Source organism: Podarcis raffonei, chromosome 12, assembly GCF_027172205.1.
Source record: "Podarcis raffonei isolate rPodRaf1 chromosome 12, rPodRaf1.pri, whole genome shotgun sequence".
NCBI lineage: Eukaryota > Metazoa > Chordata > Lepidosauria > Squamata > Lacertidae > Podarcis > Podarcis raffonei.
The window spans coordinates 45,216,538-45,288,282 of NC_070613.1; the positions used below are offsets into that span (position 1 = coordinate 45,216,538).

The 71,745-nt window shown below is 44.8% G+C and overlaps 2 protein-coding genes across 8 annotated transcripts in view; one reads left to right on the forward strand and one right to left on the reverse strand.

Annotated features, from left to right (window-relative positions):
- The first annotated feature begins 348 nt into the window (after positions 1–348).
- POMGNT2 (protein O-linked mannose N-acetylglucosaminyltransferase 2 (beta 1,4-)) lies at positions 349–38,569 on the forward strand. Of its 5 annotated transcripts, none has more exons than XM_053409889.1 (3): positions 349–369; positions 31,303–31,424; positions 36,272–38,569. In XM_053409889.1, the coding sequence occupies exon 3, from the start codon at positions 36,362–36,364 to the stop codon at positions 38,096–38,098; it is 1,737 nt and encodes a 578-aa protein (XP_053265864.1). In that variant the 5' UTR covers positions 349–369; positions 31,303–31,424; positions 36,272–36,361; the 3' UTR covers positions 38,099–38,569. The 5 variants fall into 5 exon arrangements, with proteins under 5 accessions (XP_053265864.1, XP_053265861.1, XP_053265862.1 ...); XM_053409886.1 differs by lacking the exon at positions 349–369 and adding an exon at positions 23,837–24,102; XM_053409887.1 differs by lacking the exon at positions 349–369 and adding an exon at positions 24,172–24,508.
- An 11,381-nt stretch (positions 38,570–49,950) lies between these two features.
- The window catches only part of GASK1A (golgi associated kinase 1A), a 25,378-nt gene continuing 3,583 nt past the window's right edge, over positions 49,951–71,745 (reverse strand). Inside the window, exons 2-6 of one of the 3 annotated variants that reach the window (XM_053359161.1) lie at positions 63,836–63,953; positions 60,330–61,736; positions 53,387–53,509; positions 51,318–51,421; positions 49,951–50,328 (exon numbers count right to left, since the gene is read on the reverse strand). In XM_053359161.1, coding sequence (XP_053215136.1) covers positions 50,118–50,328; positions 51,318–51,421; positions 53,387–53,509; positions 60,330–61,715 — 1,824 coding nt within the window. In that variant the 5' untranslated portion in view covers positions 61,716–61,736; positions 63,836–63,953 and the 3' untranslated portion in view covers positions 49,951–50,117. The remainder of the gene's footprint in view (positions 50,329–51,317; positions 51,422–53,386; positions 53,510–60,329; positions 61,737–63,835; positions 63,954–71,745) is intronic. The other 2 variants (XM_053359160.1, XM_053359162.1) reach the window with 2 other exon arrangements.

The following is a 71,745-nucleotide window of genomic DNA, read 5'->3' on the forward strand; positions in this document are numbered from 1 at the left end:
CTCCCTGCCGGCCAGGGAGGAGGGAGGCTCCAACTGTGTTGCTTGGCTGTGTTGCTCACCCAATAAGAAGTCTAAGAATGACTGGGGGTGGAGCTTGCATGCCTTGTGTGTGGCTAGTTAATGCAAGCTGAGGGGGTTTTTGAATGCTGGATGCCATTTTGTTGCATGTGCTGCTGCAAACTTTGCAGTGCAAAGCCAGGCCGGGGAGCCATCTTAAGTTGAGGCTACATAGGCCTTGTGGTGCATGTGATTCGGATTCTATTCAGTTGAACCTCTGGTTACAAGGTTGGTTGGACAGTGTTCTTGAAGCAACCAGCATGAGTTTGACCAGACTGCAGGAGGACAGGAAGACTGGAGTGCCTGGAACAGGTGAGGCTGCAGGTCCCTTATTTTGGCTGCTGGTCCCTTATTTTCAAGGCTGCTGGTCCCTTATTTTCAAATCTGTAAGTTGACAGCTATCCACTGTACTTAGAATTAAAAAATGCTTCATGGACCCAAAAGGAGGCCTAGCTGGGCTCGATGTTTTCACCTGTAGTGCTGTTCTGGTCGAGGCAGCAAGACGATAAAGCCATGCCTTGCAGTAACTCTGGAATAAATCTTCCTAACCTGACAGCTCATAATACTAATAAATACAGGGAGAGTTTATTTCTCCCTCTGTCCAGGGAGAAAATGACTGCATGGGAGTCCGCTCAGGCTACTCGAGCACTTTATAGATGATTACCAAGTCAATCCCTTCGGCGTCGTGTGCCAAGTGCACCATCTTAATAATTAGAAAAAGGCCCACATAGTCATTAAAAAAATAAAAATCATTGGTAATAACCATTATTCCACCCCTCTTGCTGTTTATGTAGACTGCCTGCCTTCCTTTCTCGCTGTTTCTTTAATTTACATCCCCTCCAACATGCCTCTGATGAAAATAGGGACATCAGATTCCACACCCTCCAACATTTCTCTGATGAAAACAGAGACTCCCCCTCCAACATTTCTCTGGTGGAAATACAGTCGTACCTAGGTTTTTGAACAGCTTAGTTCTCAAACGTTTTGGCTCCCGAACGCCGCAAATCTGAAAGTGACTGTTCCGATTTGCGAACTATTTTTGCAAGCCGAACGTCCAACACGGTTTCCGCGGCTTCCGATTGGCTGCAGGAACTTTACCTGCTGTAGATGGAAAGAAGCAATAATAATAATAATAATTTATTATTTGTACCCCGCCCATCTGGCTGGGTTTCCCCAGCCACTCTGGGCGGCTTCCACAGAGACCAAAAATACACATTAAAAACTTCCCTGAACAGGGCTGCCTTAAGATGTCTTCTGAATATCAGGTAGTTGTTTATCTCTTTGACATCTGATGGGAGGGCGTTCCACAGGGCGGGCGCCACTACCGAGAAGGCCCTCTGCCTGGTTCCCTGTAGCTTTGCTTCTCGCAATGAGGGAACCGCCAGAAGGCCCTCGGCGCTGGACCTCAGCCTCCGGGCAGAACGATGGGGGTGGAGACACTCCTTCGGGTATTCTGGGCTGAGGCCGTTTAGGGCTTTAAAGGTCAACACCAACACTCGGTGCTCGGAAACATACTGGGAGCCAATGTAGGTCTTTCAAGACTGGTGTTATGTGGTCTCAGCGGCTGCCCCCAGTCACCAGTCTAGCTGCCGCATTCTGGATTAGTTGTAGTTTCCGGGTCACCTTCAAAGGTAGCCCCACATAGAGCACATTGCAGTAGTCCAAGCGGGAGATAACTAGAGCATGCACCACTCTGGGGAGACAATCCGCGGGCAGGGAGGGTCTCAGCCTGCGTACCAGTTGGAGTTGGTAGACAGCTGCCCTGGATACAGAATTGACCTGTGCCTCCATGGACAGCTGTGAGTCCAAAATGACTCCCAGGCTGCGCACCTGGTCCTTCAAATAACTCCGGGTGGGTTGTTACAACAATTCAGCTCTCTTCTCCCCAGCCCAGTATGTTTCGCAATGCCTGCAGTCGCAACATCCTCCCCGCTTTTTGAATCGTAGCATATGACCAAATCGCTTGGGTCTTTTCCTGTGTCTTTAGCTATGACTTAAAGTGAGTGGAATCTGGTCTGTTAAGACAGTGGCTGATGCCAAACTTATTGGTAGATTGGATCATGCTGGCCTCTGATAACCAGATAGGTCATCTTGGAGGAATACTTTTTTTAAAAAAGGAGGAACAAAACACTCTGAGTCTTGGTTATTGCGTCTACTGAATATTTAACCTATGAACAACTTCTCCGAATGTGATGCTTCACGCTGAACAAACTCGTTGTTTTGTCCTGCTTTTATTTGCACTGTGACACAACATCTCTGCTATTTGTCTTCGCCAAGCACTCGTAAGAGCAGGTTATTAAAATGAGTCAACCTGGAATGTGACAGCTCTCACACTGGAATTCACTAGGTCAGGAAAGGACAGAGGAGGACGCTAGCAACAGGGGATTAAAATATTTGCTAACTTTAAAGAGATTCCTTTTATGCAATGCACACAATTTATCAGAGAACACCACCCATGACAGGCCCAGAGGTCAGATAACATAAACAAAGGGTTTTATTGGTGTTAGTTTTTTGGCGAACCTTTGCAATGGCTCACCCTGAATGGTTAACCAACTGGTTGGCCAAGGTGGGGGGCTGAACAGTACAAACTCCAGCAAGAATTGGAGATGGAGATGTAATGTTTGAAGAGCAACAGGACTGGCAAAAAGAGCTGTGGTTCCATTCCATATATTTTACTGTCCCAACGTGAACTTGCAAGAAACAGTTCTACAAAAAATTCCAGCTAGAATCAGAGCAAAGATGGCTGTGGAGAACATCAATAGGCTGGTGCCCATGATGTATCGCCAATACACCTTTCCTCATCCACTTTTTATTGCTAATCGATTTTATAAAATAATTCAAGAAATGTGTGTGTGTGTGTGTGTGTGTGTGTGTGAGAGAGAGAGAGAGAGAGAGAGAGAGGGAGTGTTTGATACTGACAATAGCTGAGGCAGTGTTCAACTTTCAGGGATCACACCACTAGTTCAACCCATGAAGTTGAACTGAAAGTGCTTCTCTTTATCTTCTCTTCATTTCTTGACAAATGTGACTCAGGGTACTTCCAGACTGCCCCTATTTTCTTTCATTCATATATACCGTATATTCTGTTTTACAATTTCAAATACTCATTTTACATCCTTCAGATATCAATGACTTCCCTTCTTCTCTTTCCATGGTTCATTTTATATATCATAAATCCCTGCATATTTTACAAAAGCTAAACCATTCAGTTTTCCATTATTGCATCCATCAAAACTTATTTACACTGCTGAATTTATCTGAATGCCGCCAGCGTTTTCAGCCATGTATTTCCTGTATATTCAATAAACGTTTTCCAGTCTTCTCTAAACGTATGTTCTTCTTTGATCTCTTATTCTATATGTTAAGTCTGTGAGTTGTGCATATTTTGTTAACTTAAGTTGCCATTCTTCTTTGGTTGGGACGAGCGAGGTCCCAACGACAGACCACCCCTATCTTTGATCTGTTCAATATTATTATTGTTATTATTATTATTATTAAATCTTGGTCAAGACAAAGGGGTGTGATTAACTTGACCGGGAGAACAGGAACATGTACACACTCACCTTTTGTTTTACTTAATGGGTAGGAGGGGGAGGTCTAGGGAGGGATGGGGGCAAACCTGATTGCTCAGGTTTCTGCCAGGAGACCCCTCCCAGATTACGACACAGCTGTGATGTATATATGATGTATGTGTGATGCTTCACTAAGGGTGTTGTGGGTAAAAAGGGAAACTTATAAAAAAGGGAGCTGAAATATACTCGGAGTCGAGAGTGGATTTCATGCTCTTTATTCAGCTCATAGTGGTGAGGAGGAATGGAAGTTCCCCCAGAATGTCGGCTTTATATACATTATTTACACAATGGGCCCCATGTGATTGACTATTTCTGGGATTCACCCGTAGGCCAATCAGGTTGTGGATTCACTTCCACCTGGAGCTGGATTGGGTGGCTCCTGTGGACCAATCAGACTGCTGCATTCTGAACCCTATTGTTCTAGGACCAAACAGACTGCTGCATTCTGAATCCTATTGTTCTAGGACCAATCAGACTGCTGCATTCTGAATCCTATTGTTCTAGGACCAATCAGACTGCTGCCTTTTGGATCCTATTCAACTCAGTACATAACAGGAGCCATCCTATGTTCTGGGCTTCTTCCTGCTTCTTCCATGTGATGGTTGGAAGCCTTGTTGCAACAATAAAGGCCTACAGGCTGCTGTTTTGCTCCTATATTCTTGGCTGGTGTCTTTGTTTGGCAATCCAAGTGAGCCTGGAAGATTTTCCTATAACAGCTGCAAGGAGTGAAATGATCATGGTGTGTGGATCTCAGCATACTATGAAAACTCCAAACCAATCTGAATACTGGTTTGTGAAATATCCACAAAACACAATTCTCTGAGATCTCTGAGGTGGCTATTTCCTTGCAGTAGGAAGAGAAACCAGACAGCAGTGATGTGAAATATCTGACTCTCCAAATATGGTTGGATTCCAGCTAGCATTACACTGACCATTGGACGTGCTGCCACGTGGTCCTGATGCAAGTTGTAGTCCAACAATATATGGGGGACTTCAGTTTCCCTGTCTTGCTGGATAGGAACCTTCGTCCAGGTTTCTTAAAAACCTGTTGCTCTGAAGGACGTACTTTGTACGGTAAAGGGCTCTTCCAACGTATTTTGAATGCATGATAGGAAAAACATAATCAATGCCTGTCAGAGATGCCAGCTTCATGTCAGTGATCAATCTGAGAGTACTATTTGCTGTGATGCTGTCAGATTTCTCTCAATCTGCCTGAAGTTTTGCTCTCTCTCCCCCCATACATTAAGATGCTTAAAGGGGCACAGCCGTGTCAGGATTTGTAGGAATATTTTCAGAATTCTTCCGTCCAGTTAACCTGCGAGAGGAAGAGCAAATTGTTCTTATCAATGACTAGCTGAGCAAACGTTTACCGTTAACACCTCCCCCAAAAAAATTCAAAAGCAATTGCTCTCTTTTACATGCTATTTTAGGGATGCGGGTGGCGCTGTGGGTTAAACCACAAAACCTAGGACTTGCTGATCAGAAAGTCGGCGGTTCGAATCCCCACGATGGGGTGAGCTCCCATTGCTCAGTCCCAGCTCCTGCCAACCTAGCAGTTCGAAAGCACGTCAAAGTGCAAGTAGATAAATAGGTACCACTCTGGCGGGAAGGTAAACGGCGTTTCCGTGCGCTGCTCTGGTTGGCCAGAAGCAGCTTAGTCATGCTGGCCACATGACCTGGAAGCTGTATGCCAGCTCCCTCGGCCCATAAAGTGAGATGAGCGCTACAACCCCAGAGTCGGTCACGACTGGACCTAATGGTCAGGGGTCCCTTTACCTTTTACATGCTATTATACTGTCTGCTACTACGTAGTCCATTCAAGCAGACTAGAGAACAAATTGAGATGTTGCAATAAGGACAAATGCAAACGTTTATAGATTTCTTTTTCATTCAAGGAATATTCAAGGTGGTCTCCAATCCTTAAAAAACAGCAAATTAAAAAGTGTCTTCCCATGCATGCCTTCCCAGTGGTAAGCCTCATTACGTTCAGTGGGACTTGCTTTCAGGTAAGCAGGTATAGGATTGTAGTCTCAAACACCGACCACATAACAGAACATAAGAAAAGCCTGCCGGACCAAGCCATTAACCCATCATGTCCAGAATTCAGAGTTGGATAACAGCTCGGATTGCAATGGAACCAGATGAAGCTGCGCTAGGAAAAAGACACTTGGAAAAGTATATATACACAAACAAAGCTGTATTCGACGGACGAAAGGATATACGATTTCTGACATGATTGAGAATCGCAGAGCCAGAGACAAAGAAGTTCAGAGCGTTAAAATCGAGTTGTGGAAATATGGAAACAACGACGAGAGGCAGGATTGAGATTTGGAGATATGCTTCAAGGTCCAGTGTTATGTACTGAGTTGAATAGTATCCAAACTGCAGCAGTCTGATTGGTCCTAGAACAATAGGATCCAAAATGCAGCAGTCTGATTGGTCCTAGAACAATAGGATTCAGAATGCAGCAGTCTGATTGGTCCTAGAACAATGCAGCAGTATGATTGGTCGGCAGGAGCCACCCAATCCAGCTCCAGATAGAAGTGAATCCACAACCTGATTGGCCTACAGGAGAATTCCGGAATTAGCCAATCACGTGCAGCCCATTCTGTAAATAATGTATATAAAGCAGATACTTTGAGGGGACTTTCATTCCTCCTCACCACTATGAGCTGAATAAAGAGCATGAAATCCACTCTCGACTCTGAGTATATTTCATCCAGACTATGGGAAGTCCCAAAAATTAATAATTATAATTCAGAAGATAATTTGATCTTTTTTATTTTATTTTTTTATTTTTATTGGATTCTGATTTGATATGATAATTGGATGTTTTTTATTGGAAAATTAATAAAAACGATTTAACAAAAAAAAACACCCCACATCATGTCCAAAATTCTGTTCTCCTGGCTAGTAGCCATTGAAAGCGCTCTTCTTCGTGAATTTGTCTCATCCTCTTTTACAGCCATCCAAGTTGTTGACCATCGTGGCCTCCTGGGGGAGTGAGTTCCATAGTTTAACTGCGTGAAGAAGCACCCATTGAACTCAATGGAATTCACTTTTGGATAGTCATGCACAGAATTGCACCACTGAGCAGGTAAAAGTCAAGCGGCAAAGCTCTCAAGAGTGAAAAGCTTTGGATTAAAACCGAAGCCGTTCAGAAAACGGGGTGAAATTATCTACCTAAGAACTTGGCAGAATAGTCTTTTTTTAAAATAACTTTTATTCAAAATTGAAACAAAACATATTATCCAGAAACATATCATCCTTATCCCCCCCATTTTTCCTCCCTCCCCCTCCCTTCCCCACAGAACCCCACCCCACCCCCCGACTTCCCTCAGTTCCAGTCTTTGGTTTCTCTAAAAATACTGTTTTCTGCATGTTACACAGTTGTATAGATCCTCAAACTATTTAGCTGATTATTATCAATAAAAAGTTTGTGAATGTTTATTCAAAGCCAGCCAAGGAGTCCAGTTGGCTTTGTTGCGTCTTCAAATACTTTGTAAAGGGTTCCCATTCATCTTTAAAGTCACAGTTATCCTTGTCCCGTAGCTTGTATGTCAGTTTTGCCGGTTCTGCATAGTCCATCAATTTTTCTGGCCATGATTCTTTAGTTGGGGTTTCTTTAGTCTTCCATCCTTGTGCTATTAAAACTCTCGCGGCCGTTGTCGCAGACATGAAGATGTTTTTCAGCTTTTTTGGCAGATCTTTCCCTACAATCCCTAATAAATATGCTTCAGGTTTTTTAACAAATGTTAAATGGAACAATTTCTTCAATTCATTGTATATCATTTCCCAAATTTTTTAAATTACCTTACAATCCCACCACATATGATAAAATGTCCCCTCCTTTTCCTTACCCTTCCACCATATATTTGAACTAGTTTTGTACATTTTCCCTAACTGCACTGGTGTTGTGTACCATCTGTACATCATCTTCATGTAATTCTGGCAGAATAGTCTAGTCTTTATTAAGGGACTAAGCTGATGGTCCTATATGCACTGACTTGGAAGTAGAGTCCCTACTGAAAACAATGAGATGAAGGCCAAATGGCAAGTTTTCGGATCAGAGTGGGCTCCCTCGTGCTTTGGGGCCTGAGTGAAAAAGAAGAGGAGATATTTTGCTTATCACCACGCACACGGCCCCTTTCACCGTTCCGTCACTTTTCCTGGCGAGGCTGAATCCTATCGGGATTTTCAGTACGATGGGAAATCAGAGAGAGGTTCCTTTCCTAGGAAGTGCGACTGTCCGTCATATGCACATCGATTTTCCCATTGACTTTTACTGGAGCTTAGATATTGAACAGCCATCTGTTGTGTGTGTGTGTGTGTGTGTGTGTGTGTGTGTATGTGTTTAAAAAATATCCACTCCGACCGCTGAAATATAGGAAGACATCATGCAAACATGATCAATGATGACAAATCGGATGCAGTTTGGGCCCATGCTAATGGTCTAGCTTGATGCTTAATGAGAGATTGAGATTCCTCTTAGCATCCCTTGCCACTTTCCTTACACACACAGTGTTTCCACGCCACCCCCACCCGAAGCTTTTATTCCTGGCTTTGTCCCTTCAGATCTTTATGGTGCATCAATTTTTCCATTGCTCTGATTATGTAATGTTGGATCAAGTAATCTCCGGAGGCCATCAGTTATGTTTCCGAAATGGCCAGGGGGCATATCACTTTCCGGATGATGCAAAGAGCTCTCTGCCCCTCCTCTCACCCCACCCCAAGCAGCGACCTCATCCCCACTCGGTGACATCTCACAGCTGGGGAATAAAGGATTTGGTTCTAACGTCAATTTCAGACTGCAGATCAACAGCTGACCAAACAAGATCGGTATAAAAACAACAGCTTTTAAGCATTCTTAGCTATTTATTCCCCAGGCTGGGATGGGCAGTGCAGCTCACCCAAGAACAGGTCATTTAACCCTTGTTTGGTGTGAAAACATTGCGTTATGTTTTCCAGTGCAGATCTACTCTTAGGAGAGCCTGACCAAGAGTGGACCTACCTTCCTTCCTTCCTTCCTTCCTTCCCTCCCTCCCTCCCTTCTTCCCTTCCTTTGATTAAATTCAGGGATGGGGAACTTCCTTCCTTCTTTCCTTCATTTAAATTCAGGGGTGGGGAACTTCCTTCCTTCCTTCCTTCCTTCCTTTAAATTCAGGGATGCGGAACTTCCTTCCTTCCTTCCTTCCTTTAAATTCAGGGATGGGGAACTTTGGGTGCATAGCGCAGAGGAGGACTTGGAATAGCAACTGTGGACCATTTCTTGGACTAACAGGAAGGACAAAATCGCCCTGGCAAATGTTCCCACCACCACGTCAGACCAGGGCCCAGCTCCTGTTTATGCTTCCTCAGTGTAAGCCTGCCTAGCAGAATGGAGGCTTTGGTTTTATTCCATGCACTTTTAAGGCCAGACCTCATTGACTAAATTGTAACCGGGTCAAGCTCTTTAGAGGTTGCCATTTAATAGAAATGAATTTTTTACAGCTGAGTAATGGGTTCTTTGTACAAGCAAAGCTTTCCTCAAAATTACCTCCTGATTCTTTTTTGCGTGTGTGGTTATTTTTTTATTTATTAAAAAATGAACAAATAGGAAAGGCAGCTCTCTGTTCCTTTGAATACCTAAGACATTTTGGCAGTGGTGGATAACGATTTAATTAATGACTCACATTCATAAGGGCTGATCCTGATTAACAACTTTGCTTCAGTTACTCTCGCTCTCTCGCTCTGTTCCTAAATAGCACTATTAAGCTAAAGAGCTCGGGAATATTTTTGTGTGTGTGGTGAAAATAAACTAAATACTGCCCTCTGTCAGAATCTGAGTGGAACTGTTCAGGTGACTATTTCCAAATTTATAATGAGGCCTTCAAAGCCGTTTGATGAGTACCGTTTTTTTGCTCTATAAGACTCACTTTTCCCCTCCTAAACAGTAAGGGGGAATGTGTGTGCGTCTTATGGAGCGAATGCAGGCTGCGCAGCTATCCCAGAAGCCAGAACAGCAAGAGGGATTGCTGCTTTCACTGCGTAGCGATCCCTCTTGCTGTCCTGGCTTCTGAGATTCAGAATATTTTTTTTCTTGTTTTCCTCCTCCAAAAACTAGGTGCGTCTTGTGGTCTGGTGCATCTTATAGAGCGAAAAATACGGTAATGTTTTTTTCACTCTTTCATCCACAAGGATTTTAATAGACATTGATCTGATCTCAGCCCAGAAAGCAAACCATTCTAAGGCAACAATATTTGATTATCGTTCTCAAACGCAAAAGGAAATGTTTTTGCACAAATTTAAGTTGCTTAAACTTCAGACAAATGCTGTTACCCATTCTTTTGGGTCAAGCGCATGTTCAGTTGATATAGCTGCCAAGTCAACCAGTCTCTTTTGCAACATTATGGAGCGCAGTGTCGTTTTTCTAGGAAAAAAGAGGTGCTGGAACTTACCATGAACGTCTCCCTTGTTTAATAATAATAATAATAATAATAATAATAATAATAATAATAATAATTTATACCCTACCCATCTGGCTGGGGAAACCTGAGCGGTTCCCAACAGAATATTAAAAACATGATAAAACATCAAACTTAAAAACTTCCCTAAACATATATAACATTTATATAATGTTTATTTCGGAACAGTTCTGGCTGAAAAAAGCCCTGCCACTCCCAATGGCTTCAGGTAGATATTAAATAGCACCAGAGATAAGATTGACCCCTACAGCACCCCATAATGTAGAACCTCCTATTCCCTTCACTGAGCTATTCTCTGCACCCTTAACAAACTACAGTTCCCAGAATTCTTTGCAGTTTACCTCTCACACAACCAGCCCCCTAGTCCTGGTTTTCTGCCTCAGCCAGTTAGACAGACTCAAGGCCAAGCTACACATTACACTAAACACAGAAAATGGTTTCACTATGCAGGGTGGCCTGGGCTCCTGGACTGGATTATGGCCCTGTCGGGATCAGGCCCTATCCCAGTTTCTGGCCAGATAGCGCCCTCTTCTCCCTCCCACCTTCACTTCTGTGTCCAGGGCAGCTGTCTACCAGCTCCATCTGGTACGCTGGCTGAGACCCTACCTGCCTGCGGACTGTCTCGCCAGAGTGGTGCATGCCCTGGTTGTCTCCCACTTGGACTACTGCAATGCGCTCTACATGGGGCTACCTTTGAAGGTGACCCAGAAACTGCAACTAATCCAGAATGCGACAGCTAGACTGGTGACTGGGAGTGGCTGCCAAGACCACATAACACTGGTCCTGAAAGACCTACATTGGCTCCCAGTATGTTTCCGAGCACAATTCAAAGTGTTGGTGCTGACCTTTAAAGCCCTAAACGGCGCAGTATACCTGAAGGAGTGTCTCTACCCCCATCATTCAGCCCAGACACTGAGGTCCAGCTCTGAGGGCCTTCTGGTGGTGCGAGAAGTGAGGTTGCAGGGAACCAGGCAGAGGGCCTTCTTGGTGGTGGCGCCTACCCTGTGAAACGCCCTCCCATCAGATATCAAGGAAATAAACAACTATCTGACTTTCAGAAGACATCTGAAGGCAGCCCTGTTTAGGGAAGTTTTTAATGTTTTATCATGTTTTTGGTATTCTCTTGGGAGCTGCCCAGATAGGCAGAGTATAGATATTATTATTATTATTATTATTATTATTATTATTATTATTATTATTATTACTCTGGTTGCAGTTTAGAGCATCTTCAGAGGGCAAACAGGAGTGATGTGGACATTCAGGAGAATAGCATCCCAGCGATGAAGACAAATCCAGTTTGCAGCTCCCTTTAGCTGCTTTTCCTTCAAAATAAACGCAGCCAACTTAAGCATGCTTAAAAAAACAAAAACAAACCATAGTTAACTCAATGTTTGACCCTGAGCTTTCATGAGTCAAGGATACTCTCTTGATTTCACTTCTAGCATCAATACTGTCAGCTAGAGATGGATGAATCTGCCACTTTTGGTTTCTCTCCGTTGCTCACTCTTCCAGTTGCAAGTTTGGTTCTCCACATTTCTGCATCAGGGCAATTCATCAGCATTCCAGTGGAAATTTACTTGCAAATATATTTTTATACCACTAGATCAGAAGATAGATAAATAATATGCTGCTTACAGCAATGAAAGCATAAAACCATACATTAAAACCAGTTTAAAAAATGATCCAGAAGTGTTTTCAGCTGTACACAATTATTTCCCATATATTCAATAAACGTTTTCTAATCTTCTCTAAACGTATGTTCTTCTTGTTCTCTTATTCTATATGTTAAGTCTGCTGGCTGCATATATTCCATCAGTTTAAGTTACCACTCTTCTTTGGTTGGGACCTCGCTTGTTTTCCAATTTTGGGGCTAACAAAACATGGGCTGCAGTAGTGGCATACATACCGTATTTTTTGCTCTATAAGACTCAGTTTTTCCCTCCTAAAAAGTAAGGGGAAATGTGTGTGCGTCTTATGGAGCGAATGCCGGCTGCCCAGCTATCCCAGAAGCCGGAACAGCAAGAGGGATTGCTGCTTTCACTGCGCATCGATCCCTCTTGCTGTTCTGGCTTCTGAGATTCAGAATATTTTTTTCCTGTTTTCCTCCTCCAAAAACTAGGTGCGTCTTGTGGTCTGGTGCGTCTTATAGAGCGAAAAATACGGTAAATAACCTTTTTTGACACCTGGGAATTTCAGTCTGAATTATCCCCAACAGAAAGGACTCTGGGTTTTTTTTTTTTTTTACTTCTTCCTCCCCATGCAGTCAATGCACACAGCTAATAACACCAGGAACTATCCATTTCCCTTTCATTGACTCTGTCACTACTGCAAATCACTTGTTCCTTACTCCTGGCCTCTGACTTCACATTTTGCATCACCACAAGGGTGACTCGTACTAATAGCTAATGACTTCCTCTCTCCTTGCTTACATCTCCTGGCCATTTAAAGGAAATGGGCTTATAGCTATTATCATTCGACCACCTCATCTTCTGTGTGTTTGGCTGCCAGGCAGAACAAAACTGAAGATACTCTTCTCTCTCTCTCTCTCTCTCTGTGTGTGTGTGTGTGTGTTCCACTTTTCCTTCCCTTCCCTTGAGAAATGAAACTAGTCCTAGGCAAAGAAACCACCCCGTCCCAAAACTGGAAAAATAATTCAATTTATCCTGGACCCTATTTAGAAACCAATCAACCCCTATTTGAGTCCATATTCTGTTGGATCTGCACCCCTTTTGCAAAGGCCCCATACCTTTTGGAACTGACCCTAGCCCCACTGGAATGCAGACCCCCTATGGGTGTTAGGTTCCCATCCCAAAACGTTCCCATCCCAGAGACTCTTGCTTGCAAGTCAGGAAGAGATCTTTATTGGAGGTAATAACTTCTTATTTTCTTCTTTGGAGATCACTTGTAGCCAAGTAAGATTGTCTTCCATGAACATGGTCTTAATAGTGAGTCCGTAAGTGACTGTGGAGGCCAATTCTGGTTCCACGCGTCCTTCCACAGTGGGGACGGTATTTCCCAGTTGTTGGTGTTTATACTACATTTTTTAAGATTTGCCTTGAGAGAATCTTTGAACCTCTTTTGTTGATCACTGGCATTATGCTTTCCATTTTTAAGTTCGGAATAGAATAGTTGCTTTGGAAGACGATCATCAGGCATCCGCACAACGAAGTTGATGTTGAAAAATCTTTGCTTCAACACTGGTGATCTTTGCTTCTTCCAGTACACTGGCATTAGTTCGCCTGTCTTCCCAAGTGATGTGTAAATTTTTTCGGAGACACCGTTGATGGAATCTTTCGAGGAGTTGGAGGTGGTGTTCATAAGCGGTCCACATTTCACAAGCATACAGTAAGGTTGGTATTACAAGAGCTTTGTAAACAAGCATTTTGGTTTCCCTGCAAATGTCCCGATCCTCAAATACTCTGCACTTCAATTGGGAGAAAGCTGCACTGGCAGAGCTCAGGCGATGCTGGATTTTGGCGTCAATGTAGAAAGATAAGTGCCCAGGTAGGAAAAGTGATAGACACTTTCCAACATTACACCATTGAGTTGGATTTGTGGTGCTGCAGAGGGGTTGTTTTGTGCTTGTTGGTGCAGCACTTTGGTTTTTGGGATGTTGAGCGATAGGCCAAGCTTTTCGTAAGCTTCTGCGAAGCTATTTAGGATGGCTTGGAGGTCATCCTCCGAGCTTGCACACACTACGTTGCCATCAGCATACTGAAGCTCTATGACGGAAGGTACTCGACAGGAAGCACAAAGTCCACATGTCAAGGTTCCATCCATAACTGAATGGAAGCTAGGAAGCTGTCCCAACAAGTTGACATACCCCTTCCCACCAAGCCTTTAAAGATGAGGTGGAGGAGGCTCACCCATGGGACTCTTTTGCCCCATGAGTCTGCTGTGCACTCACACACATGTTCCACTGTGATGGGTGCATCTGATCCTATCTACAAAGGCAGTACCTGGTTCGTGGTGACAAGACTGTCTTCTGCTCTTCTGACTCCAGCTCTGATGCCTCCTCTTCCTTACTGGTTAACATCTCCTCTCTCTCCCTGGTGAGGATACAAGAAGATCAAACGTATCCATTCTGAAGGAAATCAGCCCTGAGTGCTCACTGGAAGGACAGATCCTGAAGCTGAGGCTCCAATACTCATGAGAAGAGAAGACTCCCTGGAAAAGACCCTGATGTTGGGAAAGATGGAGGGCACAAGGAGAAGGGGACGACAGAGGACGAGATGGTTGGATAGTGTTCTCGAAGCTACCAGCTTGAGTTTGACCAAACTGTGGGAGGTAGTGGAAGACAGGAGTGCCTGGCGTGCTCTGGTCCATGAGGTCACAAAGAGTCGGACATGAGTAAACAGCAACAAAATTGACTTTTCACATGGATTTTGCAAAGCAGCTTTGAGGTGAAGGGAACAGGGACTGAGGCTGGTCCGTTATGTGGAGCCACTCCAGGGACACAGTCAGGGGGGAAAAAACCTTTAGCGGTTTTACTTTCTGGATATGATTGCAGAGCAAATGGTGCTGAAAGGGACACATGAATCCTCAAACGAGTTTAATTTCTGCCATTAGGAATAAACGTGGCTAAAGAAGTAACTGATTTATTTCAATGTCCAACGAGCCACTCCAATTACAGAAAAGCAAATCGCCAGAGAAAACCGGCAGCCGTAATTAAGTGAGCACAGTAATTAAAAATGTTTCCCAAGATATCCGATACGTGACACCCCCACCCAGGCGTTGTGCTGATTCCCCCCCCCCCCCATTCCTGATTCCAAGTAAATGGCATCTCCAGCGTTGCCATGGTTACAGATGCAGGGAACAAGAAAAGCTGTGATGAGTCTCATTGCACAGTGACCTTGTGGAGCTCTGAGTATAATGGCTTAGCAAAATTTGTATTGGAAAGAGCCTAAAATGTTTTGTTTACATACAAAAATATGTGTATTGGGAAAAATTGTTTTAAAGTTCTGTAGATGTTTCTTAATTTCTGAAATAACTTGTGCTAATGTCTCAAGCACAAGGCATCAGTGACCTCTGCTCTGAAAGCCTCTATCCCATGGATAGGCAAACTAAGGCCCGGGGGCCAGATCCGACCCAATTGCCTTCTAAATCTGGCCCTCAGACAGTCCGGGAATCAACATGTTTTTACATGAGTAGAATGTGTCCTTTTATTTAAAATGCAACTCTGGGTTATTTGTGGGGCATAGGAATTCGTTCATTCCCCCCCCCCCAAAAAAAATATAGTCTGGCGCCCCACAAGGTCTGAGGGACAATGAACCGGCCCCCTACTGAAAAAGTTTGCTGACCCCTGCAATCTATCCCTAATCTCAGTTGTGTAGACAGGGGCAGATGAAGGATGGGGGGAGAGGAGAAATTCACCTCACATTTAAAAGTGAAATTCCTCAATTTGCACTTTCCAAAATGCTACAGGAACCGAAACATAGACGCCCTTTGAAATTCACACTTCTCCAAATTTTGCAGTGAACGCCTGCATTTTTAAAGTGCAGGAAAAAAGGGAATATGCTGGAGTGAAATGAGCATATAAAAGGACATATACAGAAATGCATTCTATTTGGGGAAATTGCACAATAACGTGTACATGTTAGGAGAAAATTGTGCAAAAACACTTACGGATTTTCACGAGTATTTAAAAAGACTAAATCACAAACTGATGTGGAAATGTAGCAAACTGAACTTAAGAGTGGCAAAATAAATAACTGAGAAAATCTGAGGTAGACGCATTTGCCCATCTGTAACGGTGCATGTGGAAATGTACAAAGCGATGGATTAACCACACCAAGTAACCATGAAGCTTCACTGTTCAGGGAACAACGGTTTGCTAAAGGCTGGAGACAATAATGGGGGCAGAGGTCTTCATTATACTCTGCTATGAGCTTTGTGGGGGAATCTGGCTGGTCCACTGTCAATGAGCTGACCAGTAAATTGTTTCACTGTAATATCCTTTCTCCTTTTCCTTTTTAACATCGTACATCTTTTACAACTCAGTCCGAAGAACACTGGGTGCAAACCAGAGGTAAGGCAATGCAACACTGGGGTAACTCTCATTGTGGAAAGTGCCCCACCAGCTCACAATTCATATATCCAATGAGTTTGGACGCGGGTGGCGCTGTGGTCTAAACCACTGAGTCTCTTGGGCTTGCTGATCGGAAGGTCAGCAGTTCGAATCCCCGCGGCGGGGTGAGCTCCCGTTGCTCTGTCCCAGCTTCTGCCAACCTAGCAGTTAGAAAGCACGCCAGTGCAAGTAGATAAATAGGTACCATTGCGGCTGGAAGAGAAACAGCGTTTCCATGCCTTCTGGTTTCCGTCACGGTGTTCTGTTGTGCCAGAAGCGGTTTAGTCATGCTGCCCACATGACCCAGAAAGCTGTCTGAGGACAAACGCCGGCTCCCTCAGCCTGAAAGCGAGATGAGCGCCACAACCCCCATAGTCGCCTTTCACTGGACTTAACTGTCCAAGGTTCCTTTACCTTTACCTTTTATATCCACTGAGGAGACAGCCTTTTTAATTTTGGCACAAAGCTCAATGCTTCAGCCCTTGTGTCGTCAATGGGATATGATTCCACATAGGATCTCCAGCTGCAAGGAGTTTTTAATCGATCAGTTATAAGAAAGCTGGGGATGCGGGTGGCGCTGTGGGTTAAACCACAGAGCCTAGGACTTGCTGATCAGAAGGTCGGCAGTTTGAATCCCTGCAACAGGGTGAGCTCCTGTTGCTCGGTCCCTGCTCCTGCCAACCTAGCAGTTCGAAAGCACGTCAAAGTGCAAGTAGATAAATAGGTACCACTCCGGCGGGAAGGTAAACGGCGTTTCCATGCGCTGCTCTGATTCGCCAGAAGTGGCTTAGTCATGCTGGCCACATGTACGCCAGCTCCCTCGGCCAGTAAAGCGAGATGAGCGCCGCAACCCCAGAGTCGGCCACGACTGGACCTAATGGTCAGGGGTCCCTTTACCTTTACCTTTTATAAGAAAGCCAAACAAAGTAGGTGGGGATTATATATATCAGGGACGTCCAACTCCCAAGAGGCTGCGATTTACTCACAGAATAAAAAACTGGCAGTGATCTACCCAAGCTGTTGAGCTTTTTTAGGGAGCGAAGTCAAAATTGTGGAGCTTTTCTTCGAGAGGAACAGGAAATACTTATGCTGCTTTGGGGGGAGGGGCTACGACAAAAAAACGATAAACAATAAGTCATCCCACCAGCGGAAACTCCGTCTTCCATTCTTGAAATCGTGCGCGGATAAAAGAAAGAGGGGGGGAGGGGCCGAATTCTCCCCCACCCCGTGGGCAAAAATGAGCCCACAATCGACTTATAAGAACTGGGGGCCGATCTGTCAATCGCAGTCGACCTGTTGTACATCCCTGATATATATGGTAGCTCCTCTTCAGAGCTGATCTGCTTTGAATGCTCCTTTTCATACTTGCATCTGGAAGAAATTAGCAGGGAAAAGATAGATCTTCTCTTCATAGATCCATATGTCTAGGGAAGTACAGATTTTGTTGGATTCTGCTTGAGGTATGCCCTTTTAAAGTGGCTAATTTATTGCGCATGTAAAAATCAGAGAGAAATTCTTGTTTTCCTAGTGGATTTCCATATGTATGCACTAACTCCTGTCCCAATCTGCAGGTTTTCTCTTGATACAACCATTTCTTTTATTAAAAAAAGATGCACAGTGGGGTGCTATGGATATATGCAAGGAAAAATAAAAAGAGTCTCAGCTGGTACCTTAAAGACTGCATGTTTCACGCCGTCTGCCTTCCTCATTATGACAATATCATAGGTATGTCTTCCTATTTTTTTTTAAAAGAAAAACACGGTTAAGGAATAAAAAAATGCTAAGCAGTACAGCTCTTGCATGGAAACCAAGGGAGACAATACCTTTTCTTTTTAATTTGAGCACCTTTTTATGTACATTGGAAGTCGAATGGAATCCATTCCAGAAGTCTGTTCGACTTCCAAAATGTTTGGAAACCAAGGTGTGGCTTCTGATTGGCTGCAGGAAGCTCCTGCAGAAGCCGCATCGGACGTTCGGGTTCCAAAGAACGCTTGCAAACCAGAACAGTCGCTTCCGGGTTTGTGGCGTTTGGGAGCCAAAACATTCGACTCGCAAGGTGTTCGGGATCCAAGGTACTGTATTAATAAAACTCTTAATGCTTTTATTTGTAGGTTATTGGTCACTGGAATAATATTGGGCAGAAGCTGAAAGGACCTGGAAAGGAGACTCCAAACATACACACTTGTCCAAGATTCCTGGGAATTGTAGTTTTGTAAAGGTGCTGGGAATTGTAGATGTGTGCAGAGGGTAAACTACACTTCTCATGATTCTTGTTGTGGGTTTGGGCACTTTAAATGTGCTTCCAATGTAGGGTGGGCGTGTAGCCTAAGGGTGGGGTCTTGTTCTTGCCCAAAATAATACATTTATAGTGTGAGCCTATGCATGCCTGCTCAGAAGATAGTTCCACTATTTTATTTTATGTTTTTATTTTATTTTATTTTATTTTAATCCCACCCTATACCCAGAGGTCTCAGGGCGGTTCACAGAAAAGATCACAAAGATCACAGTATATATCTCCTGAGCCAGGGGTCAGCAAACTTTTCAGAAGGGGGCCAGTCCACTGTCCCTCAGACCTTGTGGGGGGCTGGACTATATTTTGGAGGGGAGGAAATGAACAAATTGCTATGCCCCACAAATAACCCAGAGATGCATTTTAAATAAAAGCACACATTCTACTCAGGAAAAAAATGCTGATTCCCGGACCGTCCGCGGCCGGATTGAAAAGGCGATTGGGCTGGATCTGGCCCCTGGGCCTCAGTTTGTCTACCCATGTCCTGAGCAGATAGAGATGTATACTGATGTAATGCCACCTTTAAAAAAGAAAGAAAAGAAAAGGATAATTCTGTAACACAAAACAATAAGGATTTTGGAAATCCCAGGCTGATCTACCCCTTGAGACATGGTTCAACAATATCTGGGACGTGGCTATTTCAGAGCAACTAATTGGGCTTTCGGGATGCAGGTGGCGCTGTGGGTTAAACCACAGAGCCTAGGACTTGCTGATCAGAAGGTCGGCGGTTCGAATCCCCGCGACGGGGTGAGCTCCCATTGCTCAATCCCTGCTCCTGCCAACCTAGCAGTTCGAAAGCACGCCAAAGTGCAAGTAGATAAATAGGTACCGCTCCGGCGGGAAGGTAAACGGCGTTTCTGTGTGCTGCTCTGATTCACCAGAAGTGGCTTAGTCATGCTGGCCACATGACCCGGAAGCTGTATGCCGGCTCCCTCAGCCAATAAAGCGAGATGAGCGCCGCGACCCCAGAGTCGGTCACGACTGGACCTAATGGTCAGGGGTCCCTTTACCTTTAACTGGGCTTTGAAGACTCGCAGAAGGTGTTATAAGGAGAGACACCTTTGATGAAACCTGTTTTTTTTTTATATGCAAGGGATGTATGTAGGTAGCAAATTTCTCCCACCAATTTTGCAAACACGTCTGCGGAGAGCCTTACATTGACCGTTCATGTCCTAAGATCATGCAAAACGATGCAATGATTTCAATGCTATGTTTATTCATTCTTTTTCTCAGGAGACTGCATTAAATTTTATTTAATCAATTGTTTTTTCGTAACAAAGGGCAAAAAAAAAGAAAAGGAAAAGGTTATTGCTAATGTCAATCATCTAGGAAGGCACTGAAGAGACTAACAGACTGCTCCTAAGATGCTCATAATCCTGCGCTAGATAGTAACAGATGAGCTAAGCAGAGTAGCTAGCTTGCTAGAGTGGCTTTTGAAACATGAGCAACTGTGCGGAATCAGGAAAGTGTGAAAATCTGGTCGCTACATAAATTATCAGCAGCACTTGTGTCAATTACAGACTGTGCTGTAAGGAGGAGATGGGGAATAATCCTGACAACGAGGCCACATTAGCATTGTGTGCATATTCAAATCCATCATCTCTGGTCTGGCTAAGGGGGAATTAATGTCAACAAGAGGAGATTATTCATTGTCATTGCTCCCAGATCTGGAAGTGCTCAAGTGATGATGGTTATGTGGCTTTGTTTGGATTTTTGTGCGACTACTGCCATCTGTCCCTTTGGCAAAATGAGCTCGAGGTAAATGCTGTACCCGAATTCCTCCAGCTTCTCCTTGGGCCTATGCCTCAGCTGCCCCTTTAGACGGCCCTGAAATTAGCCCACAATAGGGATGGCTGACTCTGCACACCATCTAAGTGTCCCATTGAATACTGGAGCTCAACGACAGCCACAAGGATGCTTCTAGCCCAGAGATGGAAGGACGACAAAGACCCTAAAGAGAAGAATGGTAGGCCAAACTGATGGAGTTTGCAGAGACGGGGAAAATGACCGGGAAAATCAGAAACCAGGGAGATCAAAGTTTTAATAAAGAATGGGGGGAAATAATAGTGTGTTTGGGAGACCACTGCAAACAGTTGAACTAATTGTTGTTGTTGTTGTTTAGTCGTTTACTCGTGTCCGACTCTTTGTGACCCCATGGACCAGAGCACGCCAGGCACTCCTGTCTTCCACTGCCTCCCGCAGTTTGGTCAAACTCTTGCTGGTAGCTTCAAGAACACTGTCCAACCATCTCGTCCTCTGTCGTCCCCTTCTCCTTGTGCCTTTCCCAACATCAGGAACACGGATATACCCCCCTCTATTTCTCTAGGGTTATGTAACAGTGAAGGACTGCTGTCAGTTTATTGCTCATGAGAAATCATTAAAAGTGATTGTCTGATGAAACCTAGAGCTGTTTGATCATTTCTTAGAAAAATTGCAGGAGGGGGAGAGAAAATGTCTTGTTGCACTTCAAAGACTAACACGGAAGACGGTGGGGTTTTGATGCAACGTGCTAACATACAGACATCGCCACCCCCCCCCCCGGGAAATGATTAGAATACAGTGGTACCTCGGGTTAAGAACTTAATTCGTTCTGGAGGTCCCTTCTTAACCTGAAACTGTTCTTAACCTGAGGTACCACATTAGCCAATGGGGCCTCCCGCTGCCACCGCACGATTTCTGTTCTCATCCTGAAGCAAAGTTCTTAGCCCGAGGCACTATTTCTGGGTTAGCGGAGTCTGTAACCTGAAGCGTCTGTAACCCGAGGTACCACTGTAACGGGCTTTGCTAATTATCAGACTTTCCCCAAAAATCCACCCAGCAATAGCTTGTCAATGCAGGAGGGCAATTTCACTTGGGGGCTTCCAGCCTTATTCTGTATTAGCAGCCTAGATCCTGACATGAATATATTCTATCAAAGCACCTGTGATGTGCAGTCGGGTGGGAGAGGAGGAATGCACAGCTATTAAAAACTTAGTTTTCCCCAGATGCGCATCAACTGATCAGGGCCAAAGACTTCAGCAGTTAAAGCCTGACATTAATTTGCTGGAAGGATGCTTAACAATCGTATCACCTTGGGACGATCTCATTATGCAGACAAACACCAGCTAATATGAGACTACGATGCAAGCCCCCTCTGGTTGTTATTCTTATACCGTTATAGGGCAGCAGGCGGAGATTTCTTTGATTTATTGATGATGTGCAAAATTCCTCCTTGCTATGAGGCTGACGTTGACCCACAAGATTCACCAGGTGAAATATGAACGTCAGGACAGAGGGATTTGGGGGTGGTCCGAATGGGGCCTGTTCCCAGCACACAGTCAGGTCAGACGCAAACCAAGGGAGAGAACCTCCCTGGCGTGACCAGGGGCAAACTTTGGTCATCTTTCTTTATATATACTGTGGTACCTTGGTTCTCAAACTTAATCCATTCCGGAAGCCTGTTCCAAAAATATTATGCCTGAGTGTATCCTTTCAACTTGACAGCTCAGGGAAGTTAAAGGTAAAGGTAAAGGTACCCCTGCCCGTACGGGCCAGTCTTGACAGACTCTAGGGTTGTGCGCCCATCTCACTCTATAGGCCGGGAGCCAGCGCTGTCTGGAGACACTTCCGGGTCACGTGGCCAGTGTGACAAGCTGCATCTGGTGAGCCAGCACAGCACACGGAACGCCGTTTACCTTCCCGCTGGTAAGCGGTCCCTATTTATCTACTTGCACCCGGGGGTGCTTTCGAACAGGGAAGTTACCTAGCTTTAAAAACAATATAAAATTAACTCCTTTGCCAGTTTCCTCCATTCCAAAGCTATTTCCCCCTTGAAAAAGGACTCCAGGAAGTTCCCAGAGGTGACAATTGCTGAGCTGATTGTTGGCCAAGGAAAGCCTAATCCCACCACCAGACTTGCCAAGGGGTCCAGACATGCAAAGGAAGTTCTATTGTACTTTGGGTGGTGGGACTTCAGAGGTGTTTGCCTATGCTAATCTTATACCTGAGTCTTGCCCTGATATGTCTGCTTATGCTAATCTTGTACCAAGGACTCGTCTGGAAATGTTTGCCAAGGTCAATCAATCAATCAATCAATCTTTATTATGGTCCAGAGACCCAACAAATTGTTACAAAGCAATACACAATTCATACAGCCTACCTCCAGGTTAAACAAGCATTTTGTTCAGAATAAAGGGCTCATTGGTTCTTGCAACCACCGATAAAAACTTTGCCACTGCTAATGTTCTAGCGTTTGTCCAGTCTTCCAATAGGAACCTGACATAGTGAGCCTCTGATTTTCCTCCGGAAAGGTACCAGCAAGGGTAGTATCACTTCAGCCCTGGCACAGTGCAACAAAATATGTTTTATGGAATCGATGTCTTGAGCACACGAGCGAAGTCTGTCCTGGTAGGGAACTCCTCTCAACCTGCCCTCCAACACTGCAGAAAGAAAGACGTTTAGTCTGGCTTTGGTGAAAAGCCTTCAATAGTTTGGTACTGTCAGGTTTTTAATGTAAGATGTTAACTTAAAGACGTGCCCATATTGTACTCCTACTGCCAGCGGACTGCAGACTGCAAGATTGCCAAGGTTAAACTAGTGTAACCCCTGTCTACCACTCCCCTTTTGTGACATGTCAGTGATGTAGCAATGATGCTGTACGAGCTGTATTCTGGGATATGGTGGGAAAGTTTTAAAAGTCTTTGTCACCCCATCCGCGGGGTTCAAAATTCCTCTCTGAACCTGTTGCGCAATAAACTTTGGTCTACAGCTGTTTGCTCCGGTTGATGGCTGGACTCCTTCCTTTATTCCGCAGGGACCCGCGGGCAGAGCCCGACCAGCTGGGTGACTGAGCAGCCTCACACCTAGATTTTCCCATAACAGTGGGGGTTTCATAAAATCCTAGAATTGTAGAGTTGGAAGGGACCCCAAGGGTCATCCAGTCCAACAGTGAAGGAATTATTATTATTATTATTTTGCCCAACTCGGAACTCGAATCCACGACCCTGAGATTAGGAACCTGCGACTGAAACCAGGCGCAATGGCTCAAGTCCGCTCGCGTCATGCATTACTCCGGGAAGAAAGAGACGTGTGGACCCCATGCAATGTTTGACCCACTCTCTGCCTTCTGCACGCGCTCGACAGGATTCCTTCTTGCAAACAGATCTCTCCCCCTCCCCCCGCACTCCCTTCCTTAGAAGAAAGCCGACTGGCTTTAATGATCCAGCCTTTTCCCAGCTTCCTCCCTCCCGTCCTGCCTGCGGCAGAAATACCTCTCTCCACCCCACCCCCGCTTCCCACCATTAAAGGGGAAAAAAGGGCAGCCCCCGACCCGCCTCCCCAGGTCACCTCCCCCGATGGTCAAGGGAGGAACGGCCTGTCCATCACCGAAAGGGGCGGGGCTAGAGGATCCTGCTCTCCTCCCTGCCTTCCGTCCCTCCGTCCCTCCCTCCCTCCTTCTTTCTCTCCCCTTCCCAAGTTCCCGCTCCTCCCTCCTTCGCGCGAACCGTCCCGTCGCTCCTGCTCGGCGCCGGGGGGCGGGGGGGCTAATTCGGTGCCAAGGCGGATTGCTCAGCCGGCATCGTGCTCCCGAATCGGGAGAGAGAGGAGGAGGAGCCGCCGCCGCCGCAAGAACTGCTGCAGTGTCCTAGGAAGGAAAAGCAGCGTCGGCAGGGGGTGAGGTTTGGCACCTGGCCGGTAGAGGGGGCTGCAGGGCATTTTTTGGGGTGGTGGGGGGGTGGCAGAGGCTGCAAATGGATGGTTTGCATGATCAGTGCCCAAAACCTGCGCGCCGGAGTTCCAGAATGGAACGCTGATCATCTCTGGACGTTCCATAGAACGCGCAGAGAAATCCTCCCCCGCTCCTTCGACCCTCCGTCGTTTCGATGGCGGTCTGACTGCAAGATCCTGATTCGAGGGCAGAATATTCCGATTTATTCATTTATTTGGCGTGCTTGTGTGTGTTCGTGTGCGTGAGATTTTGGTGCTAGAGATGCTCCGGCGCAGGCTCTTAAAGAGAACGCGGTTTTACGCACAGGAAGCGGAGATATGCCCAATTGATCAGGCCAAGTGCGGGATCGGGGTAAGTTTTAGATGGCTGGTGAATGATAAGGGCTTTCTTTCTCCGTGATAGATGGATGGATAGATAGATTGATAGACAGACAGTGCTTTTCTGGGGGGACGAAGGGGTACACATACCCCCTAATCATTTTGTGAATCTCTGTACTTTTGTCCATTTACTGTATTTAATTTTCCCAATTTGAACTATAAAATGGTAATTTTCTTGAGTGAAAATGAGGGTACCCCTAAACATTTTTAAGGTGGGAAAGCACTGGATAGATAGATAGAAAGATAAGAGTGCTTTTTCCTGGGGGCACGCAGGGGTACACATACCCCTAAACATTTTGTGAATCTAAGTTTGGCCTCATATTTCAATATGAGTAGGAAAATGAGAGTACCCCCTAAACACTTTTTAAGAAAAAAAGCACTGGGTAGGTAGGTAGATAGATTTTATTTAATCTTTAATTTTTTATAATTTGTATACAATTTTCTGTTTCACAATTTTGAAAGCTCATTTAAACATCCCTAAAATATCAATGACTTCCCTTCTTCTCTTTTCATGGTTCATTTGGCATGCCATATATCCCTGCCTATTTTACATGAACCAAACCATTCAGTATTCCGTTATTATATCCATCAAAACTTATTTACCCTGCTGAATTTATCTTAATGCTGTCAACAATAGATGGATGGTGCTTTATGACATTTAGGAAATGTCAGCAACCCAGTGCTGCTTCTGAACCGGGGAAGGAATATTAGTGTAGATCTCTTATCCCCCGCGGGGTTCCTTCCCTACGTTGGATCTGAAAATTCACTTGAGTGTAACCTTCTGTCCTTTCAGGGTTGGGGGAATAGGGTCTTAAAAACTACCTATATTGTAGTACATGAGTAGGCAAACTAAGGCCCGGGGGCTGGATCCGGCCCCATCGCCTTCTAAATCCAGCCCGCAGATGGTCCGGGAATCAGTGTGTTTTTACATGAGTAGATATACCGTCCAAAACTGATTTGAAGTCCATACCACGATGTTGGTTTCATAATTTTTGACCTGGCATTATATTGCAAATCACGATGTGTGTGCGTTACGCAAAAAAGCACAATGGGGGGAGGGGCGACTGTGAAGCCAGCCAAGGCTTCTACATAGCTCCATCCTTATTTCAGACATTGTGATATATCAGTATATTGCGGTGTTTAAGGTAAAGGTAAAGGGACCCTTGACCATTAGGTCCAGTCGTGACCGACTCTGGGGTTGTGGCGCTCATCTCTCTTTATTGGCCGAGGGAGCCGGCGTGCAGCTTCCGGGTCATGTGGCCAGCATGACGAAGCCGCTTCTGGCAAACCAGAGCAGCACACGGAAACGCCGTTTACCTTCCCGCCGGAGCGGTACCTATTTATCTACTTGCACTTTGACGTGCTTTTGAACTTCTAGGTTGGCAGGAGCAGGGACCGAGCAACGGGAGCTCACCCCGTGGCGGGGATTCGAACCGCCAACCTTCTGATCGGCAAGTCCTTGGCTCTGTGGTTTAACCCACAACGCCACCCGCGTCCCATTGCGGTGTTTAACTGGTGATATATCACAAAGTTGAAAACCAGCCCTACCCACAAGTAAAACACCAGTCTGCAAGGGCCCAGAGATTCACATTTGTTTCCAAGCGCTTGTTCAGAAGTAAGTTATGCCAGAGCTGTTGTACTCTAAAGCTGTTCTTTTAAAAGCGTCCGACACAACCTTCGACGACATTGTGAGATGTGATTAAGGGCAGGCTCCCAGGCTTGTTCTTGTGTGTCTCATGACCGGGACAGAGAGGCAGAGTGCTCACTCACATTTTCTAATTTATTGTGGGGGTATCTGGGTACAGAAAATTATCTGATGGCCTATGGATTGCTCCTCTATATTTTACAGACCTCCCTCTGTCTAGTTACCCCTCACAAGCCTTCCATCTCACTTACCTGAGAGTAAGCCCCTGAAATCCATGGCACTTATTCCTGAGTAAACATGCAAGCAGATGCACTGTAAAGTACTCAGCTGGGGTGGGGGTGGGGGGGAGAATATCAATACAAATAACTGCTTTAAAAAAAGAAGAATTAACTATCATATGCAGTAGCCTAAACAAGAGATGTTAACATTGATTTTATTGATCTCTCTTCACCATCCAAGGTCAGAACGCCATGAACAATAAAGGGAGCAAAAAGCTGGTGAGAGATAAGAAAATATTTAATAATGTTGCTGTGAAGTGTATTTATTACCCTGTATTACTTTGGGCTGCTTAGGAAGAGTTGTACCTCAACAGTACAGCACTGTGTTTCCAAACTGGAGTCTCCTGCTGTTTTTGAACTACAGTTCCCATCATCCCTGACCACTGATCCTGCTAGCTAGGGATGATGGGAATTGTAGTCCAACAATACCTGGAGACCAAAGTTTAGAAAACACTGGTATAGCACGTCCTCTGCATGCAAAAGATGGCAGATCCAGTCCAGGACATCTTCAGGTGAGGTTCAGAAAGACCCTTGTCTGAAAACCCACAGAGCAACTGCCCATCACTATAGACAACACTGAGTTAAGAAGATGGTCCGACTGATAAAAGTTGACTTCTAGTTTTCCATAGCATGTGTTTCTGAAAGCTTGTGAACAGCCGTTTTCTTTTAGGTATAAGCTTGGAAGCAAAAGCTGCCGTTTTAGAGGGATCTGTTAGAATCGGGGCTTCTGCCAGATTCTTCTATGTCAATCAGCAGTTCCCAAACTGTGTTCCATAGACCACCACTGATTCCTGTGCGCCATTTGAGTTGTGTGCCTGTGAAAAACAGTCAGTGCAATGGCTGTGAACAGCAGACAAAGCGCTTTAAATATCAGACTTGTTTCTAATTGTATTGTTTTTGTTTCCATTTTTCCATTTTATGTTATTATTTCATCTATGGAATTCAAATTGTGCTGTGAGAAAAAGCAATATAAGGAAGAAAAGAAGCAGTAGAAATTATAAGGCAGCATCGGGTACAATTGCTATAGTAGGCAGAAAAACCATGAAGTGGTCTGCCAGTGGTACATGTGGAAAAAAGTTTGGGAACCACAGATGTTGTCTGGAAACATGATTTCCATGTTGTTTGAAGCCAAAGCATAGCTTAGCGTGAACACACGAGCTCCTGGAGAGAAGATTGCAACTGCTTTGCTCTTCCTGAAATCATTCTGCTGCTGCGCTAAGCCATGGTTTGTCCTAGCAAGTCATCAAAACCTGGCTTTATGGTTTAGCTTACCATGGTGCGGCAGCAGAATGACCAAGGAGGAGCAAAGAGATCTCTTGTCTCCTGGAGCCTGCCTGCCTGCCTGCACATTCATGCTAAACCATGGTTTGACTTAGTTTGCCATGCAAACCAGGCCACCATGAGAGATGTCTGAGTGGTTCACCTGGTCAAAATGGTTGCTTGTGTGATTGGCATTTTCTTTGGCGTATTCGGGGATAGAGTGCCAGTTTCGGATACTGCTGAACGGTTTCAGTCGAGAGCTTTCCGTTATGCAGGCGGAATGAAGAAGACCAATCTTCTTGTGCCAAATTTTTGTTTTGGGTTGTGGAGTGGAAGCACAAGATTGCAGAATCTCCAAGTTCTCTTCTCTCTCCCCTTCCATCCTCTGCTGTAGGGGTGAGGAACCTCAGGCCCAGGGACCAAATCCAGACCTCTCTGTTTAGCCTTTGAGACTTTTCCCAAACCACTCTCCCGGAGTGCTCTCCTTCTCTGTTCTGTTAACGTTCACAATCTCATCATGCTTTGCAAATATTTTGACTCTCCCTTTCAAAAGATCCTTACAAGCATCTTTCCCTTTGCACTCTCTCTCACTCTCTGTGTTGCATAATATTTCACCGGGGAAGTAGATTGTTGGTGACAGCTGATCTCGTCTTAACCCGGGCAAAAATGCATAGTAGTTCTACAGCTTTGAATATTGAAGTTCACATTGCGGTCCCGAGGGCTATGTGTTATTAATAAAAATAGGGAGTTACTTTTTTGGCCGGGCACATCTATCTTTGCTTTTGAAACGGGTGTTCAAAATCTGACAGCATAGCGCTGTTTGAGTAACCCATAATCGTCACACCCTATATTCTGCTTAGAAGAACATTAGCACATCCGAGTCTTTTCTTTTTCTGTCTTCAGTGGGAGAATTGAGCAGGTGTTCGTGTTTCTCCAATTAATGTACAAGACATTGCACCCACTCCCCACGGAAGTTGCATTTATGCCATGCCCAAGCCAAGCCATGGTTTAGGAGAGAATGTGCAACCATGTGGCTCCTCCCCATTCTTTCTGCTTCTGCGTTGATCTAAACCATGGTTTGCCTCAGTGTTTCCTCTGAACTTGGACCCATGGTTTCACTCTTCCCAGACAAACTACGAACTGTGACCAAGGTCTCCCTATGGGTTATGGCTTGTGGTTTGTCTAGAAGAGAAGAAGAAGAAGAGTTTGGATTTGATATCCTGCTTTATCACTCCCCTTCAGGAGTCTCAAAGCGGCTCACATTCTCCTTTCCCTTCCTCCTCCACAACAAACACTCTGTGAGGTGAGTGGGGCTGAGAGACTTCAGAGAAGTGTGACTAGCCCAAGGTCACCCAGCAGTTGCATGTGGAGGAGCGGGGAATCGAACCCGGTTCACCAGATTACGAGTCTACCGCTCTTAACCACTACACCACACTGGCTCTCTAGGAGAGCTATGCCACGAACCTGGCTTTGGACAACACACTGAGCCAGAGCTTTGCACAACATGCTAACCAGAGACTTAACGTTGTGACTATCTGATGTGAAGAAGCAGCCCAAATGTGGATTCAACTTGGTATGTATCCACCGCGCTGCAGCTCTGCCATGAATGCAGATACTAAATGCAGTTACTTCAAAGGATGTCTTGGTACCTAATGTGGGTTTGCTTCTGTTGGCGCAAAAACAACCCAAAACACCTTACGTCTCTGGTTTGAAACACAGCACCAGTCAGTTATGAAAAATACATGGCATTCTTGGTGAGTTGTAAGGGATACGATGTAACGGATACTTGAAGTGCCTTAGGGCTTGCAATTTGCAATAGGTCTACGTCTTTTTTGGCCGAACGATTCCCACACCACATTTTGGACATCCGAGGCTGCTGGAGAAGTCCGACAAAAACAGGAGATGAAGTTGCTGGCTGTTGGTTTTGCTTAGTCATCCCGTGTCTCAAGTGGAAGTCAGTCGATGATCAAGATTGCTATGTGCTGCCGCTGTTGCTTTCAGTCCAACAAGCGACATGCAATTGATTCCGCTTCCCGACGCATCTGTATTGTGCTCTCTTTGCACTGAAGTGATTGGACTGGAGTAATGTCATGGCAACAGCGGACAGCAAGGCAATTAATATAGCTATTGGCAGAAGACTGACTGCAGCAGAACAGAAACAGTGCTGCATACTGGGTGGAATTGGAAGTGATGGCCTTCGTCCACCCCTAACGGCATCAGGCAAGACAGACAGGGGACAATTTTGCAGATTTGCCGCAGCCCGGCCAACTTTGTCCCGTGCCGTGTTCTTGATGGCTTTCAGAAAATTAAATACAGCATGTTTGCATTTTAGCTGTATTGTTTTGTTACTTTTTTGTGTTTGTCATACTGCACTCCTTTGGGGAGAAGGGTGAAAGGAATATAATAAATGGATATTTATATGGTAGCATAGGAGTTATGTAGCAACCTGGGAGCTTACCTCATTCTTGCCTTGCATCCTGATCATGCCCCCTCTTGATAAAAGGGTCCTTGAGTGAGTGAGCAATTGTGAGAGCCTTACTACCACTTGTGGGATGCAGGTGGCGCTGTGGGTTGAACCACAGAGCCTAGGGTTTGCCAATCAGAAGGTCAGCGGTTCAAATCCCCACGACAGGGTGAGCTCCCGTTGCTTGGTCCCTGCTCCTGCCAACCTAGCAGTTCGAAAGCACGTCAAAGTGCAAGTAGATAAATAGGTACCGCTCTGGTAGGAAGGTAAACGGCGTTTCCGTGTGCTGCTCTGGTTTGCCAGAAGTGGCTTCGTCATGCTGGCCACATGACCCGGAAGCTGTATGCCGCCTCCCTCGGCCAATAAAGCGAGATGAGCGCCACAACCCCAGAGTCGGCCACGACTGGACCTAATGGTCAGGGGTCCCTTTACCTTTACCTTTACTACCACTTGCAAGCAGATACAGAGGAAAAGTTTGCGCTTTGAAACGCCGCGTGTCCCAGAAATGGTGAGTCAAGCTCATTAATGGCCCATCTAATAAATAAATCATCCCTGGTGCTTTCTTACAGAGCGACTGCGTCTTTTAAAAGACGGGAGATGCTTTGCTGCACAGACTGCAAGTGCCAGCTGTTAGAAATTTATGGTCACTTACCTCCTCCCCAGGTTTAGAAACAGACAAAATTATTCACCGTAGGCATCACGAGAGTGGCCATTTTATTTTGGATCCCTTTCCTGGTTATCCCAAACATGGAATTCACCTTTCTCACAGCTGCCGGGTTGACATTTTCCGGAGCAATCCACTATGATCCCAAGAGCTCTCTTCTGTTAAGTCACCGCCGGCTCAGTCCCCATCATAAGCTGCGGTACAGAATATATTTTGCCCCCATGTGCCTCGCTGTATACTAATTTTTGCTGCACCGCATTTCATTACACATTCCACTTGCCATCAGTCTGCTGCGAGTCCGTTACTGACAAAAAGCAAAACAAAGCAGCCGCTAAAGGACTCTAGCATTATTGCAAAATGCTGTGACATGGGCTTTGGGCATACAGTTTAGCAATGTGATTGAAAAACATGCAGATATTACGAGTGCCTGATTTATCTCCCTTGGTTTGGTTTTCAGCACAGTCCAGCCGGTGGTTTTTTTACAGCTGCAAACTGCAAGGAGGATGAGGCCAGCCTGGATATTCAGGCCCTGAAGAGGAATCGGAAAATCAACTGCTTTGAATTTTCAGGTGCTGGCAGGTACGTTCAAGTCTCTTGGTTGTGAATGTGTAGGATTTCATCACATGGCATGGTTTCCTGTTCTGAGAGATCTTATATACATAAGAAGCTCCTACCTTCATGAGGGAGGAAAGTTTTTATTGGAGACGACCAAGGCATTCTGAAAAATCCATGTGGCCCTGACTTCCTAGTGCTCTGTCATTCAAAATGCAAGTAGGGGAGGGTTTTGTTTTTGTTTTTTATATAATTTTTATTAAACTTTCTGTTTTACAATTTAAAATACTCATTTTGCATCCTTAAGATATCAATCAAATGGTTCATTTTATGTATCATAAATCCCTGCATATTTTACAAAAACTATACCATTCAGTATTCCATTATTGCATCCATCAAAACTTATTTACACTGTTGAATTTATCTTAATGATGTCAGCGTTTTCAGCTGTACACCATTATTTCCCATATATTCAATAAACATTTTCCAATCTTCTCTAAACGTACGTTCTTCTTGTTCTTTTATTCTATATGTTAAGTCTGCGAGTTGTGCATGTTCTGTCAACTTAAGTTGCCATTCTTCTTTAGTTGGGACCTTTCTCGTTTTCCATTTTGGGGCTACCAAAACACAGGCCACAGTAGTAGCATGCATAAATAACCTTTTTTGATACCTGGGAATTTCAGTCTGAATTATCCCCAACAGAAAGTACTCTGGTTTGGGGGAGGAAGTCCTTCTAAACATTTTTTTCTATTCATTATGGATCATTTCCCAGTACTCTTTTACCCTTTTACAGGTCCGCCACATATGAAAGAACGTTCCCTCCACATTTTTTGTGTGTGTGAGTTCACCAATTGAAGAATTCCTTGCCCCCTGGGTGTATTTTGCTGCCGTCAAATATGTGGCCACGCTCCGTCGCTGCCCTCCCTGTTCCACTGAATCGCCAATCAAGATACTATACTCAGAGTTTTAAATGCTGTGTATCCATTGGTTCCACTTAAAACCAGCATTAGATTTTGTGCTGAAGCTTTTGCCCATTTTGTGCTTAACTCCTTTCCATCGGCACCATGATGCCTGTTGAACTGAATATCCAATGATGCTCTGGATGTTTTCTTGGACTACAACTCCCATCATCCCTAACCACTGGTCCTGGTACCTAGGAATGATGGGAGTTGTAGTCCACAAAAAAAAAAAAAATAGCCGGAGACCCAAGTTTGGAATACTAGACCAATGAAACGATGAGGTGCGTTTTTTTGTTTTCTTCCTGATCTCACATCTAAAGCTGCTATCTTCTACTACTCTTGTGTGGAATCAGAGTAGCTCACTCCTAAGCCGTACGGGAGATTGCAGCCTAGGAAAATGGATTTTCTGCCAAGAAATAGCCTATCGCTTAGATATAGCACGCTTGGAGAAAATGTGCAGTAGTTTGTTGGCACTGAACCGTATCCCCGACCGTCGTAAGTAGGAGAGCTTTTAAAACTGAGGGACTAGTTTGGTAGGAACAGGGGGGAAATATATTCAGCTGCCTTCTCTTTTTCTCGTGGTTGAAAACTATTTTTCTTCAGTTTTCTTCATGTGTGTTTCTTCTCCAGTTTTTCTTCATGCTTGCCCACTTCTTTGGATGTTTAATTGCCTTAAAAGGACAACAAGCTTCCTGTCTGCCTCCCAGGCAAACTCTGGAGCTTTACAAAATGGTAAAGGTAAAGGGGACCCCTGACTATTAGGTCCAGTCATGGCCGACTCTGGGGTTGCGGCGCTCATCTCGCTTTATTGGCCAAGGGAGCCGGCGTACAGCTTCCAGGTGATGTGGCCAGCATGACTAAGCCGCTTCTGGCGAACCAGAGCAGCGCACGGAAATGCCGTTTACCTTCCCGCCAGAGTGGTACCTATTTATCTACTTGCACTGTATGCTTTCAAACTGCTAGGTTGGCAGGAGCAGGGACCGAGCAACGGGAGCTCACCCCGTCACGGGGATTCAAACCGCCGACCTTCTGATCGGCAAACCCTAGGCTCTGTGGTTTAACCCACAGCGCCACCCACGTCCCTTACAAAATGGTACCAGGTCTCAATGATGCTACCATTTGTGGGTTTTCAGAAACGACAGCAAATAAACCCGAGTGGAAGGCTGACCTCAGGGAGGCTGGTAAATTGAGGTGAGCCAGCTGGAGCAATCGGAAACCGCTGACCTGATGGGTGGAGCAGGAGGAGCCGAGAGACAGACATCTTGGGTTCGCACATGAAACACAAAACTCCTTCTCTTGCAGCTGTTACAGAGCTTTGGCAGGGGGCAGGGAGTGAGCAGGAAAACTACAGAGCTTGTTTCCTTGCAAGAAAGCTTCTTCAGGGTTTCCTCCTCCCCAGACCCTCCAAGTGTCCCTATTTTCCAGGGACAGTCCTGGATTTACAGAAGCTGTCCCAGTTTCTGATTTGATGTCCCTGTATATCATCTAGCTCCCGGTAAGAGGTTTGGTGCTGTTTGTAGGAAGCGCTAATGCTTAACTCAGTGCAGACCTTACAAATACAGTGGTACCTCGGGTTAAGTACTTAATTCGTTCCGGAGGTCCGTTCTTAACCTGAAACTGTTCTTAACCTGAAGCACCACTTTAGCTAATGGGGCCTCCTGCTGCCACCGTGCCGCCGGAGCACGATTTCTGTTCTCATCCTGAAGCACTATTTCTGGGTTAGCGGAGTCTGTAACCTGAAGCGTATGTAACCTGAAGTGTATGTAACCTGAGGTACCACTGTATTGCTCTTTTCCATGGTCAGTCTCGGATGTACAGAAGTCGTCCCGGTTCTGATTTGATTCCGGAATGTCCTGCTTTCCCTTAGGATGCCCCTATTTTCATCAGAGAAATGTTGGAGGGTGTGGAATAGGGCGTACCTGTTTTCGCTGGAGAAATGTTGGAGGGTATGGAGTTATGTGACCTCCCGAGCCAAGAAAATAACTACCGTATTGGCCCAAATATAAGTCGCACCTGAATATAAGCCGCACCTTATAAAGGAAAAAAAGACACTACCCAAATATAAGCCACTCCCTTAAAATACTGCAGTCACGCATACCCGTTCTATTTTACTGTATGTCTGTTTCAGCAGCGATATTGTTAAAGCCCATTATTGTAATGCTGCAAATTTAAGCCGCAGTTTAGCTTTTCATGGTCGGAGTTTGGTGGATTTTGGCTTATATTCAAGCCAATACAGTATACAACCTTTAGAAGACATATGAAGGCAGCCCTGTAAAGGGAAGCTTTTAAATGTTTTATGTTTTATTATGTTTTTATATATGTTGGAAACCGCCCAGAGTGGCTGAGACAACTCAGTCAGATGGGTAGGGTATAAACAATAACATCATCATCATCATCATCATCATCATCATCATTATTATTAGCATCCCTATTTTCATCGGGAAAATGTTGGAGGGTATGCCTTCCTCCCTCTTAGTGGGGGTGGGGTTTCACTTTCTTATTTTTCCTTCGCTAAAGTAGGCTCAGGTGTGCATTCCTACATGTCCTGAACCCTTAATCTGCCCTTGACGACACTTCTGCATAGTAAAAAGAGGTGGCAGTTTCTCGAAATTACTAAATTTGCTTGGCGAGTGTTAATTGCAGTCATGCTTTATTAGGTGTGCTGCTTACGCATAGAGATATTCAGTTGCTCATGCAGCTTTTATAAAAAGACTACCCTTCAGACTCATTGTTTTACCTTCTTTTGGTCAAGAGATGGGCAGGAGAGTGTGCCGTGCAGTGTTTAACTGAACACTTCTCTTTTTCTCCACCATCTAATTATAATTATTATTATTAATAATAATAATAATAATAATAATAATAATAATAATAATAATAATTGTTTATACCCCGCCCATCTGGCAGGGTTTCCCCAGCCACTCTGGGTGGCTCCCAACAGAATATTAAAAACACCATAAAACATTAAAAACTTCCCTAAACAGGGCTGCCTTCAAATGTCTTCTAAGCTTGTAGGTTGAGGAATAATGTTCATGTTATGTAATAATGTGATCATGACTGGGTTGGGATAACAAAAAAAAAAAGTTTCAATTTCCCCCCACTCCACACTAGAGTTTAACTTGGCCCTTGGAGCTTTCTGTTCATGGATTCAATGCCTATATATTGCCATGGAAAGGCTCTTGACCATTTCCTGCTTGTTGCCATCCTTGCCCAGCCTTTCTGGATAAGCTGCTATTTGTGTTTTTTTTAGGTTGTTGTTCCCCTCCCTGATGAGAACATTTCTACCAGTATTCTTTCTTCCAGAAGGAAGAATACGCCCGGTCTGAGCCAGAGGAATAACATTACATACAGTTGTACCTTGGAAGTTGAACGGAATCCGTTCAACTTCCAGAATGTTCAGAAACCAAACGCGGCTTCTGATTGGCTGCCGGAAGCTCCTGCAGCCAATCAGAAGCTGCGGAAGCCCCGTCAGACATTCGGGTTCCAAAGAATGTTCGCAAACCAGAACAGTCACTTCCAGGTTTGCAGCGTTCGGGAGCCAAAATGTCCGAATACCAAGGCGTTCGGGATCTGAAGAACAACTGTACTTTATTTTCCTCCCCATACACTCCTCCAGCAATGAACTTTTATAAGGCATAGTCGAGCAAACCGTTTTCTATTTGAGAGCCATTTGGTAGCATCTGTGCCTCCATCTGCGGCGTGACATGTATTTTTGCACTGCTAAAATTAGAGAGGGATCTGTTTTGTGCAGCTGCTCCGAAAAGTATTTTTGAATTTTTATCAGCATGTCTTCCTCTTTGCATAAAAGCTGGAAAATGTTTGAACTTACTTTTTATATAAAAAAAGAAACTTTACAGGAACATTCCCGAGATGATAATTAATTTTTCTCCGGGTTTCTGTCTCTCCTTCTTATTTTAGACCTCGTTCCGCAATGTTAAAGAGGACTCATGATGCCTCGCTCTTCCTCCGTCTTTGCCACCTGCCCGCCTGCTAGGGTTTGCGTCCAGAATGAACATAGCAGCTGTGTTTAATGCCCTGCTGGTGTCTCTCCTGGCAGCCGTGCTGTGGAAGTACATCAAGCTGCGAGATCACGTCTTTGTGTTGGAAGAGGAGCTGGTCCTCACTCGCCAGACGCAGGAGCTTTCTCAGGTCCGCATCGACTACCATGCTGCTCTTCAAGCCCTGGTCCAAGATGGCACCAGAATGGTGTGCACCGGGAGGATGCACACGGACCGGATCTGCCGCTTCGAATCCCTCTGCTACTCCACAGAGGCGGAGGAGTTCATCTTCTTCCACAGCAACTCCTCAGTCATGCTCCCCAACCTGGGCTCCAGAAGATTCCAGCCTGCCCTCCTTGATCTCTCCTCAGTGGACGACCACAACACACAGTATTTCAACTTTGTAGAACTGCCTTCCGCCTCGCTCAAATACATGCCCAAGCCGGTGTTTGTCCCCGACGTGGCCCTGATTGTGAATCGATTCAACCCGGACAACCTGATGCATGTTTTCCACGACGATCTGCTCCCGATCTTCTACACCATGCAACAGTTCCCAGATTTGGACTCGGATGCCCGGTTGTTTTTCATGGAAGGCTGGGGGGAAGGCCTGCACTTTGAGCTGTACAAACTGTTGAGCACCAAGCAACCGCTTTTGAAAGAGCAGCTGAAGACTCTGGGTCGCCTCCTTTGCTTTACCAAGTCGTACGTGGGCCTGTCCAAAATCACCACCTGGTACCAGTACGGCTTCGTCCAGCCCCAGGGGCCCAAGGCTAACATCCTGGTCTCCGGGAACGAGATCCGACAGTTCACCAAATTCATGACGGAGAAGCTGAACGTGAGCGCGGAAGGGTTGCCCAGCGAAGAATATATTGTAGTTTTCAGCCGGACCATCAACAGGCTAATCGTCAACGAAGCAGAACTTATTCTGGCACTGGCCCAGGAGTTCCAGATGAAAACCATCACCGTCTCCATAGAAGACCACACTTTTTCAGATATCGTGCGCCTGATCAGCAATGCGTCTATGCTGGTCAGCATGCACGGAGCGCAGCTCGCCATGTCCCTCTTTCTGCCCAGAGGAGCCACTGTTGTGGAACTCTTCCCATATGCCATAAACCCTGAGCATTACACCCCTTACAAAACGCTGTCTACTCTCCCTGGCATGGACCTCCAGTACATTGCCTGGACCAACACCGAGAAGGAGAACACGGTGACTTATCCGGACCGGCCTTGGGATCAAGGAGGAATTGCCCACTTGGACAAGGCGGAGCAAGACCGTATCGTGAAGAGCGGCGAAGTTCCGCGGCACCTCTGCTGCCGCAACCCCGAGTGGCTTTTCCGCATCTACCAGGACACCAAAGTCAACGTTGCTTCCCTGATCCAGGCCATCAGGCAAACGGTGAAAACGAAACCTGGGCCCAAGAGGCAGAAGGGAACGAGCGGCCTCTACCCGGGCAAAGTCAGAGATGCCAAGTGCCAAACCTCCGTCCAGGGCACCAGCGAAGCCAAACTCTCTGTGTCCTGGCAGATCCCTTGGAACCTGAAGTACCTGAAGGTCAGGGAAGTGAAATACGAAGTGTGGATACAGGAGCAAGGGGAGAACACGTACATGCCTTTTATCTTGTCCCATCAGAACCACACCTTTTCCGACAACATCAAGCCCTTCGCAAACTACCTAGTGTGGATCCGTTGCATTTTCAACAAGAATCTCCTCGGACCCTTTGCAGACGTGCTGTTGTGCAGCACATAACCGCCAGCCAGTCTGGGGTGGGGGATTTGATTCCACCAAGGGGCTTTCAAATAAAGCAGGCTGGTCCCGTCAACCTCTAGTTTCTCATGGGGTTGACCGGGACTTTGAAGACCATGCTAGTGCCTCAGTCTCCATTTTATGGTGTTCCGTGTGTATTCTCTGCGTGGCATTATTTTCCGTCACTGTCTGAGCTCTCTTGGTCCTTGAAAGAAGCCTACAGGCAAGGAGGTGATGAAAATAAAATCGAAACAGAAGGCAGCCATTGTACCTTCACAGTAACTTTCAAAATCTCTCTTTTGTGTAGTGAATATTTTAAGCTCAGCTTTCTACCGGGATTTAATGACGTCTCTGGCTGGGCAATCTCTTTCGTATTCTCCACTGTTTATTTTTATGCCCCCCCCCAAAAAAAAATCTGTATCCCAGAGCAAAATATTTGGTACCAGAGTTCTTCATTAAATGGTTGAAAACCTACCCAGGCAATTTCTCTTTCTTTGATATTTATGCTTGAAATTTTCTGGAGGATTATTATATGATAAAGCTCGTGTGTGTGTTGATTTGTGTTATCAGTGCTTTTTTCTGAAAAAATGTTTAGGGGCGCTCTCATTTTCCTACTCAATGAGGCCAAACTTAGATTCACAAAATGTTTAGGGGTATGTGTACCCCAGAAAAAAGCACTGTGTATTATGATTGGTTTAACCGTTCTATTTCACACCTTGTATCATCTAATAGTGCTTGCCCTTTTTGTTGAAATTGAAAACTGTTTAAATGTTAAAACAGATTTTAAAAGGCAGGAAAAGTCATCACAGAGGACAAGCATGTACACAAGCAAAGGAAGGTAATGGTAAAGGACCCCTGGACGGTTAAGTCCAGTCAAAGGCGACTATGGGGTGCAGCACTCGTCTCGCTTTTCAGGCTGAGGGAGTTGGCGTTTGTCGACAGACAGCTTTCCAGGTCATGTGGCCAGCAGGATTAAACTGCTTCTGGTGCAACAGAACACCATGATGGAAACCAGAGCGCACGGAAATGCTGTTTACCTTCCCATCGCAGCAGTACCTGTTTATCTACTTGCACTGTTGTGCTTTTGAACTGCTAGGTTGGCAGGAGCTGGGACAGAGCAACGGGAGCTTGGGATTTGAATCCTGTCGCGCGGATTTGAATCGCCGACATTCTGATCAGCAAGCCCAAGAGGCTCCGTGGTTTAGACCACAGCACCACCCGCATCCCATGTACACAAGTATTGTGATGTGTACCACTTTCCAGTTTTGACTAGCAGATTTATAAAAGCGCTCAAAATCAGATTTACGTTCAATTGATAGCAACATGCCATGCCGTTTTGTGCTCAGACAATTGTTGAATTATGAGAAATATCATTTGAAATTGAGTGAAAAGGATAAGCAGGCATCAGTGTTCCAAAGTCAACATTTCAGTGCTGTAAATTGGAGTGGCTGAGAGTAACTTGATTCCCCTTTTTGATACCCCCCCCCCAATACAACGACAAACAAAAGGGACAACAAGCAGACTTGGAATTCAGCATATTATTTTCAGGGTGCATTTAGTAATACACAGAGGAGGCTGGTCCATTGGGGCTAATGTACAGCCTCTCTAACTACAGTCTGCCTTCATACCCTCCAGCACTCTTTAGAAGAATATAGGGACATAATAATAATAATAATAATAATAATAATAATAATAATAATAATTTATTATTTATACCCTGCCATCCAGCTGGGTTTCCCCAGCCACTCTGGGCAGCTCCCAACAGAATATTAAAAACACGATAAAACATCAAACATTGAAAACTTTCCTAAACAGGGCTGCCTTCAGATGTCTTCTAAAAGTCACATAGTTGTTTATTTCCTTGACATCTAGTGGGAGGATGTTCCACAGGGCGGGCGCCACTACCGAGAAGGCCCTCTGCCTGGTTCCCTGTAACCTCTCTTCTCACAGGGAGGAAACCACCAGAAGACCCTCAAAGCTGGACCTCAGTGTCTAGGCTGAACGATGGGGGTGGAGACGCTCCTTCAGGTATACTGGGCCAAGGCCATTTAGAGCTTTAAAGGTCAGCACCAACACTTTGAATTGTGCTTGGGAACGTACTGGGAGCCAATGTAGGTCTTTCAGGACCAGTGTTATGTGGTCTCAGCAGCCACTCCCAGTTACCAGTCTAGCTGCCGCATTCTGGATTAGTTGCAGTTTCTGAGTCACCTTCAAAGGTAGCCCCATGTAGAGTGCATTGCAGTAGTCCAAGCGGGAGACAACCAGAGCATGCATCACTCTGGCGAGACAGTCTGTGGGCAGGTGGCGTCTCAGCCTGCATACCTGATGGAGCTGGTAGACAGCTGCCCTGGACACAGAACAGACCTGTGCCTCCATGGATAGCTGTGAGTCCAAAATGACTCCCAGGCTGCGCACCTGGTCCTACGGTCTTGGCCGCTCCCAGTCACCAGTCTAGCTGCCCTAACAAAACTCAGCACCCTCAACAAACCACAGTTCCCAGGATTCATGTTTAATGATCATTTTTAAAGTGGAGGGGGAATGGGTTTGGGGTAGGTGGTGCATGGGTCCTGGGTTAAGCATGCATCTGCACATTTCCTCTTTGTGGGACGCACCCTTCCCTTCATCATTTCCCACCTGTTTGGTGGAAACAGCATTTTCCAGCTTCCCAGATCCAGGTTTACTGTTGAACAGCTAAGGGAACCTTTTGCCTCAGCGATAAACTGTTTAAGTAACATCATGGAAGCGTGCGCAGGGCAATTGTGCAAACGTGAATGTCCATTAGCTGGGGCACTCATGCGCACACCCTCAATTTTCACATGTGACGCTGATCCGTTTTTTGGGCCACCCCCTCTGCCGCCAGACGGAGGGGAATCTGTGCAAATTGATTTTAGTTGCCATCAAATCGGCAAACCACCGCAAGGAGAAGGTTCGCTTGAAAATAATGACACCCTTTGGGCTTTCATTTATCCATTAGCATCTGTCAACTGCTTCAAGCCATATATTTATATTGGGATTAATGAGATCAGATGAGACCCTGTGGGCTGTAGCTTCTTTTCATTGCAGGTTTCGGGATCTTTGACTCGCCTTAGATGGACAAGATGGGTCTCACATTGGCAAAACTTACCAGAAGAATAAGAAATCAAGACGGACTTTTTAGAAAGGAATGGAAGTGGTTCGTTGAGTTTTTGCAAACAGACTGTAAACAGATCTAGACATTGGCAGGATTATTGTAAAAACCTGCAGTTTTTAAAAAATATACAGTGGTACTTCAGTTTTCGAACATCTCCATTGACGAACGTTTCGGAACTCAAACACCATAAACCCGGAAGTAAATGCTTCGGTTTTTGAACACGCCTCGGAAGTCCAACCGGAAACGCAGCTTCTGTATTGAGTTTCCCGTATTGAGATTTCCCTTTTGAGTTTTCGGTTTTCGAACGTTTCAGAACTCGAACGGTCTTCCGGAATGGATTACATTCGCAAACCAAGGTACTACTGTATATAAGATAATATATGAGAATAGACAATTGAAAAAGTTTTGGCAATTTCAAGTTGGCAGGAAAGGACGAAAATAAATGTAACGAACTGCAGAAAGAGGGGGATGGGAGTCAAAATTGAAAACGTTAAAACTTGGTTCAATAATTGTTGTGATGCATATAAATGAAAATTATAAATATTTTTATTTTTTTATTTTATTTTAAAAGGATGGGTCTCACATAATTGAATGATCCCCTATACGAATGGCAAATCAAGCTGTTGGACTACGCCAAAATGGCAAAACTGACAGGGATGTTCAGGAACCAAGAAGACAAAAACTTTAAGAAAGAATGTGAAAAATTTAGAATTTATTTAGGAGACCACTGTAAGCAGATGAAAATATTAGCAGGATTTTAATATCACTTGTAATGTAACAAACACTTTGGATAATGTGGACAGATACAAAATATAGGTTATGGAAGGGATGGTGGGAAGTCTAGAATTTCAGAGACACCTATACAGTGGTACCTCAGGTTACAGATGCTTCAAGTTACAGATTCCGCTAACCCAGAAATAGTACCTCAGGTTAAGAACTTTGCTTCAGGATGAGAACAGAAATTGTGCGGTGGCAGCGGGAGGCCCCATTAGCTAAAGTGGTACCTCAGGTTAAGAACAGTTTCAGGTTAAGAACAGACCTCCGGAACAAATTAAGTTCTTAACCCGAGGTACCACTGTATATGGATGTGCATTTGGTATTGTTATAAATTTATATTTGTAAAACCAAATAAAAACGATTTCAAAAGAAAAGAAAAGAATGATCCCTTGTACGAAAGATCCCACAAAACGAGGATCCACACCAAACTAAATGCCATATCATACCACTTTAAATGATGTTTAAACAAGAATCCCAAGAACTGTAGCTTAAGGGGGCTGAGAGGTGTTTGTAGATCCTGATTCCCGTCACAGAGTTACAAGTCTTAACAATTCAGGGAACTCTGGAAATTGGAGCTCTGTGCGGGGAAATGGGGTATCCTAACAACACCGTTAATAAACTACGGTTCCGGCATTTTGGGGGGTGGGGGAGAAGCAATGTGATGTAAACCCAATCTTAGATGATTTAGGTAGCTGTGAAGAGGCAGGAATCTTTATTCCCAGTAACTGCCTCATGGCGGGCAAGGCCTGAGTTGCTGCGCTCATTAGGCCTGACTCTCCTTTGCAGATCCTGTTCTGCTAAGAAGAAGAAGAAGAGGAGGAGTTTGGATTTGATACCCCGCCTTTCACTCCCTTTAAGGAGTCTTAAAGCGGCTAATGTTCTCCTTTCCCTTCCTCCCCCACAACAAACACTCTGTGAGGTGAGTGGGGCTGAGAGACTTCAGAGAAGTGTGACTGGCCCAAGGTCACCCAGCAGCTGCATGTGGAGGAGCGGAGATGCGAACCCGGTTCCCCAGATTACGAGACTACCTCTCTTAACCACTACACCACACTGGCTCTCAAAGAGTTAACTCCAGCTTTCTCAGTGTGATTTACTGCTGGTTAGCTCCTGTCAATGGGGCTTAATTTTTAACTGGATTGTGCCCAAGTGTTGAAGAAAATGAGTGATATAACACCATGTGCTATCAAGTGATGCACATCATGTGTGAAATGGCCCAGAGATTTGAACTAACTTTTCTTTTTTCTCTTTTTAATGACCTCTTTTGATGAGTTTTGGAGACATCCTTGTCAGGTTTCGAGCTGGGATGTGAGAGCAATTATCTGTGCTTAGAGCTGATTCTTTTTTCTTTTCCCCCGTGTGTATAATAAGATTTTATTTTCCCCTGTGTGTAATAAGTTTTCATGGGTATTCCTTTGTGGAAGAACAATGTTATGTTGGCATTACCTTTACAAAATTAGGAATTTATTTTTTTATTAAATTTTCGGTTTTACATTTTAGAATATCAATTTAAACAACCTTAAAATATCAGTGACTTCCCTTCCTCTCTTTCCATGGTTCATTTTGCATATCATAAATCCCTGCATATTTTACATAAACTAAATCATTCAGTATTCCATGATTACATCCATCAAAACTTATTGTTGAATTTATGTGAATGCTGCCAACGTTTTTAAATGTACACAATTTCCCCCCATATATTCAATAAACATTTTCCAATCTTCTCTAAACGTATGCTCTTCTTGTTCTCTTATTCTATATGTTAAATCCGTAAGCTACACATATTCCATCAGTTTAAGTTGCCATTCTTCTTTAGTTGGGGCCTTGCTCATTTTCCATTTTAGGGCTACTAACGAAACACGGGCTGCAGTACAGTGGTGCCTCTGGTTACATACACTTCAGGTTACACTCTCCACTAAGCCAGAAATAGTGCTTCAGGTTAAGAACTTTGCTTCAGGATAAGAACAGAAATCGGGCTCCGGTGGCGTGGTGGCAGCAGGAGGCCCATTAGCTAAAGTGGTTTTCAGGTTAAGAACAGTTTCAGGTTAAGAATGGACCTCCGGAACGAATTAAGTACTTAACCTGAGGTACCACTGTAGTGGCATACAGAAATAACCTTTTTTTCACACCCAGAATTAGAAAATATGATGCTCAGGTATTGTGGTGCGGTACATTATTTCCAGTACCTTGCCATTTAAGGCTTCAATTCTGGGAGTATGTCCCATTAAACTTACTTCTGGGTAGATATTTCTACGAGTGGATATGTAGATATGAGTTAAGTTTATACAGTAATAGTTGGATGGGGGTCAATGAATCACCCTTTAACTTCCCAGGCCCTTTAATGATTTGACTCATAAAGTACCCTTTAATGAATAACTAATATTTCCTTCCAGACTCTATAGCTTCTTTTCTGCTTGAATGAACACTCAGGAGGCTAGCATGAAAGGAAACCGGAATCAATTTATTATTTCTTTTGCCTGAAGTCATTTGAATGTGATGTTGCTCTCAAAGGGTCAAATTTCCCCACGGAGAAATCGAAGCAGTTGAGCAAATGTTAAAAGAACTCAGAATGACTAGGTAAATTGGTCTGGCTTTCCCCCTCCTTTTTTTGGCATTTTTTTTAAAAAAAACCTTTTTTAAATAATAATTTTCCATTACAGTCCAATAATAGCCTCGTTATAACAATACAACTTTATAATACAAATATTAATACCAATCGTTCAAATGCCGAAATACAGTGGTACCTCGGGTTACACACGCTTCAGGTTACAGACGCTTCAGGTTACAGACTCCGCTAACCCAGAAATAGAGCTTCAGGTTAAGAACTTTGCTTCAGAATGAGAACAGAAATTGTGCTCCGGCGGCATGGCGGCAGCGGGAGGCCCCATTAGCTAAAGTAGTAACTCAGGTTAAGAACGGACCTCCGGAACAAATTAAGTACTTAACCCGAGATATCACTGTATTTAATTTAGATAAAGTGGGGGGCCCGACATGCTAGATTTGATGATTTTCTTTATTTCTGCGTTCCAGAATCCTATTAATTTCCATTACATTCCAGTCATTATAATAACCCCTTATACAAAAACTGCAATATTAATAGCTTCTATTTGTGTTGACACATTTAATGATTTATAAAACTGCAAGTGAGGAACTCAAAATGATATCATTGTTCTTCCTGTATGTGGCAATTATTCTGTCCATGGTGTTTCTTCCTGTCCTTTTAAGATGTTATGTCTTCCTTTCCCCAGGTTGTTGCTATTATCCATCATGCCTTGGGCAGAGCTTTAATTGTTGTTGTTGTTGTTGTTTAGTCATTTAGCTGTGTCCGACTCTTCGTGACCCCATGGACCAGAGCACGCCAGGCACTCCTGTCTTCCACTGCCTCCCGCAGTTTAAGAATCATAGAATCATAGAGTTGGAAGAGACCACAAGGGCCATCGAGTCCAACCCCCTGCCAAGCAGGAAAGTTTGGTCCAACTCATGCTGGTAGCTTCGAGAACACTATCCAACCATCTCATCCTCTGTCGTCCCCTTCTCCGTGTGCTCTCAACCTTTCCTTTAATAGGATATTGATGCTGGGGGGATAATATTCACCCACCACCCGAATAGCTCTTTGGACTTTTAATGGAACGTCAACACCTTAATGGAGAACATTGGCTGTCATTTGCCGCAGCAATGACAGTGTTGACAGTGTCAAATTTTCCCTTTCTCACCTTCTCCCCTGTCTCATTATCATGACCAGAGATGATTTACATGAAAATAGGATATTTATTTTGTGAAGGTTCTTCCGCCTGCCTCCCGTGATAAGTCATCTTAATCATCTCCATGGCAACCGGCTGTGGCTGACGAAAAGGCAGGAACGCTTTAGGAAAACGTAATATAAAAAGAAATGATACTACAAAAAGGTGCAATCCAAAAAAATTGGGGCTTTTCAAAGTTGTCATCGCCTGCTCTTTCAGTCCGGAGATGGGAGACAGAGGAGATGTGAGCTGGCTGTTTGAGTTGACCTGATGTGATTTGGTACACCCAGGAGCACGCAAAGAGAGAGGGTTCAAGCGCAGAACAGCGTGATCAAAGCAGATCAGTTTGAGCTGCCAAGTCCATTTTTACTGTCACTACTCAGGCATCTACTAAACTCCAGCCTTTCCCCACCCCTTCTTTTTTTGACAAGGCTCCCCTAGCCATGTGATTGTGAAAGAAATGGAATTTCTAGAAAGATTTTACCAGTTGTGCGAAAGCTTGCTGGCCAGAATCATTGATGGGCACATGCCCTTGACGTGAGTTTGCATATGGTAATGTTTAGGTTAAGGTTGCCACCCGTCCTATATAATACAGGATTAGGGACGCGGGTGGCGCTGTGGTCTAAACCACTGAGCCTCTTTGGCTTGTCGATCAGAAGGTTGGCGGTTTGAATCCCCGCGACGGAGCGAGCTCCCGTTGCTCGATCCCTGCTCCTGCCAACCTGGCAGTTCGAAAGCACACCAGCGCAAGTAGATAAATAGGTACCGCTGCGGCGTTTCCATGCGCTCTGGTTTCCGTCACGGTGTTCTGTTGCGTCAGAAGCAGTTTAGTCATTCTGGACACATGACCCGGAAAGCTGTCTGTGGACAAATGCCAGCTCCCTCAGCCTGAAAGCAAGATGAGCAACCCCATAGTTGCATTTGACTGGACTTAACCGTCCAGGGGTCCTTTGCCTTTTTATGTTTTTTATAATACAGGATTGTCCCTTATTTCAATGCAAAAGGCTATGTCCTGTATTGATTCAATATAGGACACAGTTCGCCCTAGTTCTTCTCTCCTGCTTCATGCATGCGCCTCTCACTTCTTTCCTTTTTTTCTCCTCGCCCCTTTTCCTTACCCCGGCTCCAAGGCGGAGCAAACCAGGGCAAGGTTTTCATGTTTCCCCCGGCAGTTCCCTGCAGTTTCGGGTGGGTTAAGGCAACCATCTGCAGAGCTGCAGTCTGGGAGTGCCAGGCCCTGTCCCTTAGAGAGCAAGATGTTCTGAGTCTCTAGAAACACACAATTTTGTGTCAGTGTAGCCCAGAAGCCCCAATTTTGAACATAGTTATCTACACGATAGTTGAGAGAGGAGGGTGGGGGAGAAGTAGCTCCCCACAAGGAAAGCTTGACAGCTGAGTGAGAATTTGAACCCGGATCTCCCGGGTCCTAGTCCAACAGTCTAACCATGGCACATCACTGGTTAAACTCGATGAGACATGAAAGGTGAGTTTGTCTATATGTGGCGGTTGTGTCAGAAAGCCATCACCGTATTTTTCGCTCTATAAGACGCACCAGACCATAAGACGCACCTAGTTTTTGGAGGAGGAAAACAAGAAAAAAAATATTCTGAATCTCAGAAGCCAGAACAGCAAGAGGGATTGCTGTACAGCGAAAGCAGCGATCCCTCTTCCTGTTCTGGCTTCTGGGATAGCTGCGCAGCCTGCATTCGCTACATAAGACGCGCACACATTTCCCCTTACTTTTTAGGAGGGAAAAAGTGAGTCTTATAGAGCAAAAAATACGGTACATTTTGGAAACCGATAAGAGAGACAATCAGTTAATTATATCCTAAACTGGATCCCACCTTGCGTTCGTTGGCTGCAGCGTGTAAAAACGGCCGCTCCGCTAGATAAACCAGAACCTATTTTGTAACAAACGCATATTGCTCACAAAGACTTGAGGGGAAAAAACAACAACCAAAAACCAGCTGGACAAAATTAATCCAAAACATCTGAGACCAACTATAGATTGTGAAATTAACAGCATTAGGAAGATCAATGCAAAAAATATAATTTCATATTAGGAAATGAAATCCAGCAGCAGAATGCATTAATTATAAGTTATGTATCACTGATTTGGAGAATAGCTTTATGAATGCATTAGCTTTCTGTTGCATATGCTCTTCCTTGTAATCGTATCTTGTGCTCTTTTTAATATATATTACTTGTATTATATTGTATTTATATCGGATATGAATATGTAGAATTGTATTACTCTATGCTGAATGTTTGAAGTGTGGTGTTTGTGTACCTGTGGGTCACAAAGAGTTGGACATGACTAAACAACAACAACCACCACCACAAATAATCCATACTCTCTGCTTTGTGGGATATAAAAAAAGCTAAGGAGTAAACCCATCATTGGAGTCCCTAAGACTTGCCTTCCTTTCGGCAACTCCTGCAGCCAAGCTGGAACCAAATGTCTTGCTCTGCTTTCCTTCATCAGCAAGGCTGAGTCTTGTTTTCTGGGCAGCCCAGGACCTGGAGAGGTCACTTTTGTGCTGCCCACGCAGCAAAAACAACACAGGAGGCAGCAGTTATGAGTTACCAGTCTCTGCAGCCACAGCAAGCGCTGTGATTCTCCAGCAGTTTGACTTCGCCCCTGGAGGCGCACTCCATTGGCTTTCGAGACAAGCAGATGCCAACAAAAAAACGACTAAACTTAAATTTTAAAAAATGAGGCATCCATCTTTACCCCACTTCATTACAAGAACCAAATGAAACACATATACCCAATCAGGAATTTTACTTACCTACACATAGATGTAAGGACACGGGTGGCGCTGTGGGTTAAACCACAGAGCCTAGGACTTGCCGATCAGAAGGTCGGCGGTTCGAATCCCCACGACAGGGTGAGCTCCCGTTGCTCGGTCCCTGCTCCTGCCAACCTAGCAGTTCATAAGCACGTCAAAGTGCAAGTAGATAAATAGGTACCGCTCTGGCGGGAAGGTAAATGGCGTTTCCGTGCGCTGCTCTGGGTTGCCGGAAGCGGCTTAGTCATGCTGGCCACATGACCCGGAAGCTGTACGCCAGCTCCCTCGGCCAATATAGCAAGATGAGCACCGCAACCCCAGAGTCGGTCACGACTGGACCTAATGGTCAGGGGTCCCTTTACCTTTACTTACACATAGATGCATGCACACCACAAAACACTTTCCATATTCTCTGTCCATGTCAATGGTTACCAATTTGCTTTGAGGCCAGATACTGGGTGGCTGGTCTCAAATTTAAGCATCAGGCATTGGAAAGCTTTGACCCTCCAGATGTTGGCAGACTCCAATTCTTAACAGACCCAAACAGCAAACAGCCATTGGTTACGGATGATGGCAGCTGGAATCCAACAACATCTGCAGACTCTCTGATTCTCAGGTGTTGGCTGCATTTCAGTAAAATATACTTCCATATAAATACGTCTCAGAACAAATGTCTGCAGAGGAGGGCAACCAAGATGATCAAGGGTCTGGAAACGAAGCCTTATGAGGAGCGCTTGAAGGAGCTGGGTGTGCCTGGAAAAGAGGAGGCTGAGAGAAGACATGATAGCCATCTTCAAATATCTTAAGGGCTGTCACATGGAAGAGCGAGCATGCTTGTTTTCTCCCGCTCTGGAGGGCAGGACTTGAACCAATGGCTTCAAGTTGCAAGAAAGGAGATTCCGACTAAACATTCAGAAAAACTTTCTGACAGTAGGAGCTGTTCGGCAGTGGAACAGACTCTGATGAGAGGTGGTGGACTCTCCTTCTTTGGAGGTTTTTTAACAGAGGTTGGATGGCCATCTGTCATGGACGCTTTAGCCTGGATTCCTGCATTGGAGGGGGTTCCAACTCTACGATTCTATGATTCTATGAAATGTGCCCCATTGTCTGTAATTCTGTCTGTTTCACACCCACCCAGCAATGGAAATTTCCACCTTCAAGGGAAGTGAAAGGACATCGGGCCTCTGGTGCTCATGTGGTACCCACTGACCCTACTAGATGGACCTCAAAGGGATGGCAATATTCATCTTCATCTCGTTGCATGTCAGAAAGCACAACTGGGTTGGCATCGGGTCCAGAGGTTGCCTTTCCACAAACTATTTAACAGTGATATGTGGAAGAACCATACGCTACAAAACAGAAAAGGTGATGTGGGATGATTCCTCAAATATAAATACAACAGACCCATTTTGCCACACATTTCTTTTTAAAAAATTAGCTTTATTTTCAGAATTCACATATGACAGAAGTTACATAGCCAGTCAAAAGCCTGTGTGTCTGCTGGCAGATCTGGGCAGAGAGGTATTTTCACAAAGCTCAAAGCTCCTTTTTGTTGCAGGTGAGCGTGTCACCCTTGTCAAGAAAGACTAATGCGAGGATTCTTTTGTGACCGTTAAGTTGTGCTCCTGAATATACCTAAGCAAAATCTGTCCTCTCCTGTCGATGGTTTGGAGCCATTGCTTCATTCCTTCACGTCCACCCTGGTTTCCCCAGAATTCCTCATCGACATACAGAGATTGCAAAAGCAGGTTTTGCAAGCATCCTGACTTGAGCACAGTCACAGCTGTCTCAGGAAACCTGACCAAAAAAATTAAAAGTTGTGTTTTTATAGACAGAATCCCATATTCTAAAGTATTAGTGCATGAAGGCAGCATACGAAGCAACCCAACTCCTGCTCCCTGGGATCTATTTCTTTTCTGCCCGATATTTATTGAAGGATTAATTTCATCCTACCCCAAATCTCTAAATTTCTCTTTATTTATTTCTAGATATTTATATAATTATCTTTAAATAAGTTAATATTTTTAGCTGTTAGCCATACCCCCAAGTATTTAACTTTTATATATATACATAAGTCGGATCCTTTTTATGTTGTTTTGTCATATTTTTCATCAATATCTTATTTTTATTTTTATTTAATTTGATTCCTGCTACTGTCCAAATTCCTGGATCCTCTCCAACACTTTCAGTAAACTGTTCTTAGGATCTTCTACTGTAATCACAAGGTCATCTGCAAAAGCTTTTAATTTATATGCTTTATTTCCTACCGTTATTCCTTTTATTGTATCATCTGCTCGTATCTTTTTTGCCAGGGTCTCCAATAAATAATAACAGTGACAGGGGACACCCTTGCCTTGTCCCCTTCATTATTTTACATTTTTCCATAATCCCATTGTTCACAATCAGCATAGCTTGTTGTTCTGAATAAATTGTCTCAATACTTTTACCAAAAGCCTCTCCAAAATTCATCATTTCTATCGTTTTCTTCATAAAGGCCCATGAAATATTATCAAAGGCCTTTTCTTCATCTATAAACATTAAACCAACTTGTTTCTCATTTCTGACCTCTAGATTATTATTATTTTTTTAAAAAAATATTTATTAAATTTTCCAATTTTTTAGATTATTATTATTTATTAAATAAGAAAGGATACTCACTAAACCATCTCCTGCTTAAAAGGAACAGGGCTGTCCTAGTTGTATCATCAATATTTTGGGCACCGTGGGGAGGAAATGTTATTGAGTATATACAGCCTTTGGGTAATACTTGCCAATGCCCATCTTACCTATCTATGCCTTGCAGCAGCCTGAAGTTCAGTTTCGCATCTGGATGGCCCGGTCTGCCTGCGTTGTCAATAAATACTAAGTGTGAAGGCTTGCTCCTCCGGATCTGTAAAAGAAGAATCAACTTGGCAGTAAGAAGAACAGAAGAAGAGTTTGGATTTGATATCCCGCTTTATCACTCCCCTTCAGGAGTCTCAAAGCGGCTAACATTCTCCTTTCCCTTCCTCCCCCACAACAAACACTCTGTGAGGTGAGTGGGGCTGAGAGACTTCAAAGAAGTGTGACTAGCCCAAGGTCACCCAGCAGCTGCATGTGGAGGAGCGAAGACGCAAACCCGGTTCACCAGATTACGAGTCTACTGCTCTTAACCACTACACCACACTGGCTCTCAGGACACAGGTACATGAATGTGAACAGTCTGTTACAGAACATTTTGGGAAATGTTGGCATGTTTGCCCTACACCTCGGTGCTATATGGACATTTTTATGTGTGCAGCAATATCCTCCACAAAGCAATTACGCCTACATTACTAAATGCGAAGTGGTCCTTAGCCGCAGAAGTCTCTCACTTCCCCCAAGAGACTTCATACTTCATCTTCTTTCATTCCTATTTTCTTTCATCCAAAATGTTTACTTTGACATTTAGGGCCAGGGGAAAAGTTTTAGTAAGAAGCAAGAATGCATCGCCAGGCTAGTCCACAAATCACCAAGTGTTAGAACAGAAACTCAGTAATGATACAATGGGCAAAGGATATTGGACATATATACAACTTTAATCATGGGAGAAATTATGAAGGGAGGTTTTAAAATTCACAGCATGCTGCACATTGAAAGAAAATTCTATGAAAACAATGTATCATTGGTAACTGGCTCCTACTAAACTAGCAAAAATGTATAGAACTGCTACAAATGTATGTTGGAAGCGTAAAGAGAAGGAAGGCACATTCTACCACATGTGGTGGACGTGCAAGATGACAAAAGCATATTGGGAAATGATTTACAATGAGTTGAAAAAAATGTTTAAAATAATTTTTGTGGGGGGAAACAGAAAAGACTGTTTATGTACGCTACGACAGCTGTGTGGATGTTATTAGCCCAAAGATGGAAGGAAGACAAAATACCTACAAGAGAAGAATGGCTGATGAAGATGATGGACTATGCTAAAATGGCAAAAATGACCAGGAAGATCAGAGATTAAGAGGATAATAAATTTAATAAAGAATGGCGAAAATTTATGTTACTTAAAAGAACACTAGATCCAGGTAGGTAGCTGTGTTGGTCTGATGCAGTCAAAATATATAAAAAAATAAAAAAAATGTCCGGTAGCACCTTAGAGACCAACTGTTTGTTCTAGGTACAGTGGTGCCTCGCAAGACGAAATTAATCCGTTCCGCGAGTCTCTTCGTCTTGCGGTTTTTTCGTCTTGCAAAGCACTGCTATTAGCGGCTTAGCGGCTATTAGCAGCTTAGCGGCTTAGCGGCTATTAACGGCTTAGCGGCTTAGCGGCTTTAAGAAAAAGGAAACAAACACGCAAGAACTCGCAAGACTTGCGAAGCAAGCCCATAGGGAAATTCGTCTTGCGGAACGACTCAAAAAACGGAAGACCCTTTTGTCTAGTGAGTTTTTCGTCTTGCGAGGCATTCGTCTTGTGGGGCACCACTGTATAAGCTTTCGTATCTGAAGAAGTATGCATGCACATGAAAGCTTATACCAAGAACAAGATTAGTTGGTCTCTAAGGTGCTACTGGACAATTTTTTAAATCTATTTTAAAATAACACTGTGAACAATTAAAAACATTGGCAGGATTTTAAAAAACACTTGCAATGTGACAAGAACTATGGTGAGAACTGAGAGTTAAGAAAATATGGAGAACATTATATGATGCAGTTGGAAAAGAATAACTATGGAAACCATGGAGGGTGAAGGGAAGTTCAGGGATTCAAAGAATCCTATGTGTATATAATTATGATTTATTTGTGACATTAACTGTTAAAAATGAATAAAAATATTTTTATATCTTAAAAAAGTGTTAGGACAGAAACAAACTCAATTCACAGTGAAGTGGCATACCAAGATATGAACCAAGACCAGCTCGGCAGGATTTTGGCACTTCTCGTGGAGCAGTTCCTGAACACAGGGCTCAGAAGGATCTGGCTGAAAGCCACAGCAGTATCGATCCAGGCGGTCATGGACCTGCAGGAGATGTGGAGGATTCAGAGGCGTAAGAATTCTGTATCTGTAATGTCAGACAGAGACCTTTCCTTGTACGGAAGACAAATATTTGCTGGCGGCTGGCAGACAATCTCTAGGTTGTTTCTCCTTGGAGACTGTGTGGTCTACTGGACTGCAGAGTAACTTAGGATCTGGAGCCAAATTCCCCATCGATCATAACTGCCCAGTTTAGTTACTCATTCAGGCCCATCTATAAAACAAGAATGTCAATGGGAACCAGGCAGAGGGTCTTCTCGGTAGTGGCACCCGCCCTGTGGAAGGCCCTCCCATCAGGTGTCAAAGAGATAAACTACTACAGTGGTTCCTCGGGTTAAGAACTTAATTTGTTCTGGAGGTCCGTTCTTAACCTGAAACTCTTGTTAACCTGAGGTACCACTTTAGCTAATGGGGCCTCCTGCTGCCGCCGCGTGATTTCTGTTCTCATCCCTGAAGCAAAGTTCTTAACCTGAGGTAGTATTTCTGGGTTAGTGAAGTCTGTAACTTGAAGCTTCTGTAACCTGAAACATCTGTAACCCGAGGTACTACTGTATCTTGCTTTTAGAAGACATCTGAAGGCAGCCCTGTTTAGGGAAGTTTTTAATGACTGATGTTTTAATGTATTTTTAATCTTTGTTGGAAGCCACCCAGAGTGGCTGGAGAAACCCAGCCAGATGGGCCTGATATAAATAATAAATGATGATGATGATGATGATGATGATGATTATTATTATTAGGCAAGTACTTTCCGCACTTACAGCCTGATCTTTACATGATTTACTTCAGTGACTGGCAATGGCATAGCATGGGGGGACCGTGGCCCCGGGTGCCCCAGGACAGGATCCCAAATTGAGGTCGGAGCCGCAGGGAGGCAAGCAGCGAATGGGACGAGCCTTTGGGGCTGGGATGGGGGCACCTCCTGCTCGTGGCCAGAGAAGGGATGCCCACGCACAACCCGACCTTGGGCTGGCCAGGAGGGAGGGCGCTGCCACCCCCCACCGAGGAGGGAGGGAGGAAGAAGAAGGCGAGGACGGGGGGGCCAAGGCGACACAGCAGCACTCCTGGCTTCGCTTTTCTCTGCCTTATCTCTGCTCCCAGGTTGGGGCTAGTTTGCAAGGAGAGACTCCCTTGTTTAGATGCTGGCCAGCGAAAGGACTAGCCACTGTCCAGTCCACCAGGGAAGCACAACACTTGCCTTGTTAAGTTGTGGGTGAACATATCAAACAGCTCTTGTTTATTCAGAGGCCAGAACAGAACTGAACTGAAGGGCTCAGTCAGCCTGCTTATATAGAGCTCCAGTACAACATTACTGTAGCAACTTTCTAAAACTATCCAATCACTGAGCCTTTCGATCCTTCATCTGCATAAAAACTATCCAATCGCTGAACGTCACTTTTGATCCTTCATTTGCATAACTATCTACAGTATCCCCCTGCTGGCCCAGGGTGAGAACTTCAGTACATAACATGCCTAGAGCCAGCAACCCACGCTACGACACTGGTGATGGGCACCTCTAGATCAGGGGTCGGCAACCTAAGGCCCATGAGCCACAAGCGGGCCACGGGGGTCATTTAACCAGCGCATGAGCCGCCCTCAAACCTAGCCGCCCGCTCGGCGAGTCCCCGCTCGCTGCGCTAAGCCGCCCCAGCGCAGCACAGGGACTCACTTCTGTGGCGCCGGAAATTGCATCTGCGCAGGCACAGGCACCGGAAATCGCGTCTGTCCAGACGTAGGCACCGGAAATTGTTTCTGCGCAGATGCAGGCACCGGAAATTGTGGACGTGCGCACATGATCTGGCCCCCAGAGGGATCTCCGCTGGAGTGAACCAGCCCACGCGAGGTAAACCTTGCTAATGCCTATTCTAGAGGCACACCAGACTGTGAGGGGTTGGCCTACCAGGCTCTTTAGAGCATAGCACATCCACCTTTCCCAGGCCTGGTGTCCTATATGATGTCTGATGATGGAAGATGTTGGCTAAAAGAAAGAATGAGGAGCACACACAGAAGCCTGTGCTTTGCCAGATGGGCCACTACTTTCAGTCACCCTGCACAGCAACAGGAAAAGGCATCAAATTCCAAAGGTGCCAAGTTTCCGATGCCAAGGAAAACTCAGGAGTGCAGTGGAGCAAGCTCCCGGTTCTTCATTTCCCCCCGGGTTGAATTCAAGCCATGGTTACTGTTATGTACTGAGCTGAATCTTAGAACAATAGGATCCGGAATGCAGCAGTCTGATTGGTCCGCAGAAGCCACCCAATCCAGCTCCAGGTGGAAGTGAATCAGCAACCTGATTGGTCTGCAAGAGCAGCCAATCAGGCTCTTGGATTAAGAGAATCAGCAACCTGATTGGGCTGCAGGAGCAGCCAATCAGGCTTCTGGAGGAAGTGAATCCGCAACCTGATTGGCCTACAGGAGCAGCCCAGAATTAGCCAATCACAAGGGGCCCATTGTGTAAATAATATATATATAGCTAGACGTTTGGGGGAAAGTTTCATTCATTGCTACTATGAGCTGAATAAAGAATATGAAATTCACACTCGACTCCGAGTATATTTCAGTTACTTTCCCCCCCCCCTTTGCAACCAGCTGAGTTCAAGCCTGGATGGCAAAGAAAGAAACATTGCCCAGTTTAGAAATGTCAGTAGGAATGAGGGGGCTTGGCTACCACCCATTCTGAAAAAGCAATTGTCTGGCAAGGTTGGAGGCTGCTGAACAGGCCAGACCATCTTGGCTGTGAGTCCTGGAAGACCTCATCTGGAGTCTCTGACTGACTCCAACTACAAAAGCGGAGGCTGCTGAAAAGACTCTTGGGCTGGGGGTGTTGTTTTGTGGGTTATGTGGGGTGGGGGTCAGGAGCCAACTCCTAGGGGCTGAGGAGTATTTGAGGGGGCTCCCCCCTAAAGTTTATGAGCATTGCCATTCAAAGAGTGGGTGGGTACCACATCTTGCGATTGGGCTGGGCTGGGCTTTCCTACCACCCCCCAATATTTTACTCAAGTTGGCACCCTAGGGTGGGGGTTGTTGCTGTCGTCGCTCTTGGTTTTCTCCATCTTTATTTCAGATTTTGTTGCGACTCATGCAGAAACGGTTGTGTTTGGTTGCATAGTTTTAAAAAATGCTACATTTATTGTTTGTGACTCCTTTTGCGATGCGGCAGTTCGGTATTTGTTTCATGTTGCAAGCCGCCTCGAGCCTGGTTTGAACTGCATGCTCCAACTTGTGCAGTTTAAGTGAGGCGTTGATTTCTTGGGCGATTTCGTAACATGAGAAAGCACCGTTTGTTCTCTTTTTCACTGTACCGATAAGTCACACCATTTCAGCAGATGCCGCGTTAGCGGAATATCTGAAAGTGTGAGAGTTGGCAGCCGTTTAATGATGGTTCAGATTTCTCGCCTTCTGAGGTTGCCAGGGAAAATACTGATACCTTCCAAAAATTATCCTAGAGCCACCATTACACAGTTGGTGGCATTGAAATCACTGCTCTTGCATCCATCCCTCTATGGATCTGCATATTGTTCTTAAGTTTGGACAGGACGGGGAGCAGGGGGAAGGTAATATGTATTTTATGGCTCCCAGTACGTTTCCGAGCACAATTCAAAGTGTTGGTGCTGACCTTTAAAGCCCTAAACGGCCTCGGTCCAGTATACCTGAAGGAGCGTCTCCACCCCCATCATTCTGCCCGGACGCTGAGGTCCAGCGCCGAGGGCCTTCTGGCGGTTCCCTCATTGCAAGAAGCAAAGCTACAGGGAACCAGGCAGAGGGCCTTCTCGGTAGTGGCGCCCGCCCTGTGGAACACCCTCCCATTAGATGTCAAAGCGATAAACAACTACCTGACATTCAGAAGACATCTTAAGGCAGCCCTGTTCAGGGAAGTTTTTAACGTGTGATATTTTACTGTATTTTTGGTTTTTACGGAAGCCGCCCAGAGTGGCTGGGGAGGCCCAGCCAGATGGGCGGGGTATAAATAATAAATTATTATTATTATTATTATTATTATTATTATTATTATTATTATTATTATTACTATCGGGAACATAGGAAGCTGACAACAGAAAGGACTCTGGGTTTTTTGGGGAAAGTACTTTCAAACATTTCCCCAATTCCTTATGTATTTTTTACCTTGGTTTCTGCCCCAGCCCCAGTCGAAACGCTGTCTCCCTGTTGCTGGCTGCTCAACAGCGCCCTCCAGTGTCATATTTTAATAACACATTAAAAGCTAAAGGTACCCCTGACCATTAGGTCCAGTTGCGGATGACTCTGGGGTTGTGCGCTCATCTCGCTCTACAGGCCGAGGGAGCCGGCGTACAGCTTCCGTATCATGTGGCCAGCATGACTAAGCTGCTTCTGGTGAACCAGAGCAGCGCACGAAAACGCCATTTACCTTCCCGCCGGAGTGGTACCTATTTATCTACTTGAACTTGACATGCTTTCAAACTGCTAGGTGGGCAGGAGCTGGGACTGAGCAACAGGAGCTCACCCCGTTGCGGAGATTCAAACTGCCAACCTTCCGATCAGCAAGCCCTAGGCTCTGTGGTTTAGACCACAGCGCCACCCACGTCCCTATAATAACACATTAAGAACATTAAAAATAGGATGTCATGTGTCCATATATGTTATCAAAACCATTCCTTAACATTAAAAACCACGAGCATAGATCTACCCTTGGAGCCAATCTCTCTTACAATGCCTCTGTAAGGTTTTTCTTCTTTAAAGAATAAAACCTTGTTCTCCCTTGCATTCCATCCTTCATGCAGCTCTTTATCTCTATAACCCTAGTACCTGCCAAAATAAGTATTAAAATACACACACAAGCCAAGCAAACAAAAAAATGTTTGTACCTGCAAGAAGCAAATATGTTGAAGAAATTTTGCAATGATGCCAAACTCCGGTTGCTGCATATTAACTGCGCAGATAGCCTGGCCATCTCTGTTTACTTCAACAAAACTTGACAGGTTCATTGGGGAATTGGGGTCCAAACTAGATGTTAACATAGAAGTTGCATTTAAGAGCATTCCCGGTGTTGTGCTGCTGGTTTCAGCAGTGGGAAGTCAGGGGGAGATACTTAACTCTTTCCCTTCTGTCTGCTTTTCAGCTCGAAACCCCCTTTCCCAGCCACAAAGTTACAGAGAAAAGCAGAAAGGGATAATTTGGGCCGTGAAAGAAAAATATGTCTATTGGTGTGTTTTGTGCTGCAGTTTTTGGAGGATAAGTTTGTCGAAGCGTGTGTACGCCTGCACTACACACCTGTAGCACAATCTCATATGGAACCGGGGGCTGTGAGAACTGCCAGGTATTTCAAATCAAGTCCTGAAAATAGCATCTGCTTTCTTGTCGTTTTTAAAAAAATCATCCACAGCACACGATTCTCTCTCTCTCTCTCTCTCTCTCTCTCTCAGATTTTTCTTGGCAATGAACCCTTATTCCTGTGGAGAGCTGTTCACAGAGCAATCGGAATTATATCAGCGACTCAAGGTGTTAAAAAAAAGCATTCAAACCCACAACCAACAGTAACAGTCTTTCTCTCTGGAGTTTAGGATGGATTTCCAACGAGCGCAGCTGGTCTTTGGGAAAACATGTGAAAGAGCCATATATTAAGAGAGCTGCAAATAATAAGATTATGGAAAAGTCTTGTGCTCACATTTAATAATGGAAAAGCTCTCTCGTCTTGGTGGGATTTCTAAAGGGCTCTGCAAAGAGTTATTAGGAACACAAGCCATCGGGAGAATACGGCTTGGTTCTCTGCATGAGCGAATCTCTACAGGTCAGTGCACTTAAATCAAAATCTTTGCCCAGAATGGCAGAGGAACATCAGAAGGTGCCTTATACTAAGCCAGGCCAGTGGTGGTGGTTCTTCTTCTTCTTCTTCTTCTTCTTCTTCTTCTTCTTCTTCTTCTTCTTCTTCTTCTTCACAAAGTAATAATCATAAATAAATAAGAATAAAAATGTGCAACCCACCACTCACACCACCCCATTGTAGCTATCCAACCTCCCAAAATTTCAACACCTCTTGTGATGGTTTGACCCCTTTCCATTTTAACAGGACAAATTCTACAAGCACCCTCCATATCTTCTCAAAATTATTTATCCTGCTTATTCCCCATCTTATCTTAATGTCACGTGTTAATTTATCATTAACAGCTATATCCCACACCTCTTTATACCATTCTTCCATTTTATATTCTGCTTGCCCCTTCCACTTCATTGCTATCATAATTTGTGCAGCTGTCAATACATTTGTGAGCAAAACAGCTAAGTCAAGGCAACCAATGTTGGTGGGCTTAAAGATGTTCATTTGTCGCAAATTGATTCTAAAGACCATGCAGCGCAAATTTTAAGTGATTTGGAGCCTTGGTATGGAAGCATCAAGAAGTGTTCTCATAGAAAATTGACTCGTGATATTCCAAGGCTTAAAATGAATTTTATAGCAGAGTTTACAAAACATGTGAATGAATTTATGGCTGTACAGTGGACGCTCAGGTTGCGAACGTGATCCGTGCGGGATGCACGTTTGCAACCCGCGTCTGTGCGTCTGCGCATGCGCGGGTTGCGATTCGGCACATGCGCAACCACCGAAACCCAGAAGTAACCCATTACTCTACTTCCGGGTTTCGGTGGTCCGCGACCTGAAAAAATGCAACCTGAAGCATCTGTACCCTAAGGTATGACTGCACTCATAAGGAGCACCATTCGGCCTCTTATCATGACTTAGCAGTTGCACTGTTCAGGAAAAGAAAGGGAGAAAGAAGGAAGGAAGGAAGGAAGGAAGGAAGGAAGGAAGGAAGGAAGGTTGCTCCACCACCAGGTTTACCTGCAGGAGAAAGTCAAAAAGGGCCAATTTGGCCCATTCCGAATGCAGGACGGTCAAACATCGTCCCTTCCCAAGAGTTGTTCTGGAATCTTCCATGCCACACCGTTGCCTCAGCAGCTCCTGGTACTGCTGCCACCCTAGAGCAAAGGAGTTCTGGTCATTCCCGGGATCATTCAGATGTTGTATGTCGGGGGCCCACCATACGATGGGTCTGGCGGCACCGTCGGTGTATTTGTAAGGGAGCAGGGGACTGCCAAACTTCCTGGCCACCACAGGCAGGCTCCGGTGGAGCCCCAAGACTCTGTCCATGTGGAAAGCTAGAACCTCATAGAGGTCAGTGGGCCTTTTGATTACCCCGCACAGCCCCTCAGAACAGAGTCTTTTGCCGTCGTGGGAAATGGTGTCTTGGTTGGGAGAAAGGACAACCCGGAGTATTTGCCCGTGGGCAGGGATTCGGTCTTTGCTCACAACCGTGCCATTGGCAAGGAGTTTCATCTTCTCCACATCGTCCGGCGTAAACCAGGGAAGGGCATTTTCACTCAACCTCAGACTGCCCTCTCGTCTTCCAGAAACGCCATTGGGTTGGGGCTCCTTGCACCACTGTGATTTCTGCAGCTCCTCTGCGTCTCTGACCCAAAACGAAGATGGTTCTGGGTTCTGAGAGCGAGAGTTTTCCATCGGCCCCCCAATACCTGTTGAGCCGCGGAACAGCTTTCCGCCTGAGGTGATGGCTTTGATGACACCTGAGTGTTGATGTTCGGCGCCAGCTGTCTGAGCATTGGCCTTACATTGTTCCTGAGGAGAAGTCCGTGGGCCTGTGGAGGCATTCTTGAGATATAAAAGAGCACCAAGCTCCGCATCTCGGAAAGGATGAGAGGACAGGGCCGACTTCCTCTGCAGTTTCTGACCCGCCATTTTCTTTGTGCTCAGATCTTCGCTGGCAAAAGTGGCATCAAACTTTCTCATGTTTTTCTGGCCAGTCCTGAAGGGATAGGCTTGGCGCCGGAGTTCTCTGCTGCATTCGGAGCTTTTTGCTGCGACATCATGTTTCTTAACCTGCCCCTTTGATTTTAAACCCCTAAGATTTCGCCCAGCCTGGCTGTTCTGCTTGCGGGTTGAGCTGGGGTTTGGCAGAGTTTGTCTTCCCTGATGGCTGGGCCATTCCCGGCGGCTTTGACGCCAAGCCTGCCAGGCAATGGGGACCGTAGAGGATGCCCACAAATGCTTGGGACGGGCAGCTTTCCCTCGAGGCTCATTCCCAGGCAGGTATTGGAAATTGGACTTCTTGTAGCTGTTCAGGGATGTCGAAGAGAAACTAGTAAGAGCCACCACAGACAAGGCGAGCAAGAAGCAGAAACCAGTCACAGGAGATTTCTTTAGCCTCATTCGATACCATGTTCTCTGGGCCTGCGGAATATGAATAAGAAAAAGAGTGATTTTTCATAATATAGACATGGAAGCACGGGAACGATTGCGGAAGAGGGGTATAAAATTTACAGCTTGCTATGGTTTAAGAGAAAATTATATTTGTGCCTTGGATCCCAAAAGCCTTGGTACTCGGACGTTTTGGCTCCCGAACGCTGCAAACCCAGAGGTGAGTGTTCTGGTTTGCGAATGTTCTTTGGAACCCGAACGTCCGCTGCAGCTTCTGCAGCTTCTGATTGGCTACAGGAGCTTCCTCAGATGAATAGATGGAAGCAAGAATCTAAGGAGAATGATTCTCGCTTCATATTTCTGTACACGTGTAGAGATGTATCCTCCAACATTTCTCTGATGAAAAGAATAATAATAATAGGTAAAAAGGTAAAGGACCCCTGGACAGTTAAGTCCAGTCAAAGGCGACTATGGGGTTGCACTGTGACAGAAAGCAGAGCACATGGAAACACCATTTACCTTCCCGCCACAGCGGTACCTACTTATCTACTTGCACTGGTGTGCTTTCGAACTGCTAGGTTGGCAGGTGCTGGGACAGAACAACGTCACCCCGTCGCAGGGATTTGAACCGCTGACCTTCTTTTTTTTTTTAAATAAATGTTTATTAAAGTTTTACAAAACAAAAAGTTCATCATTTCACATAGATCATTCCATTAATTAAAGCCCACAGAAAAATCAGAAAACAAAAATATATAGTGAAAAAGAAAAATAGAAAAAAGAAAAATCCACTTTAAAAAAATTACAAAATTCCATGTCCCTCTGTCCCGACCTCCTCACATCTCCCTTTTTTGTGTTCCTCTTTATTCCAATCTAATTCAGCAAGTTCAAACCCTTCTTCAAACCATGCTTACAATTATGTTTTTCTAATTTTTATGTCCCAAGTTTTCATTATCTTAGCCCCTTCCTCATCTTATATACTAAGACATAATTTTATTGTGTTCATAACCCCCTTCTCCTTTTTGAAATTCTTCTTTTCATTCACATTTAACCAAATCCCACATGCCCTGTTACCTTCACTTCCCACATCATGTTAACACTCGAACATTTTGCAATATTTTTGTAAATAGTCCTGAACCGCTGACCTTCTGATCGGCAAGCCCAAGAGGCTCAGTGGTTCAGACCACAGCGACACCTGTGTCAATAATAATAATAATAATAATAATAATAATAATAATAATAATGGAAACTGTGAGAAGGATTTGAATTCTGATAGCACAGAACTGGAAGACTGGAGAAATACCATCAAAGGAACAATGGGAAGAGAAGCTAATGAACTATGCAGAGTTGGTAAAGTTAACAGATAAACTGTGCGAAAAAGACAATAGTGACTTTGAAATAGAATGGGAACTTTTACATCATATTTGCAGAAACAACAAAAAAATATAGAGTCATTGGCAGGATTTAAATAAACATTTGCAATTGTATTTATAAAAAACAAGAAACCTAATAGTATGACAATATAGAAGTATATATAAACAGCAGGATGCAATATGAGATGTAATAAACCAGGGATGGAAGTTGAGGGAAGTCAGCAGGGAAGGGGGAAATTTGAATGTAATGTAATGACTATAGATATTGAGGGTTGTTTTTTAAAAAAAAAAAACACAACCCAATAAAAATGATTTAAAAAAGAAAGAAAAGAAATGACACCTACAGGACATGTGCTATGAGCAGTTTCGAAAGAAAGAAAGAAAGAAAGAAAGAAAGAAAGAAAGAAAAACTGTGAGAAGGACCAGGAACATACCAGAGAGTAAATTCTATTGAACTCAGTGTGACTTAGTTCTGAGTAAATATGCTTAGGATTGCAGTGCGAGGCTGCACAATCTTTACCCAGTTACCTGGGAGTAAGCTCCATTGAATACAGTGGGACTTACGTCTCAGTAGACAGTGTGAGGCTCCATTTACAATAAAGGAATAAACACTCAATGTGTTTCCTAAGAAATAGCTGGCTGCTGAAGCATTGAGACTAAAGAATTTACACAGCCTTTTGGCTAAGATCAAGTGTGAGACTAAAGAATTTACAGCGGATTGGTGACTTTTTCCTTCAAAATGAGGGGACCTGCAATTCATACAAGCTTGTGTCTCCAGAGAAGTTTCTCATGGCAATCAGCACATCTGTTCCACTGTGACTATTCTTCGACTGTAACTTGCTTCTCGTTCCTTTGTGTGCCGGTTTGTGGGGGCATAATGCTAGAAAGGCAGGTTAAAATAAATGAAAATTACAAACAGGCTCACTTCCATTCTGGGGGCAAGCCGGATTAAAGTCAGTGGGGCAAGGCTCCAGGATAGTAGTCATTCTGGAAGGTTCCTGGAACGCAACGGCACCGCAAAGCAGATTTTTATGTGATGTCGCAGCCATCCTTAAAGCCCATCTTTTGAGCGTACACCTTGTTACCGGAACGTGCACAGCAGCCTCTTGCACAAGAGATAATCACTGGCATCCTGGCTGTTAAGTTGTGGGTGAACATATCAGACGACACAGCAATTCTTCAAACAGCTCTTGTTTATTCACAGGCCAGAACAGAACTGAACTGAAGGGTTCAGCCAGCCTGCTTATTTAGAGCTCCACTACAACGCAACAGTAACCACTTTCTGTAACTATCCAATCACTGAACGTCACTTTCAATTCCTTATTTGCATATGTGGAAGTGTGTGAAAACTATCTACAGTATCCCCCTGTTGGCCCAGGGTGAGAACTTCAGTACATAACACTGGCAAATGGGTGCCATGGACAATAGCAGACCATGCAAGAATGGATTGTGCTCTCGGTCAGGGCAAAGAAGTTTGATTACCTGACCGGGTAAACCAGGAATTTGTAAATATTTCCATTGTTTCACTTGATGGGTGTTATGTATTCAGTGGCCTGTGTTTGCCTGAGCTTGAGTCTGGACTAAGGATTCTGAGCTCCTGTGTTCTGATTCAATACATGATGTCCAATCACAGAACATTTCAGGATTTGGGCCTCTGCCATTGGCCCTTAGACTCTGAGTCGTGATTTGCAGCTTAGAAGTTTAGACAGCCAATCGCGTTGGGAGTGGGAGTGGCCCAGGCTTTCAGGAATGTATATAAGCCGTTGCTTTGCCCATTTCCCAGTTATGTAGTTCGATATAGGTTCTTGCTGTCATTGCTGTGTCTTGCCTTGTGGGAACCCACTTACATTTCAATGGGTGTGAGGTGGAGGGCAAGGGATAGATGGGGGCAAACATGATTAGCCAGTTTCTGCCAGAAAAAAAACCCTCCCTGTTTGTGACCTATCTATGATGCTTACTAAGGGTGTTGTGGGTAAAAGGGAAAACTTATAAAAGTAAGAGCATCCTTTTGTTCTGGGCTTCTTCCTGCTTCTTTCATGTGGTGGGTAGAAGTCCTGTTGCAACAGTCTTTTGAATAAAGATGAGGCCTACAGGATGCTGTTTTGCTCCTATATTCTTGGCTGGTGTCTTTGTTTGGCAATCCAAGTGAGCCCAAGGATTTTCCTGTAACACCTTTAAGCAGACACCACGGCAAGGCTCCAGGAACTGAGCCATCGCAAGCAAATGAACTCCCAGCCTCATTCTTGCGCCTCACAAAGCTTCTCGTGGGCTCCCCAGCCTCCTGGCTGAAAGACTGGATAGAATTTTCTGCCAAAAAAACTCCTAAGCAGTATAATAGCCGAGCAAAGGGACATGACAGAAGTCTCTGCATTGAACCTGAATAAAATTAAAGCAAAGCGTCCACATTGGGGGACTCTGACTCCAGCAACGCTACCTGAACGAACTCCAAATGAGGCTCCCTGCCTTTTCTCCATCTGTACCTCTTCCTCCTTGAAGTCCCTTCCTTATTATTATAATAATACATTCTATCCAGGACCTTTGCTGCAAGCTTGGTCTCGCATCGCAGAAAACAGAACCAACATAAATTGCGAGGAGATGCCAGAAATCTGTTATTAATTTCCTTGTCTGCTCCTGCTCCGATCTCTTCAGAGGCAGCAAGCATCCTCTTCTTGATGCATTCCAGCGCCTCTGCCTCTCTCTCTCTCTCTCTCTCTCTCTCTCTCTCTCTCTCTCTCTCTCTCCCCCCTTCCAAATACAGTGATTGACAGGATCGTTGCCTGTCCTGGTTAAATGTCATGATGATGGAACAAAAAAAGAATGAATACCGTATTTTTCGCCCTATAGGATGCACTTTTTCCCCTCCAAAAATGAAGGGGAAATGTGTGTGCGTCCTATGGGGCGAATGCAGGCTTTCGCTGAAGCCTGGAGAGCGAGAGGCGTCGGTGCGCACCGACCCCTCTCGCTCTCCACGCTTCAGGAAGCTATCCACAAGCCTTGCGCGCCCGGCGGGAGTTTCCGCGGGCTCACAAGGCTTGTAGGCGGCAGCCTGCAGCCCGAAGCATGGGGTGCCCTCTGGAGGATGCTCCGTGCTTCGGGCAGGTGTCCGCAAGCCTTGTGCGCCCGGCGGGAGGTCCCGCCGGGCGCACAAGGCTTGAGGTGGCAGCCTGTTCTGTGGGCTGGGGTCGGGGGAGGCTCGGGCTTCCCCTGCCCCAGCCCCGCGGCTGGGGGGGAAAATATATTTTTTTTATTCATTCCCCCCCCCCCAAAAAAACGAGGTGCGTCCTATGGGCCAGTGCGCCTTATAGGACGAAAAATACGGTATATGACTCCTGGTTGGAGTGTGTGTGTGTGTAGGCTGCAAACGCAGAAAAGTACAGCAGAGAAATTACTGTACGGTGGCCACTTAATGCTTTGCTGGGGGCGGGGGGAGGAAATGCATCACTTTAAATAAATTTTAAAAGAGGGTACAGATTTACTTATTTATGCAGAGTAGGTTAACTGTCCAGGTGTGGACTATTGGTGGGCAACATCTAGGCTTCTGGTCTCCCTTCTTACAGTTTTTTAAATTTTTTTTTATCTTACTGGGTTTTTTAATCTTTAAATCAGACTCGGAGCAGACATCCCTTCGAACAGAGGATGCCTTCAAACAGAAGTCTGTCCTCTGTAAAGTAAGGCACATGGTCATCCTAAATTACTGGAACAGCTATGCTTTAGCAGATCTACTGTGAGCAAATGTTCCCAGCCTGCTGCTTTACGCTACAGACTCCAGCTCCCCAACCTTATACAGTGGTACCTCGGGTTAAGAACTTAATTCGTTCTGGAGGTCTCTTCTTAACCTGAAACTGTTCTTAACCTGAGATACCACTTTAGCTAATGGGGCCTCCCGCTGCTGCCAAGCCGCCACCGCGCAATTTCTGTTCTCATCCTGAATTTCTGTTCTCATCCTGAAGCAAAGTTCTTAACCCGAGGTACTATTTCTGGGTTAGCGGAGTCTGCAACCTGAAGCGTCTGTAACCTGAAGTGTCTGTAACCCGAGGTACCACTGTACTGTACTCAACATTAAGGTCTCACAACAAATGTAACTGATTTGTAAGAAATACAGCCGTACCTTGGTTTTCAAACAGCTTAGTTCTCGAACATTTTGCCTCCCAAACACCACAAACCCGGAAGTGACTGTTCCGGTTTGCGGACTATTTTTGGAAGCCAAACATCTGATGGGGCTTCTGATTGGCTGCAGGAGCTTCCTGCAGCCAATTGGAAGCTAGGCTTTGGTTTCTGAACTTTTGGGAAGTCGAACGGACTTCTGAAACAGATTCCGTTCGACATCCAAGGTACGACTGTACTGTGCAATCAGAAAAAAGAGACAAGGCATGTACTTTTGTAAAGCAAGAAAATCTTTAATAAAAATATTTTTTAAAAAAATAAAATAAAAAAAGAAAACATTTTGCAGCTTCCAAGCACAAAATATTGCTTTCTGGTTTGCGTCCCCTGGCTTTGGTGAGTTTTGGCTTGAATCCCTTCTGCTCTAGGCTGTTCACCATCAACAACATGCAATCTCCCTTTCCCTCTCCCCTTTCACAAATGAAAGATGATATCTTAAAAGCAAATGCCTTGTGTTGATTCTGGCACCCAATATCAAAAGCCTAAAGCGGCTTAGCGGTTGTGAAGGAGATGGTGTGGAGATTGGGGGGCGGGGAGACAACCCACAACCGTCTTGCTTCTGCAAGCAACATGCTCAACATTTCCCCACTAAAACGCCTGCCTGCGTCAGCTCCACACTGACAAAGGAGAGAGGCGTTTTTATTTTATGGCTGAAATTCAGCCCAGTGCCAAACCCATACATGCGGTTTTGATTGCTGGCGTGTATACAGGAGAGGGGGGACAACATGTTTCACCCTGGAAGTTAGGAACATCCCTTGGAAAGGGAGAATAGCGCTGTATGTGTTGCTTGCAGAACATCCCAGATCCAATTCCTGGCATCTCCAGTTAAAAGGATCCAGTTGAAGTGGGGGATGGGCAATATCAGTTTCTCTCAGTTGCTGGTTTCCCCAGACTTAGGTCCAGTTCCACACATTTCCACATCAATTTGCAGGTTGTTCTTTTTAAGACCTCGTGAAAATTCGCCAGCACTTTAGCACAAATTTCCCCTCATATCCACAGGTTTGCATGCAATTTGGACAGAAAGTGGTTTGTTCGTTTTTTGCATGCTGTTTTCACTAATTTATGCATCCCTGATGCCCATTTTCCCCTACTATATTCTTCTTCTTTGGCAATCACTTGTAGCCGAGTAAGATTGTCTTCCATAAACACAGTCTTAACAGTGAGTCCGTAAGTGACTGTGGAGGCCAATTCTGGAGCCACACGTCCTTCCACAGTGGGGAAATTGGTTTCCAGGTGGGAGTTGATCATGGTGTGGATTTGCCAAGCGTGCCTTCCTCTTAGCACGTTTCTCCCTTTTGTCCTGAGTTCGAGTGTCTTCAAAGCCCACGACACCTTTGGAAAAGGCTGTTCTTCAACTGGAGCACTTGAAGACCAGTGTTTCCCAGTTGTCTGTGTTTCTACTACATTTTTTAAGATTTGCCTTGAGAGAGTCTTTCAACCTCTTTTGTTGACCACCAACTTTACGCTTTCCATTTTTAAGTTCAGAGTAGTTGCTTTGGCAGACCATCATCAGGCATCCGCACAACATGACCAGTCCAACAAAGCTGATGTTGAAGAATCATTGCTTCGACACGGGTGATCTTTGCTTCTTCCAGTACACTGGCAGAAAGTTTACCTGTCTTCCCAAGTGCTATATACACATTGCTTGTCTGGAAAACAGCATTGCAAAACTTGGGGAAATGTGATTTTTGAAGAGCGGCCAAGTTTTGCTTTGTGTATTGATTCAGAAAGTGTGAATTTGCCTTTAAATGAGGACTGCTTCTAATCTGTTGATGATCCTGAGGTGGGAGGCCCGTCAGATGGGAATTCACTGAATGAATTTCCTTTACTTATAAAGGTAAAAAACAGAGGTGTGTAGAACCAATGAAAGCTCATGCCTTTGTGAGGAGATATAAAAAGGACTTCGGTGATATTCTGGGAATTCAGCGCGAAGGAGGAGAAGAAATGCTACTAGGCAGTTGAATGTGTATGCGTACTCCATCCCTTTCCCCCCACTTCCATGGCCCCGGACATTGGAAACCCACGCTATGCCACTGGCTCCAAGTTGTCTCTTGTCAAATGTTGGCGCAGTTACTTAGCTAAGGAAAGAGAAAAGCAAATGTGGGGCGGAAGAAGGTGGGAGAGGCAGAGGAAACTATTCCTTCCAGAGAAGGAAGCTCTTATTTAAAAGCACAGTAGCCCAGAAAACACTCCACAGTTATTTGCACCCAGATTGACGCCGTAGTTGCTTTTTTGCTGAGATGGGGGTGTTGCCATGAGTTAGGCCTTGCGAAAGAAGTCAGAATGCAATGAGCTGGCAATGATGTTGTCTGGACTCTCCATCAGCAGAGGCTGAATGAAGTCGGAACAATTCTAGGCTGAACATCCCGTACGGAAGGAACCACAGTCTTGTTTTATATTTTTCTTTCTTAATGGGATTACCAGCTCTCACTCCCAACGGCTTCAAAAGCTGTTGTGTGCCTCCTTAGATTCTCCAAAGCCATTCTTAATAATTTATTTTTCTGAAGAAGAAAAAATGCTTTACATATTAAAAAAAAACCCCTCTATTTTCACACTGCATACAAAACCGCAAAACACAGATTTTCAGTTTCTTCAAGATTTGCAGTGTGCTCGTTTGTTCCTCACAGGGGACAGCATCGGGTTCCGTTGAAGGCATGCAAGTCAGCAGATACGGTCTCCATTTTCCTTTCCCCAAGGAATGCATAATGTGCATTCTTTAGATTCCAAGATAGCCAGATGAAAGGAGTGGAATTAAGAGTGGGGATCCCTGCAAGTCGCTTGGAGTTTACTTTTTGTACAAAAATGAAAAGGACAAAAAGCAACTATAATAAATAATCATCCTCAAAGGAAACTCCCCCCTCCCAAAAGCGAAATAATTTTCACTTGTTCTGAGACCCCATTTCTGCTGCTGTCAAGAGAAAAGAACAGCAAAAAGCCAACACACATATGCTCAAAATCACCACTCATGAAAAGGAGAGTCACCTCTCCAATGCATCTGTGTACATTGGCCACGATCCCAAAGTCCGCGCAAACGCAGGTTCCTCTGTGGTCTTCCCTGGCCCAGTTCCTGGCCTGGCTTGGCTTGCTCCCACGAGTCAACAAGCCACTTTTTCAGACACCCAAGAGGTTAAAAAGTGGGTTGTGGGTTTGCCAGTTTGCTGAAGTGACCTGAATTGGGAGAAAGGCCCAAGTGTGCAGGCAGACTAGGGATCTCTGCATGACATCAGCAAGGGTTTTTCAGCCGCAGGCACAAACTATGAGCGGAACCAGCCCAATCATTTGAGACTGTGGGCAATCGTAATCATAACAGAATATTTTGAGCAGCCAAGTTTTTTCTGCTGCTGATGAACGACAAGGAGTGAAGACAAGCACCATCCTATGGGAAACGAAAGGCTCGTAGGTAGGGGGATATCGCAGAGATAGAAGAAGAGGCACCCCACTTTCTGGGTAACACCCACAATGCCACGAGAATGAGCAAGGTAAGTCCTACCCCACTCAGCAGTGGTTCTTGCCAGCCATGTGGCCCAATGGGTGGGTGGGTGACCCAAATACACAATGAATGAATGAATGAATGAATGAATGAAGCACTTTGCGCACATACGGTATACTGTACTACAAAGATCAGATGTGGCAAAATAGCACATCCAGATGTGCCAAAATAGCACATCAGGTTTGCCTGAAAAGACTTAGGTTAGTCGCTTCCTTAACCAACGGAGAAAGTCAGACTGTTGCAGGCTGAAAGAAAACTATATGAAAATGATGTACCATTCCTTTTGACTCCTAGTAAGTTAGCAAAATTAAAAGATGCCTGCTTCTTGGGAGAAAAGCAATGACAAACCTAGACCACATCTTAAAAAGCAGAGACAAAGGTCCGTATAGTTAAAGCTATAGTTTTCCCAGTAGTGATGTATGGAAGTGAGAGCTGGACCACGAAGAAGGCTGATCGTCGGAGAATTGATGCTTTTGAATTATGGTGCTGGAGGAGACTCTTGAGAGTCCCATGGACTGCAAGAAGATCCAACCTATCTATTCTGAAGGAGATCAGCCCTGAGTGCTCACTGGAAGGACAGATCCTGAAGCTGAGGCTCCAATACTTTGGCCACCTCATGTGAAGAGAAGACTCCCTGGAAAAGACCCTGATGTTGGGAAAGATGGAGGGCACAAGGAGAAGGGGACGATAGAGGACGAGGTGGTTGGATACTGTTCTCAAAGCTACCAGCATGAGTTTGACCAAACTGTGGGAGGCAGTGGAAGACAGGAGTGCCTGGCTTGCTCTGGTCCATGGGGTCATGAAGAGTCGGACACAACTAAACGACTAAACAACAACAACAACAACGAAGTTAGCAAAAATGTGTAAGACAAGTACAACTACCTGCTGGATATGTAAAGAAAAAGAAGGTACCTTTTATCATATGTGGTGGTCGTGTAAAGTAATAAAAGCATTAGGGGAAATGATATATAATGAATTGGGGGTGTCTGTTTAAAATAACGGTTGTAAAAAAACAACCCAG

Bases quoted from the DNA above. Each gene is read 5' to 3' on its own strand.
- POMGNT2 (XM_053409889.1), top strand. From the start codon at position 36,362: ATGAACATAGCAGCTGTGTTTAATGCCCTGCTGGTGTCTCTCCTGGCA.